We start from the raw sequence: 72,089 nt of genomic DNA on the forward strand, positions 1-72,089 counted from the left end.
TTCAATACACAGTCAACACTCCATTGTGAATGACATGCGAAAAATCTTTCCAACATTCCCCCTCGACAACCACCAAGCCTCTGTGTGAAATATACTGAACAAAAATATAAACGCAACATGTAAAGTATTGGTCCCATGTTTCATATGCTGAAATAAAATATCCCAGAAATGTGCCATATGCACAAAAAGTTTATTTCTCCAAAATGTGTTTACATCGCTGTTAGTGAGCATTTCTCCTTTGCCAAGATAATCCATCCACCTGACAGGTGTGCATAGCATCCCCCGAAATGTATAGCGAACAAAAGTCAATGCATGAGAATCACGGCCCACACCGCTAACGTCCATTTGGAGAGCATAAGCTGGGGAGTTTGAGTCGTTCAGTCAGTGTCCTCTTGATTGCTAGCAATATCATAAATTCTTAGTTTAACAGTGATATCTGACAAAAGTTTAACAGTGATATCTGAGTTTCTGTGCCTCTGCCTCCCCACACATTGTTTTCACCATATCAATTGCGCCTGGTAATATCAAAGTCTCCGCAATAGTGTGTGGTTTCATAGCGTAGCGGGCCAAGACATTCACCGTGGGAATGATTCGAGTGCAACGGTCAAGGGCGGCCTTTTCCCATGATCTAAGGGCGATCTCTGTTGGAATTTAATCTTTTAGATTTGAATCATTTTATGTTTTATGTTAACCACATTACAATGATTTTGAGATACTCTGATTGAGGAGTTATGCAGCAATGTCAACGGCCTATATCTTTTCTTCCCACACAGCAATGCCAACAATGCCCTGAACTGTATAAGCTGACAGGAGGGAGAAGCACACCCTGACACTGGTGACCGACTACTTTACATAACCTCTTGTTAAAGGCCAGAGCCATATAACCTCCGTATGCCCCCACAGATTCATGATTAGGGCACATAAAGAAGTGCCTGGTGAGGCTCAATAGAGCTGAACTTGTTTTAATCTTATTTTACCTCCAATGCAGATGAGCCTTCTTCCTCTGCTTCTTTGCTCTAAATAGTAAATTTTTTACATTTGACATTTTTTCTGCCCCTGTGAAGGGATTTATGCACATTGTTTACAAGCAGTGAAGACCACAACCCTCAGAGGACACCCTTGGAGATATTCAACGACAGTGCTTAAACTGTAGTAAAATAATCCAGGTATAATAGTTTTGTCTTAAAATGTAATTCAGCAGGCTCTAGGCATTTCAAGAGCTTGCCGTCAAGTCCAACTACAAGGCACACCCTCAAAGGAAATTGAGAACCAAACATGGAGATGGACCTAATTTATTGGAAGAGCTCAAGGAGGATCTTCAAAGAGGCTAATGGAGTGGAGCTGGGGGTAACCTGGGGGTAGGAAGAGAGTAACAGGGGAAGTGTTTAGAGGCGATGTGCACTGAAATAGAGGATCTGCTCAGAAGTTAGAGGAAGTATCCAGAGGATCGTGTACTGTTATGAGTTGAGATTCAGGTCCTCAGCTGATAAAGTCATGCTTTCACCCGCAGGGGGGAAAAGGGCAGCATTCTTGTATTTATTTTCAGCTGATTGCTCCTACAGCATAACTGATCAATGACACCCAGTGGAGAGAGAGAGAGAGAGAGAGAGAGTTCACTCATTTGGTCCTGGTCCAAAACATCAGCAGACTACTGTATATGTTAAGAAAGAGATAAGTCAAAAAACCCAAAACCTCTGCTCTAAAGGAATGGATTTATAGTTCAACCTTATTGCTGGAAAAGAGAGTCATACCCTCATAACTGTCGTACTGTACCCTCATTAAAGATCTAGACAGAGATTAGCAACAGGCACACTTACTGTACAGTATAGATGCCATAGCACAGTAATATCTGAAAATAAAAGCACTGTATGATTGGTGTTACATAATTTCTATGGTAGAGCTGCATTAGCGTCAGCAATCGTTCCAAGTAGTGTTACCTAGATAAGTGTGCTTAATCCCGAAGAAGAGCAATGATTCATGTGCACACAGCTCAACATTTATTGAGTATCGCTCAGCAGTGATTCACATTTATCGAACATGATTCAGGAACAGGTGTCTATGCCACTGAATGTATACTTTAGTGAACTGAACTAACTAAGGATAACGGAAAGCACTGGTGTCTTTGAACCCAGTCAATGGACAATTTCTACCACCACAGACACTAATACATCTCCAAGATGTCACGTTCCTGACCTTATTTCCTTTATTTTGTCTTTGTTTAGTATGGTCAGGACGTGAGCTGGGTGGGCATTCTATGTTATGTGTTTCTATGTTTAGGTTCATTGTTAATTAGCCTGATATGGTTCTCAATCAGGGGCAGGTGTTTTACGTTTCCTCTGATTGAGAACCATATTAAGGTATGCTGTTCACACCGTTTGTTTGTGGGTGATTGTTTTCCGTGTCAGTAGTTGTGCCACACGGGACTGTTTGTCGGTTAGATTCTCTTTTGTTATTTTGTTTCGTGTAGTGTTCAGTTTATTGATAATAAAACATGGACACTTTCCACTCTGCGTCTTGGTCCGATCCCTACACCTCCTCTTCAGACGAAGAGGAGGAAATCAGCCGTAACACAAGATCAGTGAACCTAATACTCAAACCAACGTGGTAATTGAAAATGATTGAGAGCATCACAACAGATCCACACTGTGCATATAGACAGACACACACACTCACACACTTTACCTTTTGAGTAATGCATGTTGTATGGTGTGCCTCCCTTAAGCTCTTTGAGTCCACTGAGGGCATCTTGCATTCTGCTGTATGACAAGGTAGAGCTTCTCATTCAGCTGCCTCTGTGCCTAAGTTGGAACCATTCATCTGCACAAGTCTACCATGACGGGAAGCTCTCATATAATGTATGGTGTAATTACATAACTGTATAAGCTGTAAAGCACTCAGGAAATTCTGGAGCAAGAAGTTCAAAGAAGTTCAGAGAATTTAGATGAGAAGGTGCCTTGCTGTGTCATGCCTCAAATCGGTTAGTCTTGTGTACCATATACTTGAAAGAATTTCAAGGAAGTAGACATGGGTGCAATTTGAGTTTATGCAGTAAAAGTATTGCCCCGTCTAAAATTGCACATATCCTATAGGTAAAGATACCCAAACAAATATCCCTTGAGTTCCCTTCCAATATATTAATTTAAGGTTCGATCAGGGTTATTCCGGGTTTGGTATAGAAACCCCCACCCCTCTTCTAAAGTCCATATAGCAGAAGCACCATGTTCATTTGGGGGCACAGGGGCACGTGCCACCTCAGATTTGTCCTGTTTTATAAAAAATACAGTAATTGTTGTTGATTCTCTGTAGTACTATTAACCAACAAACAGGTTTATGAAGTTGGCTTTAGCCAGCCCAGATACACTACATGACCAAAAGTCATGACCAAACATCTCGTTCCAAAATCATGGGCATTAATATGGAGTTGGTCCCTCCTTTGCTGCTATAGTAGCCTCTACTCTTCTTGGAAAGCTTTGCACTAGATTTTGGAACATTGCTGCGGGGACTTGCTTCCATTCAGCCACATGAGCATTAGTGAGGTCGGGCACTGATGGGCGATTAGGCCTGGCTCACAGTCGGCGTTCCAATTCATCACAAAGGTGTTCGATGGGGTTTAGGTCAGGGCCCTGTGCAAGCCAGTCAAGTTCTTCCACACCGATCTCGACAAACCAGTTCTGTATGGACCTCGCTTTGTGCACGTGGGCAATGTCATGCTGAAACAGGAAAGGGCTTTCCACAAACTGTTGCTACAAAGTTGGAAGAACATAATTGTCTAGAACGTCTTGTATGCTGTAGTGTTAAGATTTCCCTTCACTGGAACTAAGGGGCCTAGCCCAAACCATGAAAAACAGCCCCAGACCATTATTCCTCTTCCACCAAACTTTACAGTCGGCACTATGCATTCTGGCAGGTAGCATTCTCCTGGCATCCACTAAACCCAGATTCGTCTGTCGGACTGCCAGATAGTGAAGTGGGATTCATCACTCCAGAGAATGTGTTTCCACTGCTCCAGAGTTTTTTGATGAACTGACTTGTTGGAAAGGTGACATCCTATAACGGTGTAAGGACATTTTACTTGAGTAAGGCCATTCTACTACCAATATGTCACGCCCTGACCTTAGAGATCCTTTTTATGTCTCTATTTTGGTTTGGTCAGGGCGTGAGTTGGGGTGGGTATTCCATGTTCTATGTTGTGTATTTCTTTGTGTTTGGCCGGGTGTGGTTTTCAATCAGAGGCAGCTGTCTATCGTTGTCTCTGATTGAGAACCATACTTAGGCAGCCCTTTTTTCCACCTGTCTTTGTGGGAAGTTAACTTTGTTTGATGGCACTTAGCCTTAAGCTTCACGGTTTGTTTTTGTAGTGTTTATTGTTTTGTTCGGCGTCATTCTTGTCTTTTTCCCTAATAAAAGAAAATGTACGCTCACCACGCTGCACCTTGGTCCTCTCCTTTCAACAGCCGTGACAGAACTTCCCACCAACAATGGACCAAGCAGCGTGGCCAGGAGTATGAGACAACCTGGGAGGAGGTAGAGAGGTGGTCGGTCGACCCAGGGAGAGTGCCAGAGCCCGCCTGGGATTCAATTGAGCAGTGCGAAGAGGGATACCGGAGAATGGAGTTGGTGAGACGTACACTATTAGCGAGGAGGCCCGAGAGGCAGCCCCAAAACATTTTTGGGGGGTGCACACGGGGAGTGTGGCTGAGTCAGGTTGGAGACCTGAGCCAACTCCCCGTGCTTACCGTGGCGAGCGTCGTACTGGTCAGGCACCGTGTTATGCGGTGGAGCACACAGTGTCTCCAGTACGCGTGCATAGACCAGTGCGCTACATTCCAGCTCCCCGCATCTGCCGGGCTAGGGTGAGCATCCAGCCAGGAAGGGTTGTGCCAGCCCTGCTCTCCATACCTCCTGTGCGTCTCCTCGGCCCAGGATATCCTGCGCCGGCTCTGCGCACTGTGTCTCCGGTGCGTCTGCACAGCCCAGTGCGTCCTGTGCCTGCGCCCCGCATCTGCAGGGCGAAAATAACCATCCAGCCAGGACGGGTTGTGCAGGCTCCTAGCTCGAGACCTCCAGTGCGCCTCCACGGCCCAGTGTATCCGGTGCCTCTGCCAAGGACAAAGCCTCCTGTATGTCTCTCCAGCCTGGTGAGTCCTGTGCCTGCGCCTAGAAATAATCCTCCTGTATGTCTCCCCAGCCTGGTGAGCCCTGTGGCAGCTCAACGTACCAGACTGCCCATACGTCTCCTCCCTCCAGTGATGATCCATGGCAAGAAGCCTCCAGTGATGATCCATGGCACGAAGCCTCCAGTGATGATCCAGGGCAAGAAGCCTCCAGTGATGATCCATGGCAAGAAGCCTCCAGTGATGATCCATGGCAAGAAGCCTCCAGTGATGATCCAAGGCAAAAAGCCTCCAGTGATGACCCATGGCACGAAGCCTCCAGTGATGATCCAGGGCAAGAAGCCTCTAGTAATGATCCATGGCACGAAACCTCCAGTGATGATCCAAGGCAAGAAGCCTCCAGTGATGATCCATGGCACGAAGCCTCCAGTGATGATCCATGGCACAAAGCCTCCAGTGATGATCCATGGCACGAAGCCTCCAGTGATGATCCAGGGCAAGAAGCCTCCAGTGATGATCCATGGCAAGAAGCCTCCAGTGATGATCCATGGCACGAAGCATCCAGTGATGATCCATGGCACAAAGCCTCCAGTGATGATCCATGGCATGAAGCCTCCAGTGATGATCCATGGCAAGAAGCCTCCAGTGATGGTCCATGGCATGAAGCCTCCAGTGAGGAGTCATGGCACGAAACCTCCAGCGAAGGCCTCCAGTCCGGAGCCTCCAGCGAAGGTCTCCAGTCCGGAGCCTCCAGCGACATTCTCCAGTCCGGAGCCTCCAGCGACATTCTCCAGTCCGGAGCCTCCAGCGACATTCTCCAGTCCGGAGCCTCCAGCGACGTTCTCCAGTCCGGAGCCTCCAGCGACGTTCTCCAGTCCGGGGCCCGCAACGAGGGTCCACAGTCCGGAGTCGGCGACGAGGGTCCCCAGTCCGGTGCCCGCTACGAGGGTCCCCAGTCCGGGGCCTGCAACGAGGGTCCCCAGTCCGGGGCCCGCAACGAGGGTCCACAGTCCGGAGTCGGCGACGAGGGTCCCCGCACCAGAGGTGGTGTGAGCCAGCGGTGGAGCGGGGTCTGCGTCCCGTACCTGAGCCGCCACCGTGGATAGATGCCCACCCAGACCCTCCCCTAGGTTTAGGTTTTGCGTCCGGAGTCCGCACCTTTGGGGGGGGGGGGGGGGGTACTGTCACGCCCTTACCTTAGAGATCCTTTTTATGTCTCTATTTTGGTCAGGGGTGGGTATTCTATGTTGTGTATTTCTTTGTGTTTGGCCGGGTGTGGTTCTCAATCAGAGGCAGCTGTCTATCGTTGTCTCTGATTGAGAACCATACTTAGGTAGCCCTTTTTTCCACCTGTCTTTGTGGCAAGTTAACTTTGTTTGATTGCACTTAGCGTTAAGCTTGACGGTTTGTTTTTGTAGTGTTTATTGTTTTGTTCGGCGTCATTCTTGTCTTTTTCCCTAATAAAAGAAAATGTATGCTTACCACTCTGCACCTTGGTCCTCTCCTTTCAACAGCCGTGACGCAATATGTGTCTATCAAGATTGCATGGCTGTGTGCTCGATTTTATACACCTGTTAGCAACGGGTGTGGCTGAAATAGAAAAATCCACTAATTTGAAGGGTTGTCCACATACTTTCGTATATGTATATAGTGTAGGTTCCCAATCTCTCAACTTCATAACTAGCTACCAAGAAGCCATTTCAGGCTATCAATCAAGTTAGAGTAGCTAGCTTGTCTATATTAGCTGGCATGCCTATTGGCAAGGTTGTAGACTTTAGAAAAGCAAGCAATTACTAAACTGAATAAGACTCACATTTCTTTCAATCTTGTACCCAGATTTTAGCAGAGAAGCATATTTAGTTTCTTTAATAAAAAAATAAACACCAGTCAGGAGGATACAGACAGCTCAAGAGGTATGCTTAGATAAAAAATAAACATATATATATATATCTTTTACATAGAATTAAGCATAGTGATTATGGCTCTAGATTGTAAAATTCTCCAATTTGGGACCCACCCCCCAGCCATCATTATGTCATTTGTCCCCCTCAGATTTTTGGGGTTTATGATACCCAAACCATGTAGTAAACTCAGCAAAAAAAGAAACGTCCCTTTTTCAGGACCCTGTCTTTCAAAGATAATTCGTAAAAATCTAAATAACTTTGCAGCTCTTCATTGTAAAGGGTTTAAACACTGTTTCCCATGCTTGTTCAATGAACCATAAAAATGAATGAACATGCACCTATGGAACGGTCGTTAAGACACTAACAGCTTACAGACGGTAGGCAATTAAGTTCACAGTTATGAAAACTTAGGACACTAAAGAGGCCTTTCTACTGACTCTGAAAAACACCAAAAGAAAGATGCCCAGGGTCCCTGCTCATCTGCGTGAACGTGCCTTAGGCATGCTGCAAGGAGGCATGAGGACTGCAGATGTGGCCAGGGCAATAAATTGCAATGTCCGTACTGTGAGACGCCTAAGACAGCACTACAGGGAGACAGGATGGACAGCTGATTGTCCTCGCAGTGGCAGACCACGTGTAACAACACCTGCACAGGATCAGTACATCCGAACATCACACCTGCGGGACAGGTACAGGATGGCAACAACAACTGCACGAGTTACACCAGGAACGCACATTCCCTCCATCAGTGCTCAGACTGTCCGCAATAGGCTGAGAAAGGCTGGACTGAGGGTTTGTAGGCCTGTTGTAAGGCAGGTCCTCACCAGACATCACCTGCAACAACACAAACCCACCGTCGCTGAACCAGACAGGACTGACAAAAAGTGCTCTTCACTGACGAGTCACGGTTTTGTCTCACCAGGGGTAATGGTCGGATTCGCGTTTATCGTCGAAGGAATGAGCGTTACACCGAGGCCTGTACTCTGGAGCGGGATCGTTTTGGAGGTGGAGGGTCCGTCAGGGTCTGGGTCGGTGTGTCACAGCATCATCGGACTGAGCATGTTGTCATTGCAGGCAATCTCAACGCTGTGCGTTACAGGGAAGACATCCTCCTCCCTCATGTGGTACCCTTCCTGCAGGCTCATCCTGACATGACCCTTCAGCATGACAATGCCACCAGCCATACTGCTCGTTCTGTGCGTTATTTCCTGCAAGACAGAAATGTCAGTGTTCTGCCATGGCCAGCAAAGAGCCCAATCTCAATCCCATTGAGCACGTCTGGGACCTGTTGGATCGGAGGGTGAGGGCTAGGGCCATTCCCCCCAGAAATGTCTGGGAACTTGCAGGTGCCTTGGTGGAAGAGTGGGGTAACGTCTCACAGCAAGAACTGGCAAATCTGGTGCAGTCCATGAGGAGGAGATCCACTGCAGTACTTATTGCAGCTGGTGGCCACACCAGATACTGACTGTTTTTGACCCTCCCTTTGTTCAGGGACACATTATTCCATTTACGTTAGTCACATGTCTGTGGAACTTGTTCAGTTTATGTTTCAGTTGTTGAATCTTGTTATGTTCATACAAATATTTACACATGTTAAGTATGCTGAAAATAAATGCAGTTGACAGTGAGAGAACCTTTCTTTTTTTGCTGAGTTTATAAACCCGTCATGTAATAGGACTCTCTTACCTACAGGAAATACAAGATTATGTGCACATACAACAGAACATACATTACTTGTGACAGATGATGAAGACATTCTCTACAGTCCATGGGGGCTTACAAACCCAGTTGTAGACTGTTGGGGGAAAAAAGGAAGTATTAATTAAAAAATAGTCTATTCACGCACAAAATACAACCTAAACATTTCAATAATTATTGTTTTTTTCCCAAAGGTTAAATCACAGGAAATTACTAAATGTTACACAGTACATGAAATGTCACCCTAAGTGAAGTGTACCATATGTAAAGTAACAGTGCTTGAGTCTAGATTATTTGGATTGGGCAGCATCATTTGGTTTGAATCAAGTTTGTCTTTTGGCTTATTGATTTCTGATGAATCAGTTGGCCCTCTACCGATGTGCTGGTTGTTTTTAGAATGTGCACATTCAGAATGACACTTTGGGTTGGGCACCAAAAAGCAAGTCCATCCCAGTCTTTACAGTGTCTGTCTGTATGTCCTAGTGTGGTGATGGTAGCTACTACTTAGGCTATAGCAGATAAAGCACAAGCTACTCAGTGGCCTGCTGTAGGAGACACAATTATTTGTTTGTCATAAGACATAAGATCATACATAAGACAAACACATGTACTTGGATAGAAGTGTGTCAAGATCATACAATAAATCGCACATCCTCTGAAAGTTGTGAAAAAGTTAGTAGCTGATTGGCTACACACAAAGACCAGATGATTGGCTAGCTACCAGTGGTGGAGATGACCAAGAGTGGTGTAAATAAGTAAAAAATACTTTAAAGTACTACTTAAGTCATTTTTTGTGGTATCTGGACTTTACTTTACTATTCATATTTTTGATAACTTATACTTCTACTTCACTACATTCCTAAAGAAAATAATGTACATTTTACTCCATACATTTTCCCTGAATGCTCAAAAGGGTCCAATTCACTCACACACTTATCAAGAGAACATCCTTGGTCATCTCTACTGCCTCTGATCTGCTTCCTTTGTAAATTATGTCAGAGTGTATGAGTGTGCCCCTGGTTATACATACATTAAACAAGAAAATGGTGCTATCTGGTTTGCTTTATATAAGGAATTTGAAATGATCTATACTTGTACTTTTGATACTTAAGTATATTTTAGCAATTACATTTACTTTTGATACTTAAGTATATTTAAAACCAAATACTTTTACTTTTACTCAAGTAGTATTTTACTGGATGATTTTCACTTTAACTTTAGTCATTTTCTATTAAGGTATCTTTACTTTTACTCAAGTATAACAATTGTGTACTTTTCCCACTACTGCTGGCTACACACAGTTGCGACTGCGAGAACAGTAGTGATTACAGCACTCGCTGTTTACTATATATGCATAGTCACTTCACCCCCTTATTGCTATTATAAACTGGTTACCAACGTAATTAGAGCAGTAAAAATAAATGTTTTTTTCATAACCGTGGTATATGGTCTGATATACCATGGCTGTCAGCCAATCAGCATTCAGGGATCGAACCACCCAGTTTATAATAATAAATATTTGGTGTTTTACATTACTTGCAGTTCTGGAGGCCTTAACAAAGGCAGCAACTACAGGGCAAAACAGACCAAAAGGACATGGCAAAATGCACAGCCATCTAAGGTTTAAAGACGCACTATGCAGAAATCGCACCGCCATTTCCTGGTTGCAAAAATTCTAATAGTTTGCCTAATTTCAGTTTATATGACAAAACAAACAAGTATAGTGTATATAGAATCATTGTACCATCTAAACTGCTGTGAAATATATTTTCCATAACCAAAACTATTGTATTTTCAGCTGTTTGAAGCTGGTATACAAAACCGAAAGTAAAAGATTCAAAAACACAACTTATGAACAGCATTCTCACACCCGGGTGCAATAAAAATATCTTCTTACCACACCACAAAATATGTTAATGAGACAGTAACAACAATGCCGTGCACCCACTAGTGGTCAAAAGGTTTTTTGTACAGATAGAATGCTCCAAAGATACTGTATTCTGTGGGGTGGAATTACAGTACCATTCGAAATACAGCAACTCTTTCCCTGCCCACAACATTTTCCCACAATGCACCACAATTTATAGTATGCTGCAGAAAAATGTTTCAGATTATTTTACTTTTGATAATACCCAAAATGTGCGTATAATTGACAGTTTTCAGTTACAGTGTATGTATAACCTCCTTGGACTATAACAATCCTCACTTGCTCTCGATTGTCTGTATTGTACAGTAATGTGACAGTAACACATCCACACATCATGCATACACCACAAAACCTTCAGACAGACTCAACAGGGGTGTTTCAGGAGAGGAATTTCTCTACCGACTCCAGCAGTTCAGTGGAGCAGTTTAAACTCTGCAGGCCCAGTAGCAAGTTCTTCTCACGGGTCTGTGCTCCGTGCTCCTCCCCCTTATAGTCCCCCGTCGTCTCTGACAAGGGGATGATGATGATCTGGGAAACCTCAGAGTGTCTGTGTTTGTTGTGGATCAGGGTCCTGGGGGACCTGGGGGGTGAGGCTGGGGGTGGGGGGGCCTCCACCTCAAGGGCTGACTGGGGGACTCTGTCCTGGGTCTTCTCCTTGTCCTCCCCCTGCCACCCCTCTCCAGCCTCCTCTCTGGTCATAAGGAGGGGCACGGTGGCCATGTTGACAGATTCAGACACCAGGTCGTGGTCACAGCTGCTCAGTGAGCCCCTCTCACACTATGAGAGCACCAAAATAAATGGGTTGTGAATTACATTTTTACCATCCTCATAATTTTCAAGTGGTGACTTCTCAACTATTTCATATTTTGAAAAACTCCTGTCTATGCCTCTGTTCCATTGCAAATGATTGCAAATTGCGTAAATAATGTATAAATAAATCAATTATGTTAAAGCACCTGTGAACCTGAGTATACCAGGTACCAGCTGTTATTTAAATTTTGTATTACGCTGTCAGCCTGACAGATTCGTTTCATGTTCAGAAAAGCATTATAGCGCCCCCCAAACGTGTGTTTGAGTGACAGTTCGCCATAGAAACCGTGCAAAGTTCTACCCAGCCACCAACTCCTAGCTGGAACTCCAACCTTACCTTTTCCTGGCTGTTGCTGTTCCTTATCTTGGCCCGCTGCTGGGATGACTGTCTGCACTCCTTCACTCTCAGAGCTCCAGAGGAGTGGCTGATTCTCAGAGACTGGCCCTGCTGGTCCATGGAGTCCAGCTCGACATCACTCCTCATCTGCTGTGGAGGTTACACACAATACGGGTCCAGGTCAGCCAGGTCAGCCAGGTCCAAGTCAACCAAGTCATCCAGGTCCAAGTCAACCAAGTCATCCTGGTCCAAGTCAACCAGCTCAGCCAGGTCCAAGTCATCCAGGTCCAAGTCAACCAGGTCCAAGTCATCCAGGTCCAAGTCAACCAGGTCAGCCAGGTCAAAGTCATCCAGGTCCAAGTCAACAAAGTCATCCAGGTCCAAGTCAACCAGGTCATCCAGGTCCAAGTCATCCAGGTCCAAGTCATCCAGGTCCAAGTCAACCAGGTCATCCAGGTCCAAGTCAACCAGGTCATCCAGGTCCAAGTCAACCAGGTCAGCTAGGTCCAAGTCAACCAGGTCATCCAGGTCCAAGTCAACCAGCTCAGCCAGGTCCAAGTCATCCAGGTCCAAGTCAACCAGGTCCAAGTCATCCAGGTCCAAGTCAACCAGGTCATCCAGGTCCAAGTCATCCAGGTCCAAGTCAACCAGGTCATCCAGGTCCAAGTCAACCAGGTCATCCAGGTCCAAGTCAACCAGGTCAGCTAGGTCCAAGTCAACCAGGTCATCCAGGTCCAAGTCATCCAGGTCCAAGTCATCCAGGTCCAAGTCAACCAGGTCAGCCAGGTCCAGGTCAGCCAGGTCCAAGTCATCCAGGTCCAAGTCAACCAGGTCAGCCAGGTTCAAGTCAACCAGGTTCAAGTCAACCAGGTCAGCCAGGTCCAGGTCAGCCAGGTCTAAGTCATCCAGGTCCAAGTCATCCAGGTCCAAGTCATCCAGGTCCAAGTCATCCAGGTCCAAGTCAACCAGGTCAGCCAGGTCCAAGTCATCCAGGTCCAAGTAATCCAGGTCCAAGTCAACCAGGTCAGCCAGGTCCAAGTCATCCAGGTCAGCCAGGTCCAAGTCATCCAGGTCCAAGTCAACCAGGTCAGCCAGGTCCAAGTCATCCAGGTCAGCCAGGTCCAAGTCATCCAGGTCCAAGTCAACCAGGTCATCCAGGTCCAAGTCAACCATGTCAGCCAGGTCCAAGTCAACCAGGTCAGCCAGGTCCAAGTCATCCAGGTTCAAGTCAACCAGGTCATCCAGGTCTAAGTCAACCATGTCAGCCAGGTCCAAGCCATCCAGGTCCAAGTCAACCAGGTCAGCCAGGTCCAAGCCATCCAGGTCCAAGTCAACCAGGTCAGCCAGGTCCAAGTTATCCAGGTCCAAGTCAACCAGGTCCAAGTCAACCAGGTCAGCCAGGTCCAAGTCAACCAAGTCAGCCAGGTCCAAGCCAGCCAGGTCCAAGTCAACCAAGTCAGCCAGGTCCAAGTCAACCAGGTCCAAGCCAACCAAGTCAGCCAGGACACAAGTCAGCCAGGTCAGCCAGGTCCAAGTCAGCCACTGCTCAGTATACTGTATGTACTGTAAATTCAGTTTCAAGAAAGTATGCATATATAACTCTGAAAACTCTAAAATATGAACTTTTTTGGGGGGGGGTTGGACAGAACTGTAGGAGGTCCAGTAGGTCCATATGTAGGAGGTCCAGGATATATACCTCCTGCTGTTCAGCTGTGATTGTGCAGACTTAGCATTTCCAGACGGTCTAAAGTGGAACCGGCAGGTACAGTAGTGCTGAATCTGCCCAAGGCACCCTCCCCAGACCAGTGGACCACTGGACACACAGCTCTGAAGGGGCTCAGAAGGACACTCGTTTCCCCTACAGACCTCTCCCCATGGGTCCACAACATCAAACACACACAGCATCAGAGCATCAGACCCAGAGCTCCTGGTGTGCTGCTGGATGCATGTGTGTGTTAGCCAGTTAGTCAAGAGCCCTGGGGTGTGTCAGGAAGTTGTCTTGGCACCTAGAAGGATTTTGGTCTTTGTCCTCACTCAGCAGCTGAGCTCTAATTCAGCATGTAAACACAAAGTAAAGTTATTGTGTGTTACGCCAACGACGCATAAGACACGTCATAATGCTGGAATCCATAGCGGTGAAACGGCCACGTCTGTTTGCTACACTACAACAACAAAGTCGTTTCTTCAAACTAAAGCACTGTTTTTCTCCTCAGACATCATTACACGCGAGAAAGAACAGCAGACTGTACAACCTTTTTTTTTTACCATGAAGCATCCACCAAGAGGCTCTTGCTGCCAAGGGAATGCATGACAGCTTGAAAGACGTTTTGGACACTACAGTGAAAATGGTTAACTTTGTTAAAGCAAGGCACAAGAACTCTTGTGTATTTTCTGCATTATGCAATGATATGGGCAGCGACCATGTAACACTTTTACAACATACAGAAAGAAGTGTGCTGGTTATCGAGGGGCAAAGTATTGACACGTTTTTTTTTTAAATTGAGAGACGAGCTTAAAGTTTTCTTTACTGACCATCATTTTCACTTGTCTGACCGCTTGAACGATGATGGGTTTCTCACACAACTGGCCTATCTGGGTGATGTTTTTTCTCGACTGAATGATCTGAATCTAGGATTACAGGGACTCCGCAACTATATTCAACGTGAGGGACAAAATTGAGGCTTTGATTAAGAAGTTGAAGCTGTTCTCTGTCTGCATTAACAAGGACAACTCAAAGGGCTTTCCATCATTGTATGATTTTTTGTGTGCAAATGAACAAGCTTATGGACAATGTCAAATGTGATATACACTGCAGCGAAGCACCCGAGTGAGCTGGGTGTGCAATTACGCAGGTACTTTCCCGAAACAGATGACACAAACAATTGGATTCGTTATCCGTTTCATGCCCTGCCTCCAGTCCACATCTGAACAAGAGTGCCTCATCAAAATTGCAACAAGCGATTCTGTGAAAATGTAATTTAATTAGAAGCCACTGCCAGATTTCTGGATATGGCTGCGCTCAGAGTTTCTTGCCTTGGCAAATTGTGCTGTTAAGACACTGATGCCCTTTGCAACCACGTACCTATGTGAGTCTCGATTCTCGGCCCTCACTAACATGAATACTAAATACAGGCACAGACTGTGTGTGAAAAATTATATAAGACAGACTCTCTCCAATACAACCCAACATTGCAGAGTTATGTGCATCCTTTCAAGCACATCCTTCTCATTAACCTGTGGTGAGTTATTCACAATTTTTGATGAACAAATAAGGTTTTATATGTAAGATGGCTAAGTAAAGAGCAAAATTATTGATTATTATTATGTTATTATTTGTGCCCTGGTCCTAGAAGAGCTCTTTATCACTTCCCATGAGCCAGGTTGTGACAAAAACTCACACTCATTCTTATGTTTAATAATGTATCGTATAGTGTGTTTGTGGAAGGCTTACAATGATGGCAAAAAACAACATTTGAGAGTGCGTTGACCCTGATGCTAGAGGGGGTACGCAGCTGACCCTGGTGCTAGAGGGGGTACGCAGCTGATCCTGATGCTAGAGGGGGTACGCAGCTGACCCTGATGCTAGAGGGGGTACGCAGCTGACCCTGATGCTAGAGGGGGTACACAGCTGAGCCTGGTGCTAGAGTGGTACGCAGCTGACCCTGCTGCTAGAGGGGGTACGCAGCTGACCCTGGTGCTAGAGGGGGTACGCAGCTGACCCTGGTGCTAGAGGGGGTACGCAGCTGACCCTGGTGCTAGAGGGGGTACGCAGCTGACCCTGATGCTAGAGGGGGTACGCAGCTGACCCTGATGCTAGAGGGGGTACGCAGCTGACCCTGATGCTAGAGGGGGTACGCAGCTGACCCTGATGCTAGAGGGGGTACGCAGCTGGAGGTTGAATGTTTTAAGGGGTACGGGACTATAAAAACTTTGGGAACCACTGCTGTAGAGCACTGTGCTTTACAATGTTTTTATTTATTTTAATACATTTTCTCAGAAACATACTTACAAAATAACGATTCCAGCCTTTGTGTATGCCTGGCAACATGAGACATCTATCCTGTGCAGCATCTACCCCTCTACCCCTACTCTCCAAACCCTCTACTTCTACCTCTACCCTCCACCCCTCTACCTCTACCTCTACCCTACACTCCTCTAACTCTACCCTAAACCACTCTACCTCTACCCTCCACCTCTCTACCTCTACCCTCCAAGCCCTCTACAACAACCCTCCAACCCCTTTACCCTTACCCTCCACCCTCTACCCCTACCCTCCATCCCTCTACCCTCCACCCTCTACCCCTACCCTCCACCCCTCTAACCCTACCCTCCACCCCTCTAACCCTACCCTCCACCCCTCTAACCCTACCCTCCACCCTCTACCCGACTCTCCAAACCCTCTACCTCTACCCTACACCCCTCTAACTCTACCCTTAACCACTCTACCTCTACCCCCCACCCCTCTACCTCTACCCTACACTCCTCTACCCTCCACCCCTCTAACCCTACCCTCCACCCCTACCCTCCACCCCCTACCCGACTCTCCAAACCCTCTACCTCTACCCTCCACCACTCTACCTCTACCCTACACCCCTCTAACTCCACCCTTAACCACTCTAACTCTACCCCCCACCCCTCTACCTCTACCCTACACTCCTCTACCCTACACCCCTCTACCTCTACCCTACACTCCTCTAACTCTACCCTAAACCACTCTACCCCTACCCTCCACCCCTCTACCCTACACTCCTCTACCCTCCACCCCTCTAACCCTACCCTCCACCCCTACCCTCCACCCTCTACCCGACTCTCCAAACCCTCTACCTCTACCCTCCACCACTCTACCTCTACCCTACACCCCTCTAACTCCACCCTTAACCACTCTAACTCTACCCCCCACCCCTCTACCTCTACCCTACACTCCTCTACCCTACACCCCTCTACCTCTACCCTACACTCCTCTAACTCTACCCTAAACCACTCTACCCCTACCCTCCACCCCTCTACCATACACTCCTCTACCTCTACCCTTCACCCCTCTACCTCTACCCTACACTCCTCTACCTCTACCCTCCACCCCTCTACCTCTACCCTACACTCCTCTAACTCTACCCTAAACCACTCTACCCCTACCCTCCACCCCTCTACCCTACACTCCTCTACCTCTACCCTTCACCCCTCTACCTCTACCCTACACTCCTCTACCTCTACCCTCCACCCCTCTACCTCTACCCTACACTCCTCTACCTCTACCCTTCACCCCTCTACCTCTACCCTACACTCCTCTACCTCTACCCTCCACCCCTCTACCCCTACCCTCCACCCTCTACCCCTACCCTCCACCCTCTACCCCTACCCTCCACCCTCTACCCCTACCCTCTACCCCTACCCTCTACCCCTACCCTCCACCCCTCCCTCCCTACCCTAAACCACTCTACCCCTACCCTACAGCCCACTACCCCTACAGCCCACTACCCCTACCACCCTACCCTCCACCTCTCTAGCCCTACCCTCCACCCCTCTACCCCTACCCCACACCACTCTAACGGTGTGTAACCCCATTCTGTACAAATGTGCGCAACCACGACATTCAAACGAGGCTGCAATGAAAACTAATGGGACTGTAGCGACTGTGTTGACTTCAAAATCTGGGGTGTGAACTCCGTTTCTATTCAAGCATTGATTGACATGGTAATGGCTCTATAGTATTGGAGAAAAGTTGAAAAAACGGACCCCTCTGACGCTGTACGTTACATCGTGACGTGTCATGGCGTAATGTACAGTACGCATAAAGCAACTAATTCTGTCTTACAGCCTCTCTCCACCAGGTGTAGCACTCTCACCGTTTAAAAACAAGAAAAGGACAAGGACAGGGTAAGGGGATACCTAGTCATTTTTTGCATCATCACTGCAAGCTATCATGACTCTCAAAAGCCGCTGTTTACTTCTGAAGATCCCTTTAGCACCGCTCTAAAAACCTGATTCAAATCCGACACAAACCTTAAATAGGTATATAATGAAACATTATATCAACTCTTTATAGTGTTTTATTGAAATTTTAGAGGTGATAAGGTGATAAATTGGACAGATCGAGTGAAAAAAGCCATTTCCCCACACGACATCTCTCTTTCTCACTATCACGCAGTAGGTTTCGCTTCCCCACCCGCCATTTTTAAAAAGACCCGACGGAGCTCATTGTCTTCTTGAATCATGCAGAGATGGGCATCATGAAGGTCTCGTCGTGGATTTTGTTGGAAAGGGGAGAAATTGTGCTTTACAATGGTATTGATATTACAGTTGATCTGGAAGTATTATGTATTTTGGCCGTTACCCCTACCCTCAACCCCTCCACTCCTACCACCCACTCCTCTACCTCTACCCTCCACCCCTCTCCTACACCCCTCTACCCCTACCCTCCACCCCTCTCCCACACTCCTCTACCCCTACCCAACTGTCCTACACTCCTCTACCCTCCACCCCTCTACCCCTACCCCCCACCCCTCTACCCCTACCCTCCACCCTTCTACCCCCAACCTCTCTACCTTACACCACTCTACCCTCTACCCCTACCACCCCTCTACCCCTACCACCCCTCTACCCCCAACCTCTCTACCTTACACCACTCTACCCTCTACCCCTACCACCCCTCTACCCCTACCACCCCTCTACCCCCAACCCTACCCTCCAAACCCACAGAAGCACACTAACTCACTGTGTCTCCAGTGGACATAGAGGACACTCTATGGAACTTCGTCTTGGAGGTGGAGGACTGTCTGCTGAGCATGGAGTCCCTGAAGGAGGACTCACTGTTGGACACAGAGATAAAGTCCTTCCTAGGGGTCTGGGCCAGGCAGTGCAGACAGGGAACCTTCTCTGCCAGAGTGTCTCTGTATGGGAGAGTCAACAAAAAAGAAAGGAAAGTAGAGGGTAAAAGGAGGAGAGAGGCAAGAGGAAGGAGGGATACAACATCAAGCATATAGTACACCAAATCATCCCTATTGTCATCACCTAAGTCAGATGTAACAAGTCAGTTATACAGTGCATTCGGAAAGTATTCAGACCCCTTGACTTTTGCCACATTTTGTTACATCACAACCTTATTCCAAAATGGATTACATAAATGTTTTTCCTCATTAATCTACACACAATACCACATAATGACAAAGCAAAAACAGGTTTTTAGAAATTGTTGCAAATGAAGAAAAAAAAACGAAAACAGAAATACCTTATTTATGTAAGTATTCAGACCCTTTGCTATGAGACTTGAAATTGAGCTCAGGTGCATCCTGTTTCCATTGATCATCCTTGAGATGTTTCTATAACTTGATTGAGGTCCACCTGTGGTAAATTCAGTTGATTGGACATGATTTGGAAAGGCACACACCTGTCTATATAAGGTCCCACAGTTGACAGTGCATGTCAGAGCAAAAACCAAGCCATGAGGTCGAAGGAATTGTCCTTAGAGCTCAGAGACAGGATTGTGTCGAGGCACAGATCTGGGGAAGGGTACCAAAACATTTCTGCAGTATTGAAGGTCCCAAAGAACCCAGTGGCCTCCATCATTCTTAAATGGAAGAAGTTTGGAACCACCAAGACTCTTCCTAGAGCTGGCCGCCTGGCCAAACTGAGCAATCAGGGGAGAAGGGCTTTGGTCAGGGACGTGACCAAGATCCCGATGGTCACTCTAACAGAGCTACTCTGTGGAGGAGGGAGAACCTTCCAAAAGGACAACCATCTCTGCAGCACTCCACCATTTAGGCTTTTATGCTAGAGTGGCCAGATGGAAGCCACTCCTCAGTAAAAAGCACGACAGCCTGCTTGAAGTTTGCCAAAAGGCACCTAAAAGACTCAGACCATGAGAAACAAGATTCTCTGGTCTGATGAAACCAAGATTGAGCCATCCCTACGGTGAAGCATGGTGGAGGCAGCATCATGCTGTGGGGATGTTTTTCAGTGGCAGGGACTGGGAGACTAGTCAGGATCGAGGGAAACATGAACAGAGCAAAGTACAGAGATCCTTGATGAAAACCTGCTCCAGAGCGCTCAGGACCTCAGACTGCGGCGATGGCTCACCTTCCAACCGTTCAGCAACCCTAAGCACACAGCCAAGACAATGCAGGAGTAGCTTCGGGACGAGTCTCTGAATGTCCTCTGAGTGGCCCATTCAGAGCCCGGACTTGAACCCGATCTGCAGAGAAGAATGGGAGAATCTCCCCAAATACAGGTGTGCCGAGCTTGTAGCATCATACCCAAGAAGAATCGAGGCTGTAATCGCTGCCAAAGGTGCTTCAACAAAGTACTGATTAAAGGGTCTGAATACTTATGTAAATGTGATATTTCAGTTTATTTGTAAACTTTTTTTAACCTGTTTTTGCTTTGTCATTATGGGGTATTGTGTGTAGGTTAATGAGGGGGGGGGGGGGGGGGGGGGGACTATTTAATCCAGTTTAGAATAAGGCTGTAACGTAACAAAATGTGGGAAAAGTCGTAGGGGTATGAGTACTTTCATAATGCCCTGTAGGAGTCAAATCTGGACGGCCAAGCCCAATCACACCAAAGGATCCCTAGGGCAACTTGCCAAAACAACCTTAGGTTATGAAAGGTTAGGACAGTACATAAAATGGTGTTTTGAGTTATGCCCTAGGGGAGGCACACATTAAGATGACTATACTCACCTATATTTGGAGTGGATGATGGCATAGATGAAGGGGTTATAGATGGCTGAGGCTTTGGCTATGACAGCAGGGACTGCCTTGGAGTAGGGGCTGAGGGTACTTCCATAGCTGAAAGGAGAGGTAACATTTATAGGACACTACAAGCCTCACAGATAAAGTAATCTGACCTCCTCAGGTTTTACTGACATACGGCATTAACTTGTTCTGCTCTGCTTCCACCCTCTAAAAATAAGATTGGAGTCTGAACTCTGTGTTTGTTCAGTATGTCAGTGGATGGTCAGTCATGCGTCAGTCCATGCCTGTCTGTGCCTTGGTCAGTCAGTGGGTGTTTGTTTGCACTGCCTGCCTAGTTGGCTCCTGTGCAGCCTGTTCATATGGCTCGGCAGTGACCCAAAGGTGTTGTGGAGTGAGCAGAAGGAATCATATGCTTGATTATCCCTCCTCTCCGACAGACTGCACTCCATCACTTCACATTCACTCTCTTCACCTCTACTCTCGCTGCAGTACGTACAGTACCTTCCCCACACAAAACTCAAAAAAACATCTGTTTAAACTGTCTCTGACCCTGATAGCGTTTAAAAACTACTGCTGAAGCATCTCAACAACTAGATCTGGGCTTGTATTCATAAAGCATCTCAACAACTAGATCTGGGCTTGTATTCATAAAGCATCTCAACAACTAGATCTGGGCTTGTATTCATAAAGCATCTCAGAGTAGAAGTGCTGATGTAGGATCAAGTTTCAAGTTTTAATTCACACATTCATTAGCTATTTAGCGGTCTTTTGGCATGAGGATAGAAGCTGTTCAGAAGCCTGTTGGTGTCAGACTTGATGCACCGGTACTGCTTGCCATGAGGAAGCAGAGCGAACAGTCTATGGCTTGGTTGGTTGGAGTCTAACGCTTTTTGGCTGTCCGCACCACCCTCTGTAGGGCCATGCGATCGAGGGCGGTGCTTTTGCCATACCAAGCAGTGATGCAGCCAGTCAAGATTACCTCAATGGAACAGCTGTATAACTTTTTGAGTATTTGAGGGCCCATGCCAAACCTTTTCAAACTCCTGAGGGGGAAGAGGCACTGTCACACCTTTTTCCCGACTGTGCGCGTGTGTGTGGACCATTTTAAGTTCTTAGTGATTTGAACACCCGGGAACTTGAAGCTCTCGACCCGCTCCACTGCAGCCCCATCGATGTGGATGGGGGCTTGCTCGCCCCCTCGTTTCCTGTAGTCCACGATCAGCTCCTTGGTCTGACTGACGTTGAGGAAGAGGTTGTGGTTCCCGGGCCCACACTTCCAGGTCAGTGACGTCCCTTTAGGCTGTCTCATCGTCGCTGATGATCAGGCCTACCACCGTTGTGTCGCCAGCAAACTTGATGATGGTATAACTCGAGTCGTGCATCGCTACGCAGTCGTGGGTAAACAGGGAGTACAGGAAGGGACTAAGCACACACCTCTGTGGGGCCCCCGTGTTGAGGGTTAGCGTGGAGGAGGGGATTTTGCCTACCCTCACCACCTTCCTCCAGAAAGTCCAGGATCCAGTTGCAGAGGGAGAACGTTCAGTCCCAGGGACCTAAACTTGGTGACAAGCTTGGAGAGGACAATGGTGTTGAACGCTGAGCTGTAGTCAATGGATAGCATTCTCACATACGTATTCCTCTTATCTAGGTGGGTGAGGGTAGTGTGGAGTGCAATTGAGATTGCGTTGTCTATGGATCTGTTGGGGCGATATGCAAATTAAGTGGGTCTAGGAATGATGGTGGTCATGGGGATTACAGACTGGGACAAGGAGAGGTTGAAAATTGCTGTGAATATACTTGCCAGCTGTTCTGCGTATGGTCTGAGAACGAACTCTGGAATACCATAGGGCCCGCGGCCTTGCGGGTATAGACCTGAAAAAAGACTTTACTCACGTCGGCCTCAGAGAGCAAGATCACCCTATCTTCTGGGTTGGTGGTGGCTCTCACACCCGACACATGTTATTGTCAAAGGGTGCATAAGTTCGTCTGGTAGAGCGGCATCGTTGGGCAGATCATGGCTGGGTCTTCCTTTGTAATCCATAATGGACTGCAGTCCCTGCCACATTCGACGGGTGTCGGAGCCTGTGTAATATGATTCCACATTATTCCTATATTGTCCTTTTGCTCGTTTGAAGACTCTGCCGTAGCCTCAGGGTTGTCTGCCGTAGCCTCAGGGTTGTCTGCCGTAGCCTCAGGGTTGTCTGCCGTAGCCTCAGGGTTGTCTGCCGTAGCCTCAGGGTTGTCTGCCGTAGCCTCAGGGTTGTCTGCCGTAGCCTCAGGGTTGTCTGCCGTAGCCTCAGGGTTGTCTGCCGTAGCCTCAGGGTTGTCTGCCGTAGCCTCAGGGTTGTCGGCCGTAGCCTCAGGGTTGTCTGCCGTAGCCTCAGGGTTGTCGGCCGTAGCCTCAGGGTTGTCTGCCGTAGCCTCAGGGTTGTCTGCCGTAGCCTCAGGGTTGTCTGCCGTAGCCTCAGGGTTGTCTGCCGTAGCCTCAGGGTTGTCTGCCGTAGCCTCAGGGTTGTCTGCCGTAGCCTCAGGGTTGTCTGCCGTAGCCTCAGGGTTGTCGGCCGTAGCCTCAGGGTTGTCTGCCGTAGCCTCAGGGTTGTCTGCGATAGTCCTGTGCGCGGTAGCCCTATACTTTAGTTTAGCTCCAACCTCAGTGTTAATCCAGGGCTTTTGATTGGGTAAGCTGCAAACCTTAACTGTGGGGACAACGTCGCTTATGCATTTCCTAATGAAGCTGGTGATGGAGGTGGTTAGCTCATTGACGTAATTAAGTAATTCCTTTTTGAGATTCTGCTTGCAGACCGGAAGCAGGAGTACGGAGTCAATATCTGATTTGCCGAATGGTGGACAAGAGAGGGCCTTGTATGCTTGCTTGTGGGTAGAATAACAGTGGTCTAGGACTTTATCGCCGCTAGTGGTGAGGGAGACGTGTTGATGGAAGTTGGGCATCACAGTGGTGGAGTCTTAAGGACACGGAATTAATATCACCCATAACCAGAAAAGCAGCTTCTGGATGTTTTCCTGCTTGGTTATACTGTAACCTCGTACAGTTTATTAAGTGCCAGCTTGTTATTTTTCTTGTCCTGAGGTGGAATAAATACAACGGTCATGATAACAGCTGAAAACTCCCTCGGGAGGTTAAACGGTCGGCATTTGACCATCAGGTATTCCAAGACGGGTGAACAATGGGCCAGCACACCAGTCGAGTCAGCACACCAGTTGTTGTTGATAAATAGGCAAACCCCTCCCCCCTCGATTTCCCTGACTCCTCTTCCTGTCGGCACGGTAAATGGAGAATCCATTGAGTTGGATAGCCATGGGGGGTGTCCGAGAGCCATGTTTCAGAAAAGCAGAGAACCCTTGGTAGCAAATCCGCGTTTGGAGGTTATCTTATTATCAAGTGACTGTACATTGGCCAGTAGAATGGGCGGAAGAGGTGGCCAGTTCACCCTTCACCTTAATCTCTCCAGGATCTCCAGGATCCCCCCTCTTGCCTCTGTAACGTCAGCGTTTCCTCTTGGCCCGTAAATTGGGTCGGAATTAAAGAAAGAGCCAGGGTAGATGAGTTGAAGTTGAAGCCGGAATTGAGGTAAGTAACTGCAGATCTGATGTTCAAAAGTTATTGTCGGTCGTAAGAAATGAACAAATTAAGTAAAAATTAACAACAAAATAATCACAAAATAGCAAAGTTGTATTGCCGCTTGCAAAACGGCCACCATCCAGTACAGCGCCATCTTTCATCAGATACCCCCGTCCATGTAATCATATTCATAATTATTAAAAAACAGGCAAAACTGATCCTAGATCAGCCCTCCTACTGAGACGCTTTGTGAATATGGGAACTGAACCCCATTCAAATTCATATGTAACACCATAGTTACCCAGCCCAGGCGATGAGGGTGACGCAGGCGTAGGGAGACCAGGACATCACATACACGATGATGACTACAAAGGCAATCTTGGCCAGCTTCCACTCAGTCTTGATGGACTGCTGCTGGATCAGGGTGGACTTCCTTACCTGACTGCCCAGCTTCTCCATGTCTCTGTGGGCATCGGAGAGGGGATGTTCGGGGTGTCAGAGGAAGATAGACAACCAAAGGGCACCATCATCTGGATCTGTGTTTTGATGGTGTGTGTGTATGCGTGCTTGTGTGCGTGCGTGTGTGTGTGTGTATATATAAGTACAGTATACAGTTGAAGTCGGAAGTTTACATACACCTTAGTCAAATACATTTAAACTCAGTTTCTCACAATTCCTGACATTTAATCCAAGTAACAATTCCCTGTCTTTAACTTCCTGACTGATGTCTTGAGATGTTATTTCAATATATCCACATAGTCCACATAGTTTTCCATCCTCATGATGCCATCTATTTTGTGAAGTGCACCAGTCCCTCCTGCAGCAAAGCACCCCCACAACATGATGCTGCCACACCCGTGCTTCACGGTTGGGATGGTGTTCTTCGGCTTGCAAGCCTCCCCCTTTTTCCTCCAAACATAAGGATGATCATTATGGCCAAACAGTTCTATTTTTGTTTCATCAGACCAGAGGACATTTCTCCAAAAAGTGTGATATTTGTCCCCATGTGCAGTTGCAAACCGTAATCTGGCTTTTTTAATGGCGGTTTTGGAGCAGTGGCAACTTCCTTGCTAAGCGGCCTTTCAGATTATGTCGATATAGGACTCGTTTTACTGTGGATATAGATACTTTTGTACCTGTTTCCTCCAGCATCTTCACAAGGTCCTTTGCTGTTGTTCTGGGATTGATTTGCACTTTTCGCACCAAAGTACGTTCATCTCTAGGAGACAGAACGCGTCTCCTTCCTGAGCGGTATGACGGCTGCGTGGTCCCATGGTGTTTACACTTGCGTACTATTGTTTGTACAGATGAACGTGGTACCTTCAGCTGTTTGGAAATTGCTCCCAAGGATGAACCAGACCTGTGGAGGTCTACATTTTTTTCTGAGGTCTTGGCTGATTTCTTTTGGTTTCCCCATGATGTCAAGCAAAGAGGCACTGAGTTTGAAGGTAGGCCTTGAAATACATCCACAGGTACACCTCCAATTGACTCTTCTTCTGGAATTTTCCAAGCTGTGTATAGACACAGTCAACTTAGTGTATGTACATTTCTGACCCACTGGAATTGTGATACAGTGAATTATAAGTGAAGTAATCTGTCTGGAAACAATTGTTGGAAAAATTACTTGTGTCATGCACAAATTAGATGTCCTAACCGACTTGCCAAAACTATAGTTTGTTAACAAGACATTTGTGAAGTGGTTGAAAAACTAGTTTAATTGACTCCAACCTAAGTGTATGTAAACCTCCGACTTCAACTGTATGTCTATGTGTGTATGCACACAGAGGCATGGCTGTGTGAATGTACCAACTCACCTACTACCGGTGCGTATGGCCAGGAACATGCATAGGTAGCAGTAAGAGATGATGCCCAGAGGGATGAAGAACACAAAGACGCATAGCATTAGAGTGTAGCTCCTATTGGCTGGTGTGGAGGTCACATAATCCCACGTACAGGATGTCATCAGGCCCTCCGGGATATAGGAACCTGGATAGGAACAATGGTTTAGATTGAAAGATAAGATAAAAGGTTGCTAGCCTGGTCCCAGATCTGTTTGGGCTCTTGCCAACTCCATTGGTGTCATTGTCTAGCAAAACATGGCATGACAATTCCATAAGGAGTTGGCAAGAGAGTAGAAACAGTCAGAAAACTGGCACCCAAAAGGACGGTGTTAGTGGAGGGAACTCACTCCAGCCCAGGAGAGGCGCCAGGCTCCAAGCCAACGAGTAGAGCCAGACCATGACGATGACGACGGAGGTGCGGCGTTTAGAGGTCCAGTGCAAGGCCTGCAGGGGCTTGGTGATGACGATGTAGCGGTCAATGGAGATAGCCAGCAGATTGATCATGGAGGTGATTCCAAATAAGGCCCCACAGAAGGCGTACATCTTACAGCCTGAACATAAATCATTTCACAGAGACAGATAACAGACGTTTTACAATCTGAGTAATCTCAGAGATGGAATTTCCACAGAATAACTTTGATGAGTATTTTTTGTTCAGTGTGTACAGCATAATTCATCTCAAAATACCAAAGTAGCTGAAGCTTTCAATTATGACAATTGATCTGATGCGGTTATTTTACCAACTTTATGGAATGAAGATAAAAGTACCTGTTTCTCCAAACACCCACTCCTTGTAGAGACAGTTGACAAAGAAGATGGGGGACTGTGTGATGGCCATGAGGAAGTCACTCACTGCCAGGTTCATGATGAAATAGTTGGGAGGAGTCCGAAGCTTCTTGTTACTGAAATATAGAACAAATATACATATGCAGTGTTTGTTTAAAAAATGTTTTAGTCATTGTTATTAGTTTACAGCTCATTTAAGCTTTTACCTTTCACTTTATCACTAAAGCTTAATCATTATCAAAGAATAGTTTCTATCCAGATAATGAGATAAAGATCAGGTCAGAAGGCAACGATGCGATGCTGTACTTTCACGTTAGTTAAAAGTGAAAACACTGGAATTACCCTGTCTCAGGATAGTAGGTTGGTGGTTGAAGATATCCCTCTAGTGGTGTGGGGTCTGTGCTTTGGCAAAGTGGGTGTGGTTATATCCTGCCTGTTTGGCCCTGTCTGGGGGTATCACCAGACGGGGCTACAGTGTCTCCCGACCCCTCCTGTCTCAGCCTACAGTATTTATGCTATAGTTTATGTGTCGGGGGACTAGGGTCAGTCTGTTATAGCTGGAACATTTCTCCTGTCTTAATAACATATATATATATATATATATATATATATATATATATATATACACTGCTCAAAAAAATAAAGGGAACACTTAAACAACACAATGTAACTCCAAGTCAATCACACTTCTGTGAAATCAAACTGTCCACTTAGGAAGCAACACTGATTGACAATACATTTCACATGCTGTTGTGCAAATGGAATAGACAAAAGGTGGAAATTATAGGCAATTAGCAAGACACCCCCAATAAAGGAGTGGTTCTGCAGGTGGTGACCACAGACCACTTCTCAGTTCCTATGCTTCCTGGCTGATGTTTTGGTCACTTTTGAATGCTGGCGGTGCTTTCACTCTAGTGGTAGCATGAGACGGAGTCTACAACCCACACAAGTGGCTCAGGTAGTGCAGCTCATCCAGGATGGCACATCAATGCGAGCTGTGGCAAGAAGGTTTGCTGTGTCTGTCAGCGTAGTGTCCAGAGCATGGAGGCGCTACCAGGAGACAGGCCAGTACATCAGGAGACGTGGAGGAGGCCGTAGGAGGGCAACAACCCAGCAGCAGGACCGCTACCTCCGCCTTTGTGCAAGGAGGAGCACTGCCAGAGCCCTGCAAAATGACCTCCAGCAGGCCACAAATGTGCATGTGTCTGCTCAAACGGTCAGAAACAGACTCCATGAGGGTGGTATGAGGGCCCGACGTCCACAGGTGGGGGTTGTGCTTACAGCCCAACACCGTGCAGGACGTTTGGCATTTGCCAGAGATCACCAAGATTGGCAAATTCGCCACTGTCCAGGAGTTGGCGGATGCTTTAGTCCAGGTCTGGGAGGAGATCCCTCAGGAGACCATCCGCCACCTCATCAGGAGCATGCCCAGGCGTTGTAGGGAGGTCATACAGGCACGTGGAGGCCACACACACTACTGAGCCTCATTTTGACTTGTTTTAAGGACATTACATCAAAGTTGGATCAGCCTGTAGTGTGGTTTTTCACTTTAATTTTGAGTGTGACTCCAAATCCAGACCTCCATGGGTTGATAAATTTGATTTCCATTGATCATTTTTGTGTGATTTTGTTGTCAGCACATTCAACTATGTAAAGAAAAAAGTATTTAATAAGAATATTTCATTCATTCAGATCTAGGATGTGTTATTTTAGTGTTCCCTTTATTTTTTTGATCTCTCTCTCTCTCTCTCTCTCTCTCTCTCTCTCTCTCTCTCTCTCTCTCTCTCTCTCTCTCTCTCTCTCTCTCTCTCTCTCTCTCTCTCTCTCTCTCTCTCTCTCTCTCTCTCTCTCTCTGTGTGTGTGTGTGTGTGTGTGTGTGTGTGTGTGTGTGTGTGTGTGTGTGTGTGTGTGTGTGTGTGTGTGTGTGCAGGTTGACTGGTCTGTCAGACACTGTCCCTCATCTTATGGCAGGCAGCAATGCAGTGCGCTGCCAACCCACAGCTCTCTGCGTCCTCCCCCAACAGGACGGGTAGCCTACTCTCATTAGAGAGGTCTTTGAAACCTTGAATAAGGGTTTCAAATTTGGGGAAATGACACTCTCTAATTGTTTTATATTTTTGACATTTTGTCAGGAAATGCAGCTCCGTCTCAGGTTCTGCTATTGTGCAGTGGTTGCACAGCCTTTCCTCTACAGGGAGCCAGGTTTTCCTGTGTCTACCCTTCTCAATGGCAAGGCTGTGCTCACTGAGCCTGTACTTTGTCAAGGTTTTTCTAAGGTTTTGATCAGTAACCATGGTCAAATATTTAGCCACAGTGTACTGTCGATTTAGGGCCAGATAGCACTGCATTTTGCTTTGTGTTTGTGCTTGTGTTTCCCAATAAGCAATATAGTTTTGTTTTGACTGTGTTGTAATTTGGTTTATCCTGATTGATTGGATGTTCTGGTCCTGAGGCTTCAGTGTGTTAGTAGAACAGGTTTGTGAACTCAGCCCCAGGACAAGCTGGATGAGGGGACTCTTTTCTCTGCTCAGCTCTTGGCATTGCAGGGCTTGGTAGTGATATGAGAGGGGGTCACTGTATTTTAGATGTTTCCAAAACTTAATTGCTCTTTTTTGAATTTTTATTATTAGTGGATATTTGCCTAATTCTGCCCTGCATGCATTGATTGTAGTTTTCCTGTGGACATGTAGGATAATCTTACAGAACTCTGCATGCAGGGTTTCAATGGGGTGTTTGTCCCATTTGATGAAATCATGTTTTGCAAGTGGACCCCACACCTCGCTGCCATAAAGTGCAATTGGTTCAATGACATATTCAATTAGTTTTAGCCAAATTTTAATAGGTATTTCAATTTGAATTTGCTTTTTAATGGCGTAGAATGCCCTGCGTGCTTTCTCTCTCAGTTCATTCACTGCCTCATTAAGGTGTCCATTTGAGCTTATTTTTAAACCTAAGTAATTGTAGTGTGTGCAGTACTCTATATATTTTGTACCAATTGAGAACTTTGGTCTAATTCCCTGAGATCTGGATCTTCTCTGGAAAATCATTATTTTAGTATTTTTGGGGTTTACTGCCAGGGCCCAGGTCTGGCAGTACTGCTCTATCAGGTCCAGGTTCTGCTGTAGGCCATGTGCTGTGGGTGACAGCAGGCATAGGTCATCTGCGAAGAGTAGGCATTTAACCTCTGAATTGTGGAGACTAACACCAGGGGCTGAGGATTTTTCTAGAATAGTGGCCAATTCGTTGATGTAAATAAGGAAGAGTGCAGGGCTCAGATTACAACCCTGACGAAGGCCCCGCCCCTGGTTAAAGAATTCTGTTATTTTCTTGACAATTTTAATGCTGCACGTATTGCCAGTATACATTGATTTAATTATGTAATATGTTTTACCCCCTACACCACTTTCAATAACTTTGTAGAACAGTCCTGTATGCCAAATAGAATCAAATGCTTTTTGGAAGTCGATAAAGCAAGCGTATATTTTGGTATTATTTTGGTGGACATATGAATCTATTTATCTATCATGTTTATTCATCTATCTCTCTCTCTCTCTCCTCCCCCTGACCTGTTCACCAGACGTGCTACCTGTCCCAGACCTGCTGTTTTCAACTCTCTAGAGACAGCAGGAGCGGTAGAGATACTCTGAATGATCGGCTATGAAAAGCCAACTGACATTTACTCCTGAGGTGCTGACCTGTTGCACCCTCTACAACCACTGTGATTATTATTTGGCCATGCTGGTCATATATGACCATTTGAACATCCTGGCCATGTTCTGTTATAATCTCCACCCGGCACAGCCAGAAGAGGACTGGCCACCCCTCATAGCCTGGTTCCTCTCTAGGTTTCTTTCTAGGTTCCGGCCTTTCTAGGGAGTTTTTCCTAGCCACCGTGCTTCTACACTTGCATTGCTTGCTGTTTGGGGTTTTAGGCTGGGTTTCTGTACAGCACTTTGTGACATCAGCTGATGTTTTATAACTTTATAAATTCATTTGATTGATTGATTGATACTCTCACTTTGCTAGCTACCTCTCCGAAACCAACGTTTCCCACTTTCTGCCAACCATTGTAATTCAGGATGTAGAGTCTGAGTGGGTGAATTATCATTACATGCATGCGTGACTGTTATTTTGATTACAGTTTCCCATTAATCCCACCACAAACACAATTAGGCATAAGTGATGTTCAGCGATCAGCCATCACCTGCTGACAGCCAGCCCCCTCCTCCTCCCTACCAGACCAATCCCTCGCGCTCTCGCCTTGCCTCGCTCAGAGTCCATGCATTCACTATTATCCCGTCATAGCAGCATGGGTCATCCCCTACCTAGAAATACCTCCCATTTTCCACAAATCTAGACAGGCTCACAGCATGAGGGGAAATCAGACCGGTCAGCCCAATACAAATACAGAGGGTCAATCAAAGAGAGTAATTCAAGAAATGTCCCATGGCATGAAAAAGATTCCCTGATTTGGCTTGAGAATGTTTGAATGGGTGAGTGAGTGCCCTCAGCCCTCTGCCCTCTACCCTCCCCACTGTGAACATGGCCTTATTTTGTACAAATCAAAGAGGAGATGTGATCCAATCATCTCAATGGTCTCCAGCCATCTCTCTCACAAAGGAACCCACGGCCTGTCAGTCAATCACACGTTACTAACAGAGAGGACTTTGGTGTTTGGTGTTTAGAAAAGTAATAATGCTGTCAAGCCTACTCCTGCTCCCTCCCTCCGGCGCTCGACGTCGCCGGTCTACTAACCACCGGCCATGGCAACCCACATTGCGCACACCTGGTAACCATCATTGCGCACACCTGCTCCCTATTGTTAAGCACACCTGGACTTCATCACCAAACTGATTACTCTCCCTTCCTATAGCCCTCACCAACCTCAGTCATCAGGCAGGTTCTGTTATCATGTCCAGACACTGCGCTTGTTTTGTAATGCGTCGGGTTTGTTATTATTGAACTCACCAGCTGCAGCTGCTTCTTGACTCTTGCGTCTTCGTTACAGAATACTGCCTCAGAAATTATGGAAGCAGCAGATAATTACACCATCTTCCAGACGGTCGAGGAACAGGGTCATCTAGTCCACCAACACCTTGACTACAGTGCTCTCTCTATTTTTTCCTATCAGACGGGAGCCCCCACTACCTAGAGGTCCAAGGTTGCCCCAATCATTTCCCTGCTGTAGAGTAGGCTACGGTTGCCTGGGAGAGAGGAGAGAAGGAACTGGGTTCCTATGAGATGTTCTGTTCAGGGCGGTCTTCGACCATCCTCCAGAGGGCAGAGAGGGAGGTGAGCGACTTTTCCAACTCCGGCAGGGTGCCCAGACTGCTGCAGTGTATGCCATCACCTTTCGGACTGTGGCAGCCTTCAGCTGATGGAATGAGCCGGCTCTCCAAACTCTATTCCGGAGTTGACTGCACGAAGAGGTCCAGACGGAGTTGGGATGACAACATATCCTTGGATGCTCTCATAGCGATAGCCATCCGTCTGGATAACCTTCTTCGGGAGCGTCGGTGTCCCCCTTGCCACTCACCTCCCTCCTTTGGCTGTCCTGAGGCAGAGCCTGAACCCATGGAGGTAGGGGCCACACACCTCTATGCGGCAGAGTGGCATCGCCGGAGACAGCTGGGGCTCTGTCCCTATTCCGACCAGGAGGAGCACCAGCTTCAGTGGTGTCCAGTGCGTCCTAACCCTGGGTCCACTAGAGCAGAGGGGTGACCCCGTGACCTTCCGTCTCCCAAGGTAGGCGTGAGTATTACATTATCATCGTTTTCCGCCAAACCATTTCTGGTTCCCTAGCTGGCTGTCCCTCAAGTGTTGTCTCTACAACTCTAGTGGACTCTGGTGCCGCGGGGAACTTTATCGACCAGGCCCTCGCCTCCTCCCTGAACTTAACCTCATACCTGCTCTCCTCTCCTTTTCCTATCCAAGCGCTGGATATGCGACCATTGGGATCCGGCACAATTACTCACATCACAACACCACTCACCCTCACCGTGGGTCCCAAGCACCATGAAAGCCTTACCTTCTTCATCATCACCACACCCGTACACAAAGTCATCCTTGGATATTGGAAATTTAATCAAAGTCTACTAGATGATAAATTGTTTAGAACTAGGACAGAAGATTTTATAACTGACTTTTTCAGACATAACATAGGTACAGCAGATCCCCTTATTGTATGGGACACTTTTAAGTGTGCCTTTAGAGGCCATGCAATTCAGTACTCATCTATAAAACAAAAGCAATTTAGATCAAAAGAGTCCATATTAACAAAGGAAATTGAAGGACTAACAGTACAGTTAGATAGCAATAAAAACAGTACCATAGAGGCACAGAATAAGTTAGAGGAAAAACAAAAAGAAATGGAGGAACTTATTCAAGAAAGATCCAGTGTAATACATTATAAAAATAAAGCGAACTGGATGGAATATGGGGAAAAATGCACCAAATTCTTTTTCAATCTTCAATATAGAAATGCTACCAAAAAAAATGTATTAAAACTTGTTACAAATGATGGAGTCACGCATGATTCACCAAATGATATTTTGAAAGAGGAAGTAAAGTACTTTAAGAATATGTTTTCGTTTCAGGCTCCTCCATCTCCACTAACTGAAACTAATTGTATGGATTTTTTTCCTATTAATAATGTAAAATTAACATCTGTACAGAAAGACTCATGTGAAGGCCAAATTACAGAGGAGGAACTGCTTGATGCAATTGGGGCCTTTAAGGATGGGAAAACTCCAGGGCTGGATGGCATACCAGTGGAAGTATACAAAACTTTTTTTGATATACTCAAAGGACCATTATTAGCTTGTTTTAACCACTCCTATATAAATGGTAGATTATCAGACACGCAACAAGAAGGTCTGATATCGTTATTACTGAAACAGGACCCAAGTGGTATATATAAAGATCCAGTCCAATTAAAAAATTGGAGACCTCTTACACTTCAGTGTTGTGATGCAAAAATCCTAGCAAAATGCTTGGCGCATAGAATAAAAAAAGTTTTGTCAGATATTATTCATCCTAATCAGACAGGTTTTTTACATGGACGATACATTGGAGATAATATAAGGCAAGTACTGGAAACAATAGAACACTATGAAATATCGGGGACACCAGGTCTGGTTTTCATAGCTGATTTTGAAAAGGCTTTTGATAAAGTACGACTGGAGTTTATATATAAATGCCTAGAATATTTCAATTTTGGGGAATCTCTTATAAAATGGGTTAAAATTATGTATAGTAACCCTAGGTGTAAAATAGTAAATAATGGCTACATCTCAGAAAGTTTTAAACTATCTAGAGGAGTAAAACAAGGTTGTCCACTATCGGCATATCTATTTATTATTGCCATCGAAATGTTAGCTGTTAAAATTAGATCAAACATTAATATTAATGGATTAGAAATCCGTGGCTTAAAAACTAAGGTGTCATTGTACGCTGATGATTCATGTTTTCTTTTAAAACCACAACTAGAGTCTCTCCACGGCCTCATAGAGGATCTAGATACCTTTGCTATCCTCTCTGGATTAAAACCAAATTATGATAAATGTACCATATTACGTATTGGATCACTAAAAAATACACATTTTATATTGCCATGTAGTTTACCAATTAAATGGTCTGACGGAGATGTGGATATACTCGGTATAAAAATCCCAAAAGAAAGAAATGATCTCACTCCAATAAATTTTTATAGAAAGTTAGCAAAAATAGATAAGATCTTGCTACCATGGAAAGGAAAATACTTGTCTATTTGTGGAAAAATCACCCTGATTAACTCTTTAGTCATATCACAGTTTACCTATTTGCTTATGGTTTTGCCTACACCTAGTGACCTGCTTTTTAAATTATATGAACAAAAAATATTCCATTTTATTTGGAACGGCAAGCCAGATAAAATTAAAAGGGCCTATTTATATAACGAATATGAATTCGGAGGGCAGAAATTATTAAATATTAAAGCATTAGACCTCTCACTAAAGGCATCAGTCATACAAAAGTTATACTTAAATCCAAACTGGTTCTCTAGTAAATTGGTACGAATGTCTCATCCTATGTTCAAGAAGGGCCTTTTTCCCTTTATTCAGATTACACCTGCTCACTTTCGGTTGTTTGAAAAGGAAATAATCTCCAAAATATCCTTATTTTTTAAACAAGCCTTAGAAAGTTGGTTGCAATTTCAGTTTAATCCACCTGAAAGGACGGAACAAATAGTACAACAAATATTGTGGTTAAATTCAAATATAGTAATTGATAAAAAAACTGTATTTATCGAAGAAATGTTTAAAAAAGGTATAATTTTTGTGAATGATATCATAAATAGGACTGGTGGAGTTATGTCACACATGCAGCTCACACAGACATATGGAAATGTCTGCTCTACCCAAAATTACAACCAATTAATTGCAGCATTACCACAAAAATGGAAGAGGCAAGTAGAAGGGGAAAAAAGTAAGGAACTTGTATGTCGGCCCTGTATTAAAGAACATAAATGGTTAAAGAAAAGTGTGATAAATAAAAACATATACCAATTTCATTTAAGGACCAAAAAACTGACAGCTGTGCCATATAAATTGCAAAATAGTTGGGAAGAGATGTTCGATGTACCCATTCCATGGCACATGGTTTATGAATTGATACGCAAAACAACGCCGGATTCAAAACTTCGAATTTTTCAATTTAAATTATTGTACAAAATTCTTGCAACTAATAGAATGTTATATATATGGGGTATACAATCTTCCCAGCTCTGTAGATTCTGCTGTGAGGAGGCAGAGTCATTAGACCATTTATTTTGGTATTGTCCATATGTAGCTCGTTTTTGGTCACAGGTCCAGGAATGGCTGAAGAATTGCAACATTTGCCTAGAACTAACGCTACAGATAGCAATACTGGGGGATTTGAAAAGCCATAGTCAATCAATCAATAATATAATAATTATTTTAGCAAAAATGTTTATTTTTAATTTACAATCTGTAGAAGCTATGAGAATAGGAAGGTTCAAATCTTTTGTGAAGCATCACAGCACAGTTGAAAAATATATGGCAAATAAAAATCCGAAATGGATGATGTTGGAAGATAGATGGGAAGGGTTGAGTAGAACTGAAGGGTGGGACTAATAACAAGATAAACAATGTAGGGCATACGGGATCTGTGAAATGTGTATAGGTGCGGAGCTTTTGTGAAATAGCACAGTTACAAGTGGAAATAAAATTGGATGGACAACAGAAATAGAGGAAGGACTAAGAACAAACAAGAGAGAACTATTATAAAGTAGTCTGTGTCTGTAAAATAGGTATAAGATGTATAAATTGAAGGTAAAAGCAGAAGTGTTTATTAGTTTACTCCAATTGGGGGAGCGGTGGTAGGGTTGCGGGGAATAATAATAAAGGTATATTCTTTAAAAAAGTATGTATGTCTATATAGGTATGTGTATGTATATATGTATATATGTATGCATGCGTGTATGGATATATATATTTACCCAAAAAAATATGGGGGATTGGAAATGATGCAGACAATTACATTGGAAGCAACATTCTTTCCGCAATATTAAGCTGATCCACCCCAAAAAAAAAAAAAAAAAAAAAAAAAAAAAAAAAAAAGGCATCCTCGGCCTCCCGTGGCTCCAACTCCAAAACTCCACCATCTTCTGGTCAAAGATGAGAATCACCGCATGGGGACCAGAATGCCGGCGGATCTACTTTCCTGCACCCTGTGGTTCCACGTTGGTGGAGAATCCTGTGGGTGTCCTCCAGCCCATCAAGCGGTCCTCCCCTATCGTTTGCTCTGTGTTTTGGGACGTAGATGTGGACATCCGCCAGGCTCTGGAGAGAGAACCCGCTCCTGCCACCTGCCCTCCAGAGCGCATCTACGTCCCCAATGGGTTGAGTTATCGGCTGTTGACCTGGGCATTCACAAAACCCCTGCCGCTGGACACCCAGGTATCACCCGCACCATCTAATCCCTCTCCGATAAATACTGGTGGCCCACCTTGGCGCAGGACGCCGCCCACTATGTCAACTCATGTTCGGTATGTACTTAATCCAAATCTCCCTGGCACACTCCAGCAGGTAAACTACTTCCCGTTCCGGTGTCTCAGCGGCGTTGGTCACATCTGTCCATAGACTTTGTAACGGATCTCCCACTTAGCGGAATTTCTTATAAGCGTCCGGATTAGTGTTCCGCTCCATGAAAGTGGCAGCGCTTGCCTTTGGCTCAGTGCGGATGTTGTTTGTAATCCACAGCTTTCGGTTGGGATATGTAGTTACAGTCACTGTGGGGATGACGTCGTCGATGCACTTATTAATGAAGCCAGTGACTGATGTGGTAAACTCATCAATGCCAACAGATGAATCCCGGAATATATTCCAGTCTGTGCTAGCAAAACAGTCCTGTAAATTAGCATCCGCTTTATTGGACCACTTTCATACTGAGCGTGTCACTGGTACTTTCCTGTTTGAGTCAGGAGGATAGAGTTATGGTCTGATTTTTCATCTCTAGTTGCACAGGTGACATGCATGTAGAAATGAGGTAAGACTGAGTTCAGTTTTCCTGCATTAAAATCACAAGCGACTAGGAGCGCCGCCTTTGGATGAGCATTTTCTTTGCTTTTGGCCTTATACACACCTCATTGAGTCTGGTCTTAGTGCCAGCAATGGTTTAGACAGCTATGAAAAATATAGATGACAAGTCTCTCTGTAAATAGTATGGTCTACAGCTTATCATGAAGTATTCTAACTCAGGCGAGCAGAACCTTGAGACTTAATATTAGAGATCGCACACTAGCTGTTGCTGACAGACACCCACCATTCTTACCTACCGATGCATAGAAAAACCAGATGGCTGACGTTTCACGTGCTCCTAACTTTTTTACTTATTTTGGACATAATGTTGCTGCTACTGTCTCTTATGACCGAAAATAACTCCTGAACATTATAACAGCGATTACTCACCACGGACTGGCAGAAGCTTTTTTTTTCCTTTAACAAGTCCGACGAGCCCGAAGTGAAGGACATACTGCTTTCCCGGGAACAGGCCCAAATCCCCGTCATTTGTGTGAAGAGAAGACGGAGAAAAAGAGGACGGAGGTCGGGCTGACTTTGAGAATTCGTAGGCGATTGAATAAACCCCCACTGCCTTCCCTTCTACTAGCTAACATGCAATCATTGGACAATAAAATCCACAACCTACGAGGAAGATTATACTACCAACGGGACATTCAAAACGGAAATATCTTATGCTTCACGGAGTCGTGGCTGAACGACGACATTATCAACATACAGCTGGCTGGTTATACGCTGTGTCGGCAGGATAGAACAGTGGCGTCTGGTAAGACAAGGAGGGTGGACTATGTATATTTGTAAACAACAGCTGGTGTTCAATATCTAAGGAAGTCTCAAGGTTTTGCTCGCCTGAGGTAGAGTATCTCATGATTAGGTAGATAGTGTGGTCTACATCTTGAGTTTTCATATTTTTTTTTGTAGCTGTCTACATACCAACGCAGACCGATGCTGGCACTAAAACCACACTCAATGAGCTGTATTCCGCCATGAGCAAACAGGAAAACGCTCATCCAGAGGCGGCGATCCTAGTGGCCAGAGGACTGTCACGCCCTGACCTTAGAGATCCTTTTTATGTCTCTATTTTGGTTGGTCAGGGCGTGAGTTGGGGTGGGCATTCTATGTTGTCTAGTTCTATGTGTTTGGCCGGGTGTGGGTCTCAATCAGAGGCAGCTATCTATCGATGTCTCTGATTGAGAACCATACTTAGGTAGCCTTTTCCCACCTGTGTTTGTGGGTAGTTGTTTTCTGTTTTGTGTGTATTACCTGACAGAACTGTTTCGTTTTTGTTCTTCCTCGTTGTTATTTTGTATAGTGTTCAGTTTTGATTAAATTTATAACATGAACACTTTGGTCGTTTTGGTCACCTTCTTCCCAGGACGATCGTTACAAGGACTTCAATGCAGGCAAACTTAAATCCGTTTTACCAAATTTCAATCAGCATAGACCACCTTTACTCCACACACAGAGACGCGTACAAAGCTCTCCCTCGCCCTCCATTTGGCAAATCTGACCATAATTCTATCCTCCTGATTCCTGCTTACAAGTAAAAATAAAAGCAGGAAGCACCAGTGATTGGGTCAATAAAAGTGGTCAGATGAAGCAGATGCTAAGCTACAGAACTGTTTTGCTAGAAAATGTTCCAGGATTCTTCTGATGACATTGAGGAGTACACCACATCAGTCATTGGCTTCATCAATAAGTGCATCGATGACGTCATCCCCACAGTGGCTATGTACATACCCCAACCAGAAGCCATGGATTACAGGCAACAGCCGCACTCAGCTAAAGGGTAGAGCTTCCTCTTTAAAGGAGCAGGACTTTAACGCGGAAGCTTATAAGAAATCCCGCTATGCCCTTCCAACCATCAAACCGGCAAAGCGTCAATACAGGACTAAGATTGAATCGTACTACACCGGCTCTGACGCTCGTCGGATGTGGCAGGGCTTCCAAACCATACAGACTACAAATGGAAGCATAGCCGAGAGCTGACCAGTGACACAAGCCTACCAGATGAGCTAAAGTACTTCTATGCTCGCTTCGAGGCAAGCAACAATGAAACATGCATGAGAGCACCAGCTGTTCCGGACGACTGTGTGATCACGCTCTCCACAGCAGATGTGAGTAAGACCTTTTAAACAGGTCAATATTCAGACGGATTACCAGGACGTGTATTGCGAGCATGCGCTGACCATCTGGCAGTGTCTTCACTGACATTTTCAACCTCTCCCTGTCCGAGTCTATAATACCAACATGTTTTAAGCAGACCACCACTGTCCCTGTGCCCAAGAACACTAAGGTAACCTGCCTAAAATGTCTACAGACCCTTAGCACTCACGTCTGTAGCCATGAAGTGCTTTGAAAAGCTGGTCATGGCTCACATCAACACCATTATCTCAGAAACCCTATACCCACTCCAATTTGCATACCGCCCTAACAGATCCACAGATGATGCCGTCTCGATTGCACTCCACACTGCCCTTTCCCACCTGGACAAAAGGAACACCTACAATTGAAGTCGGAAGTTTACATACACTTAGGTTGGAGTCATTAAAACTCATTTTTCAACCACTTCACAAATTTCTTGTTAACAAACTATAGTTCTGGCAAGTCGGTTAGGACATCTACTTTGTGCATGAAACAAGTAATTTTTCCAACAATTGTTTACAGACAGATTATTTGACTTATAATTCACTGTATCACAATTACAGTTGGTCAGAAGTTTACATACACTAAATTGACTGCCTTTCAACAGCTTGGAAAATTCCAGAAAATGATGTCATGGCTTTAGAAGCTTATGATAGGCTAATTTACATAATTTGAGTCAATTTGAGGTGTACCTGTGGATGTATTTCAAGGCCTACCTTCAAACTCAGTGCCTCTTTGCTTGACATCATGGGAAAACCAAAATAAATCAGCCAAGAATAATTGTAGACCTCCGCAAGTCTGGTTCATCCTTGGGAGCAATTTCCAAACGCCTGAAGGTATCATGTTCATCTGTACAAACACAAGTATGCAAGTATAAACACCATGGGACCACGCAGCCATCAGACCGCTTAGGAAGGAGATGCGTTCTGTCTCCTAGAGATGAACGTACTTTGGTGCGAAAAGTGCAAATCAATCCCAGAACAACAGCAAAGGACCTTCTGAAGATGCTGGAGGAAACAGGTACAAAAGTATCTATATCCACAGTAAAACGAGTCCTATGTCGACATAATCTGAAAGGCCGCTCAGCAAGGAAGAAGCAACTGCTCCAAAACCACCATTAAAAAAAGCCAGACTATGGTTTGCAACTGCACATGGGGACAAAGATCGTCCTTTTTGGAGAAATGTCCTCTGGTCTGATGAAACAAAAATAGAACTGTTTGGCCATAATGATCATCCTTATGTTTGGAGGGAAAAGGGGGAGGCTTGCAAGCCGAAGAACACCATCCCAACCGTACAGCATCATGTTGTGGGGGTGCTTTGCTGCAGGAGGGGATGGTGCACTTCACAAAATAGATGGCATCATGAGGGAAGAAAATTATGTGGATATATTGAAGCGACATCTCAAGACATCAGTCAGGAAGTTAAAGCTTGGTCGCAAATGGGTCTTCCAAATGGACAATGACCCCAAGCATACTTCCAAAGTTGTGGCAAAATGGCTTAAGGACAACAAAGTCAAGGTATTGGAGTGGCCATCACAAAGCCCTGACCTCAATTCTATAGAAAATGTGTGGACAGAACTGAAAAAGTGTGTGCGTGCAAGGAGGCCTGCAAACCTGACTCAGTTACACAAGCTCTGTCAGGAGGAATGGGCCAAAATTCACCCAACTTATTGTGGGAAGCTTGTGGAAGGCTACCCGTAACGTTTGATCCAAGTTAAACAATTTAAAGGCAATGCTACCAAATACTAATTGAGTGTATGTAAACTTCTGACCCACTGGGAATGTGATGAAAGAAATAAAAGCTGAAATAAATCATTCTCTCTACTATTATTCTGACATTTCACATTCTCCAAATAAAGTGGTGATCCTAACTGACCTGACAATTTTGCTAAGATTAAATGTCAGGAATTGCGAAAAACTTTGTTTAAATGTATTTGGCTAAGGTGTATGCAAACGTCCGACTTCAACTGTATGTGAGAATGCTATTCATTGACTTCAGCTCAGCGTTCAACACCATACTGCACTCAAAGCTCATCAATAAGCTAAGGACCCTGGGACTAAACACCTCCTTCTGCAACTGGATCCTGGACTTCCTGATGTGCCAGCCCCCATGTGGTAAGGGTAGGTAACATCACATCCGCCACGCTGATCCTCACCACAGGGGCCCCTCGGGTGTGTGCTCAGTCCCCTCCTGTACTTCCTGTTCCCTCATGACTGCACAACTTCAACACCATCATTAAGTTTGCCGATGACACAACAGTGGTAGGCCTGATCACCGACAACGACGAGTCAGCCTGTAGGGAGGTCAGAGACCTGGCCGTGTGGTACCAGGACAACAACCTCTCTCTCAACGTGATCAAGACAAAGGAGATGATTGTGGACTACAGGAAAAGGAGGACCGAGCACCCCCCCATTCTCATCGACAGGGCTGTAGGGGACTAGGTTGAGAGCTTCAGGTTCCTTGGTGTCCACATCACCAACAAACTGTCATGGTCCAAACACACCAAGACAGTCGTGAAGAGGGCACGACAAAACCTATTCCCCCTCAGGAGACTGAAAAGATTTGGCATGGGTCCTCAGATCCTCAAAAGGTTCTTCTACAGCTGCACCATCGAGAGCATCCTGACTGGTTGCATCACTGCTTGGTATGGCAACTGCTCGGCCTCCGACCACAAGGCACTACAGAGGGTAGTGCGAACGGCCCAGTACATCACTGGGGCCAAGCTTCCTGCCATCCATGACCTCTATACCAGGCGGTGTCAGAGGAAGGCCCTCAAAATTGTCAAAGACTCCAGCCACCATAGTCATAGACTGTTCTCTCTGCTACCACACAGCAAGCGGTACCGGAGCTCCAAGTCTAGGTCCAAGAGGCTTCTAAACAGCTTCTACTCCCAAACCATAAGACTCCTGAACACCTAATCAAATGGCTACCCAGACTATTTGCATTGCCACCCCCCACCCCTCCCCCTCTTTTACACCGCTACTACTCTCTGTCATCATCTATGCATAGTCACTTTAATAACTCTACCTACATGTACATATTACCTCAACTAGCCGGTGCCCCTGCACATTGACTCTGTACTGGTATCTCCTGTATATAGTCTCGCTATTGTTATTTTACTGCTGCTCCTAATTTACTTGATACTTTTATTTCTTATCCGTATTTTTTTTAACTGTATTGTTGGTTAGGGGCTCGTAAGTAAGCATTTCACTGTTGTATTCGGAGCATGTGATTAATACGATTTGATAGATATATTGTCCTTGTTCAGCCAGACAGTATATTACAGTTCTTCAGGTCCCGTTGATAGGACGGGACCTGAAGTTCCAGTTTGTTCTCACGTGATTGTACGTTCGCTAATAAATCGCCGGGTGGAGGTGGTTTATGTTCTCGTCATTGTAGTTTGTCAGGGTGCCAGCAAGTCGGCCTCTCTTACGCCGCCTTTTTCTTTTCCTAGTCTCTGAGATTAGGGCCTAGTCTGAGGTGAGCAGTATGTCTTGCGCCTCCGACTCGTTGAAGTAGAAATCTTCATCCACATAGATGTTAGTGATCACTGTTCTGACATCCAGAAGCTGTTTTCCGTCATTGGATGCGAAACATTATGTAAAAAAAAAAGACACAAAATAGCAGAGTTGGTCAGGAGCCCGTAAAACAGCAGCTATCCATTCCAGCGCCATTCTGTCTGGAAAAGGAGCAAACGACGAGGTAATTCCCCCAAGGGTCCCAGCAACAATCTTTAACAACAACCAAGGCAAAAATGTAATCAAAACATATACATCACAATTAGGATGTTGGGGCCCTTTGAAATTAAAACACATTCTTAAACCAATTTTGATGTCCTGTCCCCAGCAAACGGGACATCCGGAGAACATTTCCATTAGGTCCCTTAAGGGTTTCGGCGCGGCGTTGCGTGATCGTCCCAAGGGAACGTTCTCTGGGGGCCCTTTGTCTAGTTCCCAGGACGTCATAGAGGACCATGTATGGATCTTTTCTAGGATGTTAATTTTACTAGTCCTTAGGACATCGCATTATGGTCCCAAGGGAACGTTCTCTGGGGGACTTTTTTCTAGTTCCTGGTTTTGGGCAAATCCAATAAAACACATGACTGAGTACCACGCTCCATATTTTCAAGTATAGTGGTGGCTGCATCGTGTTATGAGTATGCTTGTAATTGTTAAGCGTCTGGGAGCGCTCAGGTAGAAATAAAAAACGTATTAGAATGGGATATCACTGTAGAGCTATCAACCAAACAAAGTGGATCACACATTTTTTAAGCATTCAAATAAGTAGTCTGTGCATATGACTATCATAGGTATGCCATACCTAAGTGGAAGAGAAAAGATATCTGCACTCTTAGATCAGATGCAAATTTCTGTAATTTAAATTGGAGAACCATTTAAATTCTATTTTTTTAATTCGGTAAATGGGAATTTAACTGCAAAAGTACATTTTTATGCGCATTACGGTATCACGCAGAGCTTTTTATCCAAAACAAGTAAATTTGATGGAAGCACATCTCTTGTGGGAAAATGCGCATATTGTTTTTATGCAGCTTTTTGAATATTTGCACAAAAATCTGTCTGCAAATGTAATTCCAACCTAGCTATAGACATTTAAGTCATCATTCAAAAAAAGTGAAAGTTTAAGTTTGTTCCACCTGAGCGAGTCTGACCAAAAGTCAGAGACCACTAGGATGTAGACCAAATGCTTTTATTGGATCCTTTTTGTCTTGTTCGGATGAAGGGGAAAGTAATCAGATTACTTTTGAGTAATCAAAGTTACGTAACTGATTACAATTTCAGACAGACCGCTGTGCCAATCGGGAGTTACCTAAGGCACTGCATGTCAGTGCACGAGGCGTCACTACAGACCCTGATTCGATTCCAGGCTGTATCACAACAATTTGCCCAGCGCCGTCCGGGTTAGGGTTTGGCCGGGTTAGTCATTGTAAATAAGAATTTGTTCTTAACTGGCTTCCCTAGTTAAATAAAGGTATAAAATAAAAATGACTATAACCAATGACATTTAGAAAGTAACCGACCCAACCCTGCTACCCAGACTCATTGCTCCAGCCAAACGCCACACCACGCCCTCAAACCTTTATTTCTTCTCCGCAATGAGTCTGGATTTTACTTCCTCCCCGATCCTTCTAGAATTAGAACACATTCGGATCGTCTGATTAGTCCCAGAACCTGATGGGTTGGGACAGAGCCAGAACACACGTGGGTAAAGCGACGTTTTGAAAATTACCGGAAAGAAAGCATGTGATGCGACTTCCACTTTTGGACATTAACAAGGCTGCATTAAGACATTAACTCCTCCTCCACATTTACTGGATTGGTTGAACAGTGCAGAAAACATCCTCGGACAGTTACATTTTTTCTTGTCAGGACCAGGAAGAAAAAAACGCCTGCTACATTAGGTTAATTCGATTCCCAAACCTAATAAGGATAGTCTTTACATAGACAACTGGAGACCCATTAGTCTGTTGAATAATGATGGGAAATTATTTGCCCTTGTATTTGCTAAGAGGTTGAAACAAGGCTTGCATCATATAATTGATGAAGAACAATCTGGTTTTATGCATGGTCGACACATTAGTAATAACATCAGGTTGATCTTAGATATGATTGACTATAATGACCTCATCTTTGATGATAGTTTTCTTATGTTTACATTTACATTTAAGTCATTTAGCAGACGCTCTTATCCAGAGCGACTTACAAGTGCATTCCTTCATACTTTTTTTTTTTTGTACTGGCCCCCCGTGGGAATCGAACCCACAACCCTGGCGTTGCAAGCGCCATGCTCTACCAACTGAGCCACACGGGGCCCCAGTGTTTGTTGATTTATTTTTTTGTTTTTTGCCTGTGTTTTATAGTAGAATGTTTTTGGGATTGACATACATCATTTTGTTACAAAAAAAATAGGACCAGTTGTACAATTTAATGGCTTTGATATAATGATTTATTTCAGAAATTCTGACATTGATAAAGATGTAGTATATTTAATTCAACTGCTAATAATACTAGATACATTTTCATATTCACAAATGCAAATGGTCTAAAACAAAACTTAACTTTCTTCACTTTATAAATGAATTTAAACAATATGGCACTACTTTAACTAAAATGAAAAACAAAGGCAATGTAAATGTAAATGTTTGTTTAGAATTCCTGGCAATGTAAATAGTTTGCATGTGACTAATCCTCTTTTGTTTGTTGATATTTGTTAATAAAAAATACATGTTTGGGTTAATTCCTCAATGGCTTTGTCATACTCTGATTGGTTATAGATGATCCAATCGCTGATGACTTTGTTTTGTACAATTCCTCTCATCACCACAAATGACTTAAAAGATGGCAGATTCAGACTGAAGTGTGTAGCGATCGATAGAGCAGCGGAAGAATTCCGTGTGAGTCGTCAGGCAAGTATGAATCCACACCAATTATAAAACACTTCCTGATTTGAGTTTAGGGATAAGAACTAGCAGGACAATGCGTGCCCACTGTCTGTCACCCATCATTAGCACGCTTCGTTCTGTCGCTCCTAGCACCAGCGAAAATAAGTATTGGTGTCAGAACAATACCATGTCAAAACACGTAACACTCAAGAGCACACCACCACCACTCTTCATATTGTTCAATCAAACATGAAAAAACAACACCTGTCACCCTGCTGCAAGCGTTGAGATTCACTTTCACTCAGTTGGCCAATGATGAACCAGGTCCAGTGATTTATGAAAAGTGACTACTCTATTAGAGGGGAATTCAGACCCATGTTACACGCGTGTAAATGGTAGTCAATTCCCTTTTTATTGGGCTCCCGAGTGGCACAGCGGTCTGCATCTCAGTGCTAGAGGCCCATAGGGCAGCGCACAATTGGCCCAGCGTCGTCCGGGTTTGGCCAGGGTAGGCTGTCATTGTAAATAAGAATTTGTTCTTAATATTTTTTTTAAAAGCACACTTTTTTAAATTTTCACCTAAAATAACATCCCCAAATCTAACTGCCTGTAGCTCAGGCCCTGAAGCAAGAAATGCATATTCTTGGTACGATTTGAAAGCAAACACTTTGAAGTTTGTAGAAATGTGAATTGAATGTAGGAGAGTATAACACACTAGATCTGGTAGAAGAAAATACAAAGAAAAAAACAACCAGTCTTTTTCTATCCCCATCTTTGAAATGCAAGGGAAAGGTCATAGTTCTAGCTATCACTCTGGTTGTAATTCCGATAGTGTCCACAAGATGGCATCAGTGTATGTGCAAAGTTTCAGATGGATAACTTGAAGAATGATTGACCTACAATACTTTTAGTTTGAAGTCCCCAGGGACATTTGGGCAAATCGTGAAGGAGACATTCGCATTCATATTCCATTTTTCTGCAAGAATATCGTCAAATCTGTACACTTGGTTCTTTGATTTAGCTCTCCAAGTATTAGTAACCATATTATAAGTTCAACATTTGCGAAACAACCAGTTTTCATAACTTCATAACTCTGAATATCCTTATAATTTTTGTCCAAAATGAAAAGGCATGCTGTCGTACAAGGTTAGTACCTACATTTTACAACATATACATGGTTTCCAGATACTTCCGTAAAGCCCAGCTCATTGGCTATCTAGCTAGCTTTGTTTGACCCCGATTGGTGCTTATACAAAGATACAGCCGTTCAAGTGATGGCCGCCCGCGTCATCGTCGTGCCATGAAGTCGTCGCTCTCTGATCAAATATGGTGTCTTATAGGCTATACTACATCCCTAATGAAATAGTGAAGTCTTGTTACCTTCTAGGATCCATGAGGAATAGATACGAATGTGATTTGACTCGTTCAAACAACGTTTAGGGTGAGATTTTCACAGATTCCTTTCTTTACAAATTGAACAAGTGGAAATACAAAATCAAAATACAAAATTTCAGAATGTAAGTACACATTTATCATACCTTTCGCGTTGAAAAAAGGGTTTTGTTGTTAGGAGCTCTCCTCAAACAATAGCATGGCATTGTTTTCGCAGTAATAGCTACTGTAAATTGAACAGTGCAGTTATATTAACAAGAATGTAAGCTTTCAGCTGATATAAGACACTTATATGTACCGACGTGTTGTTTCTCTAAAATCTGCGATCTTGAAAATAACACGCTGCCTGATTTACAACTGTCCCGTTGACGGAACGCCGATCCTTGACTTGCCTAGTTAATAAAAATAAAAATAAACTTTCTCTCTATGCATATTCTGACCTTGAATGTAAGCATGAGGAAATGCATGTGCCAGCCAGTTATACATTTGGGGTGGAGATCACAGAAATGTAGGTGTGGCAGAGGTGTCTACAGATACGCGTATTTTGACTTTAACTTAATTCCCTCATAATTACACCACCGTTACATGCAAGGAAAACATGAATAAGGTCGAGCAACTTATCAGTTCCAAGTGGACAAACATAAACTAGATTTTTTCGGATAAAAATAACACCATTCTCCATGCACTGTATTTTGTACATTTGTAACAGCTATTGATAAAAGCTAGGTAAATAAGTCATCTGTTTGTATAAGGGGATTGTACACTGAACAAAAATATTAACGCAACATGCAACAATTTCAAAGATTTTACTGAGTTACAGTTCATATAAGGAAATCAGTCAATTGTAATAAATGCATTAGACCCTAAACGATGGACTTCACATGACTGGGAATACAGATATGTATCTGTTGGTCACAGATATCTTTTTAAAAAAGTAGTGGCGTGGATCAGAAAACCAGTCAGTATCTGGTGTGACCACCATTTGCCTTATGCAGTGCAACACATCTCCTTCGCAGAGAGTTGATCAGGCTGTTGATTTTTTGCCTGTGGAATGTTGCCCCACTCCTCTTCAATGGCTGTGCGAAGTTGCTGGATATTAGCGGGAACTAGAACATGCTGTCGTACATGTTGATCCAGAGCATCCCAAACATGCTCAATGGGTGAAATATCTTGTGAGTATTCAGGCCATGGAAGAACTGGGACATTTTCAGCTTCCAGGAATTGTGTACAGATCCTTGCGACATTGTGCATTATCCTGCTGAAACATGAGGTCATGGCAGTGGATGAATGGCATGACAATGGGCCTCAGGATCTCGTCACGGTATCTCTGTGCATTCAAATTGCCCTTGATAAAATGCAATTGATCGTTGTCCATAGCTCATGCCTGTCTATGCCATAACCCAACCGCCACCATGGGGCACTCTGTTCACAATTCTGACATCAGCAAACCACTTGCGCACACGACGCCATACATGCTGTCCTCAGTTGAAACCGGGATTCATCTGTGAAGAGCAAACTTCTCCAGCGTGCCAGTGGCCATCGAAGGTGAATATTTCCCCACTGAAGTCGGTTACGATGCAAAACTGCAGTCAGGTCAAGACCCTGGTGAGGACGACGAGCACACGGATGAGCTTCACTGAGATGGTTTCTGACAGTTTGTGCAGAAATTCTTCAGTTCTGCTAACCCACAGTTTCATCAGCTGTCCGGGTGGTTGGTCTCAGACAATCCTGCGGGTAAGAAGCCGGATGTGGAGGTCCTGGGCTGGCGTGGTTACACGTGGCCTGCGGTTGTGAGGCCGTTGGACGTACTGCTAAATTCTCTAAAATGACATTGGAGGCAGCTTACGGTAGATAAATTAACATTTAATTATCTGGCAACAGCTCTGGTGGACATTCCTGCAGTCAGCAAGCAAATTGCACACTCCCACAAAATCTGTGGCATTGTGTTATGTGACAAAACTGCACATTTTAGAGTGGCCTTTAATTGTCCCCAGCACAAGGTGCACCTGTGTAAGTATCAGGCAGTTTAATCAGCTTCTTGATATGCTACACATGTCAGTCGGATGGATTATCTTGGCAAAGGAGAAATGCCCACTAACAGTGATTTTAACAAATTTGTGCTCAAAACTTTACAGAAATAAGCTCTTCTTTTTTTTTCAACTCATGAAACATGGGACCAACACTTTACATGTTGAGCTTATATTTTTGTTCAGTATAAATATACAGTACCAGTCAAAAGTTTGGACACACCTATTCATTCAAGGGTTTTTCTTTATTCTTACTATGTTCTACATTGTAGAATAATAGTGAAGACAACAAAACTATGAAATAACACATATGGAATCATGTAGTAACCAAAAAGGTGTTAAATATATAAAAATATATTTTATATTTGAGATTCTTCAAAGTAGCCACCCTTTACCTTGATGACAGCTTTGCACTCTCTTGGCATTCTCTCAACCAGCTTCATGAGGTAGTCACCTGGAATACATTTCAATTAACAAGTATGCCATGTTAAAAGTTAATTTGTGGAATTTATTTCCTTTTTAATGTGTTAGAGCCAATCAGTTGTGTTGTGACAAGGTAGGGGTGGTATACAGAAGATAGTCATATTTGGTAAAAGACCAAGTCCATAATGGCAAGAACAGCTCAAATAAGCAAAGAAAAGTGACAGTCCATCATTACTTTAAGACATGTGTGGTTCTCACCGTGAAGCCAATAAGTAAAGTGATGGAGTGCTGCATCAGATGACCTGGCCTCCAAAATCACCCAACCTCAACCCAATTGAGATGGTTTGAGATGAGTTGGACCGCAGAGTGAAGGAAAAGCAGCCAACAAGTGCTCAGCATATGTGGGAACTCTTTCAAGACTGTTGGACAAGCATTCCAGGTGAAGCTGGTTAAGATTCCAAGAGTGTGTAAAGTTGTCATCAAGGCAAAGGGTGGCTACTTTGAAAATCAAAAATCAAAAATATATTTAGATTTTTGATTACTACATGATTCCATGTGTGTTATTTCATAGTTTTGATGTCTTCACTATTATTTAACAATGTAGAACATAGTAAAAATAAAGAAAAACCCTTGAATGAGTAGGTGTGTCCAAACTTTTGACTTGTTCTATAAATGACAAATGTTTTGGATCCATTTTACCTTATGAATGCTGGAAACAGATTTCAGCATAATGAAAAGCATGTAAACATGACAGATATTTCAGCCTTTTTTCCACAGTGAAATATAAATCGTTTTTAATTCTAGGCCTACGGCTTCATAATTTTGGGGAGTGAAATTCAAAGACCCAAGCCGAGGCTATATCTTATGGAAATCTGTGTGCACTGACCATAGCACGGAACCTACCGAGTTGATTTATACTGTCTAGGATGTTTTAATTATATTCCCAGGCTTTTCTTTTTTCATATGAAATATTCGTCACTATTGGAAGCCACTGTCAGTAATACCCACATACATAATAATGGTCCCTTTAGTCTTAGTGTCCTTCAATTTGTAGCCACATTTTTTTGCATTACATCATTAGATTACTTTCTTTCTTCTGTCATGTCCCAGATAGCAATGAGGAATCGACCCAGAAGCGGCCCTCTCCCGAGGTGTGGAATTTGTTAAATTGGCCCGGAATCAGGTGTCGGACTCGGCACAGAATCAAAATGAATGACAAAATGAATCGGCCCAAGTACATCGAGCAGTTTCCATCGACCGGAATGCAGCCGACTTTGCCGGCATCTTACCAGAATCATCCCAGAAGCAGCCCGATGCTAATTTAAATAAATGCATACAAAATTACCAGATTTAGTCATTTTAAATATTACTATTATACATTTTATGCATACATATTATACCCATCCACCCCCAAAAAAATGATGTCGGAGGAAACACTGTACACTTGGTGACCGTGTCAGCGTGCATGCACCTGGCCCGCCACAGGAGTCGCTACAGCACGATGGGACAAGGACATCCCGACCGGCCAATCTCTCCCCTAACTCGGACGACGCTGGGCCAATTGTGCGTCGCCTCATGCATCTCCTGGTCGCGGCTGGCATGGGTATCGAACTAGCATCTATAGCAACGCAGTTTGCACTGCGATACAGTATCTGAGACCGCTGAGTCACTCGGGGGGCTCCATCCACAAAGTCTTTAATGCCTTGCACAAAGTATCAAAATAATAAAATACTACTTAAACAGGACTGTTAAAGAATTTAATTTAAATGTTTATTGTATTTTTTGATCACAGAAAATATGTGAAAATATGTGAAAATAAATAAATAATGAAATGTTATATAAAGCAGCCCGTGTAATCATCTGCCAGAGAGTAGCACCCATCGGCCCAAGCCCCAAGTAATACATTTGGGCCAGATAACTCACACCGGAATCGGCCCGAGCTCAATCCCGCATCCTACCCATAAGTAATACTGCCTAAGGCGGCCCAGACTCGGGACACATGACGTCGGCCGAGTCTGACTCTCAACCGAGTGCCCCGACTCTCAGCCGGAATCGGCCCAGATCCACTGTACTAGCTGGGGTCTGTGTGGTTGTTCGTCAGAGTCGCTAGTAATAGTGGATCATATTAGGTTAACGTTTGGGACATGTAGCCTATTTGAGTCATTATGGAACCAAGACCACACATAGCAGTTTAAACCTGGAGCCTAGTGCACAGTTCACAACGACTGGACCCTTGTCATCACAGTTCCATGATTAGTGAGGATTATAAGGGTACATTTATAGATAAGTTGGCTGACAACGTCACGAAAGCAATGAGTTCGTGTCACGTTCCTGACCGGTTTTCTGTTATTTTGTATGTGTTTGACGGTCAGGGCGTGAGTTTGGGTGGGCAGTCTATGTTATGTGTTTCTATGTTGGTAAAGGGTGACCTGATATGGTTCTCAATTAGAGGCAGGTGGTTTTCATTTCCTCTGATTGAGAGCCATATTAAGGTAGGTGTTTTCACATTGATTGTTGTGGGTGGTTGTCTCCTGTGTCAGTGTCTGTGTATGTTACGCCACACGGGACTGTTTCGGTTTGTTTGTTCGTTCGTTCGGTTTATGTAGTCTGTTCCTGTTTCATGCGTTCTTCGTGTCATGTAAGTTCTTATGTTCAGGTGCGTCTACGTCGTTTGTTGTTTTGTAGTTTGTTAAAGTGTTTTCGTGTTTTTTCGTCTTTACTTTAATAAATCATGTCATATCACGACGCTGCATTTTGGTTCAATCCCTGCTCCTCCTCTTCGGATGAAGAGGAGGAGGAATTCCGTTACAGAACCACCCACCTCACCAGAACCAAGCAGCGTGAATTCGAGCAGTGGCCTGCTACACAGGATTATTGGAGTTGGGAGGAAATATTGGACGGAAAAGGTCCATGGGCACAGCCGGGAGAATATCGCCGTCCCAAAGCTGAGCTGGAGGCAGCGAAAGCAGAGAGGCGGCGATATGAGGAGGCAGCAAGGAGACGTGGCTGGAAGCCGGAGAATCAAGCTCAAGACCGGAGATATGAAGGTATGTGGCTAGCAAGGAAGCCCGAGAAGAAACCCCAAAAATTTCTTGGGGGGGGGCTAAGAGGTAGTGGGCCACTGGCAGGTAGGAGACCTGCGCCCACTTCCCAGGCTAACCGTGGAGAGCGGGAGTACGGGCAGACACCGTGTTACGCAGTAGAGCGCACGGTGTCTCCTGTACGTGTGCATAGCCCGGTGCGGGTTATTCCACCTCCCCGCACTGGTAGGGCTAGATTGAGCATTGAGCCAAGTGCCATGAAGCCGGCTCTACATATCTGGCCACCAGTACGTCTCTTTGGGCCGGCTTACATGGCACCAGCCTTACGCATGGTGTCCCCGGTTCGCCTACATAGCCCGGTGCGGGTTATTCCACCTCCCCGCACTGGTCGGGCGACGGGGAGCATTCAACCAGGTAAGGTTGGGCAGGCTCAATGCTCAAGGGAGCCAGTACGCCTGCACGGTCCGGTATTTCCGGCGCCACCTCCCCGCCCCAGCCCAGTACCACCAGTGCCTACACCACGCACCAGGCTTCCAGTGCGTTTCCAGAGCCCTGTTCCTCCTCCACGCACTCTCCCTATGGTGCGTGTCTCCAGCCCAGTGCCTCCAGTTCCGGCACCACGCACTAAGCCACCTGTGCGTCTCCAGAGCCCTGTACACACTGTTCCTTCTCCCCGTACTCGTCCTGATGTGCGTGCCCTCAGCCCGGTACCACCAGTTCCGGTACCACGCACCAGGCCCAAGGTACGCTTTGAGAATTCAGTGTGCCCTGTCCCTGCTCCCCGCACTAGCCTGAAGGTGCGTGTCCTTAGCCCGGTGCCTCCAGTTCCGGCACCACGCACCAGGTCTACAGTGCGCCTTATCCGGCCAGAGCCATCCGTCTCCCCAGCGCCATCTGAGCCATCCGTCTCCCCAGCGCCATCTGAGCCATCCGTCTCCCCAGCGCCATCTGAGCCATCCGTCTCCCCAGCGCCATCTGAGCCATCCGTCTGCCCAGTGCCGTCTGAGCCATCCGTCTGCCCAGTGCCGTCTGAGCCATCCGTCTGTCCCGAGCCATTAGAGCCGCCCGTCTGTCCCGAGCCGTCAGAGCCGTTCGTCAGTCAGGAGCCGCTAGAGCCATTCGTCAGACAGGATCTGCCAGAGCCGCCAACCAGACAGGATCTGCCAGAGCCGCCAACCAGACAGGATCTGCCAGAGCCGCCAACCAGACAGGATCTGCCAGAGCCGCCAACCAGACAGGATCTGCCAGAGCCGCCAACCAGACAGGATCTGCCAGAGCCGCCAACCAGACAGGATCTGCCAGAGCCGCCAACCAGACAGGATCTGCCAGAGCCGCCAACCAGACAGGATCTGCCAGAGCCGCCAGTGAGCCATGAGCGTCCAGAGCCGCCAGTGAGCCATGAGCGTCCAGAGCCGTCAGCCAGCCATGAGCGTCCCGAGCCGTCAGCCAGCCATGAGCGTCCAGAGCCGTCAGCCAGCCATGAGCGTCCAGAGCCGTCAGCCAGCCATGAGCGTCCAGAGCCGTCAGCCAGCCATGAGCGTCCAGAGCCGTCAGCCAGCCATGAGCGTCCAGAGCCGTCAGCCAGCCATGAGCGTCCAGAGCCGTCAGCCAGTCATGAGCTGCCCCTCAGCCCAGAGCTGCCATTTATCCAGAACTGCCCCTCAGTCCAGAGCTGTCTCTCTGTCCGGAGCTGCCCTTCAGCCTGGAGTTGCCCCTCTATCCTGAGCTACCTCTCTATCCTGACGTACCTCTCTGTCCTGAGCTATCTCTACCTTATCCCGGTGCTGCCCCTTGTCCCGGTGCTGCCCCTTATCTTAAGGTTACCCTTTAAATTAAGTGGGTGTAAAATGAGGGTGGTCATTCTAATGGGGAGACGTAAGCTGGGATTGACTATGGTGGGGTGGGGACCTCGCCCAGAGCCTGAGCCACCACCGTGGTCAGACGCCCACCCAGACCCTCCCCTAGACTTTTGGTGGTGCGTTCGGAGTACGCACCTTGAGGGGGGGGGTTATGTCACGTTCCTGACCGGTTTTCTGTTATTTTGTATGTGTTTGACGGTCAGGGCGTGAGTTTGGGTGGGCAGTCTATGTTATGTGTTTCTATGTTGGTAAAGGGTGACCTGATATGGTTCTCAATTAGAGGCAGGTGGTTTTCATTTCCTCTGATTGAGAGCCATATTAAGGTAGGTGTTTTCACATTGATTGTTGTGGGTGGTTGTCTCCTGTGTCAGTGTCTGTGTATGTTACGCCACACGGGACTGTTTCGGTTTGTTTGTTCGTTCGTTCGGTTTATGTAGTCTGTTCCTGTTTCATGCGTTCTTCGTGTCATGAAAGTTCTTATGTTCAGGTGCGTCTACGTCGTTTGTTGTTTTGTAGTTTGTTAAAGTGTTTTCGTGTTTTTTCGTCTTTACTTTAATAAATCATGTCATATCACGACGCTGCATTTTTGGTTCAATCCCTGCTCCTCCTCTTCGGATGAAGAGGAGGAGGAATTCCGTTACAGTTCGCTTCTATGGAGCAGAAGTCCACAAGTTGTTGTGATTCTGGATAGTCAAATAGCTAGCCACAATGACAAGAAACTGCCATGTGGGGAATTGTAAGTGACTCGTTTCAGCTGGTTTCATCTTGTTCTTGATACCATGTCTTGTTTTGAGGTGTTTTGACTGATTTCATGTCAATGCTAATATGGCCAAAAATGTGCTAGCTATCTAACCAACAGCAGTAATGATGTATTAGAGAGACAAGTACTCATTGTGGAAATATATTTATGTTTTCAATAAACATTGGAGATGAAATATAGTTTACCTGTTGTCAACAAATCTAAGCCAACCCCGTCTATTTTGCTCCATGGTTGCACTCGCATCGGTTTTGTTGCCAAAAAACCAACCCGTCTGTAGGACTATTATTCAACCTCTACTGTACACTTTTCTCATCGTCCAATGTTTAATGGGTTGAACAGTTGAATATGGCAACTTTCAGGATGAATCAAACCACCATATTTTTGATTAACCAATATATTTCACGAGCAAAGGCTCTCCAACCCTACTTTGCATGATTCATAAATACTTTCCTTACCCTAAATAATGTACAAGATCAGAGTATTTTTAAATGTAGTAATTGGTGCTGAAAAGGAGACAAATATGAATGTATTTAGATGGCTTTATTTCATTGATCCCTAATATTCTGAACCCATTCTCTCCATATACGGTATTCTAATGAGTCTGTCAAATTCAAATTAAAGGTACACCGTATTTAAAGGGATGGATTTAGATAAATGTACTGGAGACCCTATTGAATGAAAACTCCACCAGAAAATCTGTTGGCCAGCAAGTGGGAGGATTTTCAGCAGTTGAATTACGTTTATTCAGTGCATGCAAGGGAGCCACACCTGCATAGCCCATAACGTACTTGTATAAGGTAAGTCTGAGTACCAACTACTGAGAAGTGCTTAAATCAAAATGGTAAAAAATGCATAGATTTCCTACGTCTGAATCGGCCCCTTACTGAAGAGCTGAACACAAACAGTTTTGAGGAATTTAAACGGACAGGATTGCACAAAGAACAGGCATGTGAGGACAAATCTGAGAGCTAAAACCAAAGGGTGTGAAAATCTGCGATGATGCCTATTCTCATGCCTGTTCCGACAAAGATCTTCAAATTTTCAAATATCCTCTTTAAATACCTTGCATGGTAAAATCTATCCTGTAATAAACACTTCGTAATTACTTTGGTGAATCAAATAAGAACAGGTTTAGAGGAGAAAAATGTAAATACTTCAGCCTGGGTGCCAGTCTGGAAGAGAGCAGAAACAGACTGGTACCCAGACTAGAAACACTTGCTCTCTCCCCTCCAACAGGTGATATTCCCTCCTTCATTCCCCTCTTCCCTCGGGTACTGTGGCCTACCTGAAGAAGGCGTACATCACCAGGGCGTTCCCACCGACCCCTACCGCTCCAATCACCACGACAAAGCAGGCCACGATGTAATGAGCGTGGTCTGGCACATCCACCTTCCGGAAGAAACCTCGGTCCATGTTGTCTATGCCTGACATGCCTGGGACAAAAGAGAGAAGCAGACCTGACTCAGTCCATATGAACAACATAATGGACAATACAACACTTTCACTAAACCACTTTCACCACAGAGCTCTCCCTCTCTTTCACAACATCTGTCTCTCTCTCTCTCTCTCTCTGTCTCTCGCTCTCTCTCTGTCTGTCTGTCTATTACATAACTGTCTTCCATGGTTTGTCTTGGCTCTATGATATCAGTAGTAAACATTGACTGTTTTCCATCCGATAGAGGATGGTAGTAAGAAGGTAGTAAGACAACGGCTCTCAGAATGAATCCAAACATCATATCTGACCTCCCATCATCCTCCAGGTGAAATGTGTCCTGTGGTTCAGATATTGATCCCTTCCAGATAGAGCCTTGTGGCTGAGCTGCTGAGGTGTAGTCAACATACTGTAGCTCTGCCCAGACAGAGGTTCCTTACTCATTGGTGTGAATGCATTGATTGGCTGCAAGCCACTGCACAACAATAACAATCAAAAACCTTTAGTTATCATGGATCTAAGTGCTTGTGACAAGCAACCATTTGGAAAGAGAATTTAGGAGAGACTGCACATACTATGAACAAAACTTCATGTTTGGACATTTTTGTCTTATAAAAGTGTGTTACTTTTGGAGATAAAATTATACAATATGTGAAATCATAGACTCATGAAGTCATGAAGTTTACTTTAATGCAGCATTTTTGTCACTGTTAATAAATTATAATATTAATCACTGGGTTATGTCCATCCATAAAGGTAATGATTAAAGGAAGTGATTAAGCGGTGGCATTTTGTGATGATGACTTGGCTCTGGTTGACCGCAACCCCATTGAGGTACTGATTATAAGAGGATTTGTTTATTTATGTTAATGTGATCAAATCAAGACTGCCCAAAGAGTCACGCAATGTAAAGCCATGTCCAGGGTTGGGGAGTAACGGATTACATGTAAGGGATTACAAAAAATGGTAACTGTAATCTGTATGTTACCAGCAAAAAAAAAAAATTTCAGAGTACAGATACTTTTGAAAAACTAGATGATTACTTCAAGGATTACTTTTAAATTCAGAAAGGATGTTAGCGAGAAAAAAAATCATTGACACTTCTCTGTTTTCTCAATGACATTCAAATCACCATTGAAAAAAGGCGCAACTTTAAATGTATACCACCTGAGCGAGTCTGACCACAAGCCATAGACCACTATGATGACACCAATGTGTTTGATGGATCGCGCGAAAAGAGCAAGCTTCAGTCCAATATATGTCTTCCAATGGTGCGACTGCTGTCGGCATCCAAAGATTATCCAACTTGAATAAACACTTGGAGGTAAGGATGACAGCAGTGGTGTAGTCTACGGCTTTACGGATATCACTTATTATTGATATCTACATAGCGCATTGATGTGAATCACACTGCTGCTCTCTCATTTAGCTATTTGCGCCTCACGGATTGTGGTTGTTGTGGATGGCTGTTCACAAATCTAAATGTGTATTTGAACCCAATAATGGTTGAATTCAAGAAGTTTAAACTGCCTATCAATCATTGTTTTTGAAACCAGTGGACAGCCAGTGAAAAATGCGCTCTTGCAACAGCTGCATAGTGCGGATCCCAGCCTATGGAATCAAAGTGGGGTGTTCAATCTAATTCATGCTGCTAAAAAAAAAATCCATAGGCCTAATGGACACATGCTCAAACTAGCACACTTATGATAGACTTAGAGGGGTAATCTGTAGTTGCTACATACATTTTTGGACTCATAAATTATACATATATATCCAATGATTCTTAAAAGAATTTAACTTATAAATGCCTCATGAGCTTAGTTCAACTTTTGTACCCCATCAGAACCCAGAATATACGCTTGTTTTTCTCCAAAGTTTGTAAACATTCTAAATGTAAACAAACACTGTATAGCCTCATAACATGGTTCAAACAATAATTTTGATACCATGGATGGTTAGTCATTGCATCCATAGCTCTGTCTATTCATCTGAGAGTGGTTACATTTCTCCAGGCCCATCCCTAAGCTTTTTACCAAAACAGAGGCGGGGAGGCGGTTTTAACCTACCCAACCCTGGCCATGCCCCTTCCCTTAATGTGTAGCCTTTCAGCTTCTATCTGTGAAATACATCAGAGTAGAGCAGAGTGGTGTGGGTGGGCGCTATTCAACTGCTATTTATCTGACTGACTGACTGAAGCCCCCTCATCAGTGTGGCTGTCCAAGAGTGTTTCACAGTAATCTCAAGAGGCAATGCTTATTTTACTAATAGCGCATTCGGCACCTTTTGTTTGTGTTTTAGAAGCCATGTGTTTCAGAAGCTCTCTAAAGATGTGTGTGTTGGGGGAGGTGGGCAGATACGTCATGCCCATGGGGACACAGGGGCACACGCCCCGTCAGATTTGTCCTGTTTTATAAAAAATATTTTTGTTGTTGTTTCTCTGTAATATTACTAGCCACCTAGCAATTTTATGAAGTTGGCTTTAGCTAGCCCAGATAGGTTCCCAATCTCCCAACCTCATAACTTACTACCAAGAAGCTATTTGAGGCTGTCAAATTAGAGTAGCTAGCTTGGCTAACTAGCTTAGCTGGCATGCCTGCTGGCAAGGTTGGTAGCAAGCAATTACTAAACAATTAGTAACCAGATACCTCACAAGTCCTCAACTGGCAGCTTCATTAAATAGTACCTGCATAAAAACAGTCTCAACGTCAACAGTGAAGAGGCAACTCCGGGATGCTGGCCTTCTAAGCAGAGTTGCAAAGAAAAAGCCATATCTCAGACTGGCCAATAAAAATAGAAGATTAAGATGAGCAAAAGAACACAGACACTGGACAGAGGAACTCTGCCTAAAAGGCCAGCATCCAGGAGTCGCCTCTTCACTGTTGACGTTGAGATGGGTGTTTTACGGGTACTATTTAATGAAGCTGCCAGTTGAGGACTTGTGAGGTGTCTGTTTCTCAAACTAGACACTCTAATGTACTTGCTCTCTTGCTCAGTTATGCACCAGGGCCTCACACTCCTCTTTTTATTCTGGTTAGAGCCAGTTTACGCTGTTCTGTGAAGGGAGTAGTACACAGCGTTGCACAAGATCTTCAGTTTCTTGGCAATTTCTCGCATGGAATAGCCTTAATTTCTCAGAACAAGAATAGACTGATGAGTTTCAGAAGAAAGTTATTTGTTTCTGGCCATTTTGAGCCTGTAATTGAACCCACAAATAATGATGATCCAGATACTCAACTAGTCTAAAGAAGGCCAGTTTTATTGCTTCTTTAATCAGGACAACAGTATTCAGCTCTGCTAACATAATTGCAAAAGGGTTTTCTAATGATCAATTAGCCTTTTGAAATGATAAACTTGGATTAGCTAACACAACATGCCATTGGAACACAGAAGTGATGGTTGCTGATAATGGGCCTCTGTACGCCTATGTAGATATTCGATTAAAAATCAGCCTATGTAGATATTCGATTAAAAATCAGCCGTTTCCAGCTACAATAGTAATTTACAACATTAACAATGTCTACATTGTATTTCTGATCAATTTGATGTTATTTTAATGGACAAAAAAATTGCTTTTCTTTCAAAAACAAGGGCATTTCTAAGTGACCCCAAACTTTTGCATGGTAGTGTTGTCACGTTCCTGACCTATTGTTCCTTTATCTTTTATTTATTTAGTTGGTCAGGGCGTGAGTTGGGGTGGGTTGTCTTTGTGTGTTTTGTCTATGTTCTATGTTGCATGTGTGCACTTAGTTCAGGTTTAGCTTCACGATCGTTTGTTTTGTTCATTTTGTAAGTGTTTGTTTTTCCTTCATTAAAAGAAGATGTATTTTTCACGCTCTGCGCCTTGGTCCTCTCTCTCTTATCAAGACGATCGTGACAGAATTACCCACCTGAATAGGACCAAGCGGCGTGTCAAGCGGCAACAGGACCCACCTACACAGGATTCATGGACATGGGAGGAGATACTGGATGGAAAGGGTCCTTGGGCACAACCGGGAGAATATCGCCTCCCTCGTGAAGAGCTGGAGGCAGCTAAAGCCGAGCGGAGGCGATATGAGGAGGCAGCACGGAAGCAAGGCTGGAAGCCCTTGAGTACTACCCAAACATTTCTTGGGGGGGGGCTTAAAGGGAGTGTGGCGAAGTCAGGTAGGAGACCTGCGCCTACTCCCTGTACTTACCGTGGAGAGCGAGAGTACGGGCAGACACCGTGTTACGCAGTAGAGCGCTCCACGTGCATCTGGCCACCAGTGCGTCTCCTCGGGCCGGCTTACATGGCACCAGCCTTACGCATGGTGTCCCCGGTTCGGTTATTCCACCTCCCCGCACTGGTCGGGCGACGGGGAGCATACAACCAGGTAAGGTTGGGCAGGCTCGGTGCTCAAGGGAGCCAGTACGCCTGCACGGTCCGGTATTTCCGGCGCCACCTCCCCGCTCCAGCCCAGTACCACCAGTGCCTACACCACGCACCAGGCTTCCAGTGCGTCTCCAGAGCCCTGTTCCTCCTCCACGCACTAGCCCTATGGTGCGTGTCTCCAGCCCTTTACCACCAGTGCCTACACCACGCACCAAGCCTCCTGTGTGTCCCCAGAGTCCTGTGCGTCCTGTTGCTGCTCCCCGCACTAGCCTGAAGGTGCGTGTCCTTAGCCCGGTACCTCCAGTTCCGGCACCACGCACCAGGCCTACAGTGCGTCTCAGCCGGCCAGAGTCTGCCGTCTGCCCAACGGCGCCTGAACTGCCCGTCTGCCCAACGGCGCCTGAACTGCCCGTCTGCCCAACGGCGCCTGAACTGCCCGTCTGCCCAACGGCGCCTGTACTGCCCGTCTGCCCAACGCCGTCTGAACTGTCCGTCTGCCATGAGCCTTCAAAGCCGCCCGTCTGTACTGAGCCTGCAAAGCCGCCCGTCTGCCATGAGCCTTCAGAGCCGTCCGCCAGACAGGAGCCGCTAGAGCCTACCGCCAGACAGGAGCAGCCAGAGCCTTCCGCCAGACAGGATCAGCCAGAGCCTTCTGCCAGACAGGATCAGCCAGAGCCTTCCGCCAGACAGGATCAGCCAGAGCCTTCCGCCAGACAGGATCAGCCAGAGCCTTCCGCCAGACAGGATCAGCCAAAGCCTTCCACCAGACAGGATCAGCCAGAGCCGTCCGCCAGCCAGGATCAGCCAGATCCGTCCGCCAGCCAGGATCAGCCAGATCCGTCCGCCAGCCATGAGCAGCCAGATCCGTCAGCCAGCCATGAGCAGCCAGATCCGTCAGCCAGCCATGAGCAGCCAGATCCGTCAGCCAGCCATGAGCAGCCAGATCCGTCAGCCAGCCATGAGCAGCCAGAGCCGTCCGCCAGCCAGGATCAGCCAGATCCGTCCGCCAGCCAGGATCAGCCAGATCCATCCGCCAGCCATGAGCAGCCAGATCCGTCAGCCAGCCATGAGCAGCCAGATCCGTCAGCCAGCCATGAGCAGCCAGATCCGTCAGCCAGCCATGAGCAGCCAGATCCGTCAGCCAGCCATGAGCAGCCAGATCCGTCAGCCAGCCATGAGCAGCCAGATCCGTCAGCCAGCCATGAGCAGCCAGATCCATCAGCCAGCCATGAGCAGCCAGATCCGTCAGCCAGCCATGAGCAGCCAGATCCGTCAGCCAGCCATGAGCCGTCCAGCCAGGATCCGCCAGCCAGCCATGAGCCGTCCAGCCAGGATCCGCCAGAGCCGTCCAGCCAGGATCCGCCAGAGCCAGCCAGCCAGGATCCGCCAGAGCCAGCCAGCCAGGATCCGCCAGCCAGCCAGGATCCGCCAGAGCCAGCCAGCCAGGATCCGCCATCCAGTCCGGTGCTGTCCCTCAGTCCGGAGCTGTCCCTCAGTCCGGAGCTGTCCCTCAGTCCGGAGCTGTCCCTCAGTCCGGAGCTGTCCCTCAGTCCGGAGCTGCCCCTTAGTCCGGTGCTGCCCCTTAGTCCGGTGCTGCCCCTTAGTCCGGTGGGGTTAATTTGGAGGGTGGCCATTTGGAGGAGGCTACGAAAGCGGGTAGTGACTATGGTGGGGTGGGGACCACGACCAGTGCCAGAGCCGCCACCGTGGACAGACGCCCACCCAGACCCTCCCCTAGACTTTATGCTGGTGCGCCCGGAGTTCGCACCTTAAGGGGGGGGTTATGTCACGTTCCTGACCTATTGTTCCTTTTTCTTTTATTTATTTAGTTGGTCAGGGCGTGAGTTGGGGTGGGTTGTCTTTGTGTGTTTTGTCTATGTTCTATGTTGCATGTGTGCACTTAGTTCAGGTTTAGCTTCACGATCGTTTGTTTTGTTCATTTTGTAAGTGTTTGTTTTTCCTTCATTAAAAGAAGATGTATTTTTCACGCTCTGCGCCTTGGTCCTCTCTCTCTTATCAAGACGATCGTGACAAGTGTGTGTATATATATACAATACCAGTCAAACGTTTGGACACACCTACTCATTCAAGGCTTTTCTTTATATTGACTCTTTTCTACATTGTAGAATAATAGTGAAGACATCAAAACTATGAAATAACACGTGGAATTATGTAGTATCGAAGAAAAGTGTTAAACAAATCAAAGTAAGTCATTAAGATGGCGCTGGAGAAGAAGGCAGACGTTTTACGTGCCCCCAGCCGATTGTTTTTTTTGTTAATTTATTTGCAACTTATTTTTTAACTTATTTTGTACATAATGTTGCCGCTACCGTCTCTTATGACCGAAATGAAGGTCTAGACATCAGGACTGAATATGTCCATAAACACATCAGCCAGCTGGTCTGCGCATGCTTTGAGGACGCGGCTAGGGATGCCATCTGGGCTGGCAGCCTTGCGAGGGTTAACACGTTTAAATGTTTTACTCACGTAGGCTGCGGTGAAGGAGAGCCCGCAGATTTTGGTAGCGGGCCGTGTCAGTGGCACTGTATTGTCCTCAAAACAAGCAAATAAGTTGTTTAGTCTGTCTGGGAGCAAGACGTCGGTGTCCGCGACGGGGCAGGTTTTCTTTTTGTAATCCGTGATTGACTGTAGACCCTGCCACATACGTCTCATGTCTGAGCCGTTGAATTGCGACTCTACTTTGTCTCTATACTGACGCTTAGCTTGTTTGATTTTCCTTGCGGAGGGAATAGCTACACTCTTTGTATTCGGTCATGTTTCCGGTCGTCTTGCCATGATTAAAAGCAATGGTTTGCGCTTTCAGTTTTACGTGAATGCTGCCATCAATCCAGGGTTTCTGGTTGGGGAAGGTTTTAATATTCACTGTGGGTACAACATCACCGATGCACTTGCTAATAAACTCGCTCACCGAATCAGCGTGTACATCAATGTTGTTGTCTGAGGCTATCCGGAACATATCCCAGTCCACGTGATCGAAGCAATCTTGAAGCATGGAATCAGATTGGTTGGACCAGCATTAAACAGACCTGAGCACGGGCGTTTCCTGTTTTAGTTTCTATCTATAGGCTGGGAGCAACAAAATGGAGTTGTAGTCAGTTTTGCCGAAAGGAGGGCGAGGGAGGGCTTTGTATGCGTCACGGAAGTTAGAGCAGCAATGATCCAGAATGCTGCCAGCCCGGGTCGCACATTCGATATGCTGATACAATTTTGGGAGCCTTGTTTTCAGATTAGCTTTGTTAAAATCCCCAACTACAATAAATGCAGCCTCAGGAAATGTGGTTTCCAGTTTACATAGAGTCCAGTGAAGTTCTTTCAGGGCCGTCGAGGTGTCTGCTTGGGGGGGATATACACGGCTGTGATTATAATCGAAGAGAATTCTCTTGGTAGATAATGCGGTCGGCATTTGATTGTAAGGAATTCTAGGTCAGGTGAACAGAAGGACTTGAGTTCCTGTATGTTGTTATGATCACACCACGACTCGTTAATCATAAGGCATACACCCCCACCCTTCTTCTTACCAGAGAGATGTTTATTTCTGTCGGCGCGATGCGTCAAGAAACCGGGTGACTGTACCGACTCTGATAACGTATCCCCAGTGAGCCATGTTTCCGTGAAACAGAATGTTACAATCTCTGATGTCTCTCTGGAAGGCAACCCTTGCTCGAATTTCGGCTACCTTGTTGTCAAGAGACTGGACATTGGCGAGTAGTATACTCGGGAGCGATGAGCGATGTGCCCGTCTATGGAGCCTGACCAGAAGACCGCTCCGTCTGCCCCTTCTGCGGTGCCGTTGTTTTGGGTTGCCTACTGGGATCCGATCCACTGTCCTGGGTGGTGGTTAAAACAGAGGATCCGCTTCGGGAAAGTCGTATTCCTGGTCGTAATGCTGGTAAGTTGACGTTGCTCTTATATACAATAGTTCTTCCCGGCTGTATGTAATAAGACTTAAGATTTCCTGGGGTAACAGTGTAAGAAATAATATATAAAAAACAAAATACTGCATAGTTTCGTAAGAATGCTAAGCGAGGCGACCATCTCTGTCGGCGCCATTCTATTTGGGTAGAGGACTACTGAAAAAAACAAGGCTCTGCTGATATCCAGGTGTAGCGGTGGTAAGGATTCACTCCATGGTGCTGAAAAGAAAGCTCTGCTGTTGGGACAGCTTTATGTAGGCCCGAACAGTTTCTGGGCACCGTTTGTCACAGTTTTAGTGCAATTAATGCATTGTTTAGTGTTGTGTTGTGTAGGGGCTTTTCTGGCATATTTTTCCCCACCAAGATTTACATGCTAGAATCGCTACTGCCTACACTACTATAGACGCTCACCTGCCAGTTTATTAGGTACACACATCAAGTACCAGGTCGGACTCCTCCTTTGCCTCCAGAACATCCTGAATTCTTCGGGAATTGATTCTACAAGTCTGAAACTTTATTTTCTCAATTGGTTTCAAGGGACCTAATGTGTGCCAGGAAAACATTCCCCACACCACTACATCACCAGACTGTACCAGGCAGGATGGTTCCATGGACTCATGCTTTACACCAAATCCTGACTATGCCATCAGCATGACGCAACAGGAACCGGGATATGTCGGACCAGGTGATGTTTTTACACTCTTCAATTGTCCAGTGTTGGTGATCACGTGCACATTGGAGCCATTTCTTGTTTTTAGCTTATAGGAGTGGAACCCGGTGTGGTCTTCTGCTGAAATAGCCCATCCGTGACAAGGACAAGGATTTTGCGTTCCGAGATGCCATTCTGCACACCACTGTTGTACTGTACCGTTATTTGTCTGTTTGTGGCCTGACTGTTAGCTGGTACGATTCTTGCCATTTTTCTTCAACCACAGGACTGCTGCTGACTGGATGTCTTTTTCACACCATTCTCAGTAAACTGTAGACACTGTCGTGCGTGAAAAGCCCAGGAGGGGAGCCGTTTCTGAGGTATTGAATCCGGCACGCCTGGCACTGACGATCATACTACGCTCAAAGTCACTTAGGTCACTTGTTTTGCCCATTCTAACATTCAATCGAACAGTAAGTGAATGCCACGATGCCTGTCTGCCTGCCTTATATAGCAAGCCACGGCCACGTGACTCACTGTCTTTAGCAGCGATCCATTTTCGTGAACGGGGTGGTGTACCTAATAACCTGTCCAGTGAGTTTTGGTAAACCAAAACATAAATACAGAAAAAGGAGTTGCCTGGTAATGTGTATGTAAAATAGAAATTGTTTGAGCAATAATATCAGTGAAGACCACCACCTCTTCCAGGGAAATAGGAGACACCACATTTCTCTCAGCCAGAATAATTATGTCTAAACCAATTATGGATGGGGTGAAATGCTAGTGCCTGGGAATACAGTTTAAAGTTTGGTACGAATAGTCCTCCTATTTCTTTCCTTCTTTGTAAGTATGTTAATTTTATCCGGGATCGTTTACCTTGCCATACACATTGAAACCGCATTATACATGTTATCCCAGTAGCCAGAAGGGGGAGCCATGGGAAGCATTGAACTACAGAAATTAAGCTGTGGCAATATATACATTTTGACAATAGATATTCTTCTTATTAATGCAGCTGGGATATTATTCCATCTACTGAGGTCAGATTTCATTGATTTGAGCGTTCTGTTAAAGTTTCTGCCAATGGTTTTATCTCAGGAAGGAAATAACGTACATCTACTCCCAAACATTTAAATTGGGAAACGATTGGGATTCCATAAGTAGAGATGGAATCCACCATTGGGGTCTTGAGATGCATAGGGCTGATTTGGTTGAATCAATTTTAAACGTTTAGATATCTATGATCCTTAATGCGTTTGGGAGCAATTGAGATACATTGTCGAGATATAGCAAAATATTGTCTGTGTACAAATAATGAGATTAAGTAGATTTTAAGGAAATTTGTGTTATTTCCTTCGATTCATGAATTGCCTGGGCCAGGGGTTCCATGGAGTATATATAAACAGAAACATATTCAAATTACAAGTAAACTGACAATTTTTTTATATTTACAATCAGCCACTTGCTGCTATTTCTTATTTCTAAAGTGTTGCTATTTCTATATCAGCCCACATTGACCGAAACACATAACATATTACAAAACCCCATCTGTTACAACACTGAACACAGTGAGTGATGGTCTGACTCAAGTGTGTCACATCAATTCAGGGCTCCATGCTGTGCTCATTGATGTTGCAGCACATCTCTACACTCAGGTTGACGTCAGAGACACTTTCTATCACCTTGACACCTTCCTCCTGCTCCTACTCCTCAAACCAAAACATTTAGCAAGCCAATCTCAAACCCAGGTTAAAGGTAAACCAAATAAACTTGCAAGCCAGTCTAAAAACCCATGCTAAAGGTAAAACCAAAACATTTAGCAAGCCAGTCTAAAACCCATGCTAAAGATAAAACCCAAAAATGTAGCGAGCCAGTCTATAACCCAGGCTAAAGGTAAACCAAAACATTTAGCAAGCCAGTCTAAAACCCAGGCTAAAGGTAAACCAAAAATTTTGCGAGCCAGTCTAAAACCCAGGCTAAAGCTAAAACCAAAACATTTAGCAAGCCAGTCTAAAACCCAGGCTAAAGGTAAACCAAAACATTTAGCGAGCCAGTCTAAAACCCAGGCTAAAGGTAAACCAAAACATTTAGCGAGCCAGTCTATAACCCAGGCTAAAGCTAAAACCAAAACATTTAGCAAGCCAGTCTAAAACCCAGGCTAAAGGTAAACCAAAACATTTAGCGAGCCAGTCTAAAACCCAGGCTAAAGGTAAACCAAAACATTTAGCGAGCCAGTCTAAAACCCAGGCTAAAAGTAAACAACAACAATTGAGTACTTCTTTGAAAGAAAGTCTGTATTTGTTTGAAGAAAATATTCACATGTAAAAGTTTCAATCTGTTTCAATTGAATTGTGTTATAAAACATATTTTACAAACTTTCTGTTGCATGACAGTGGGCAGAGTATGTGTATTCTCACTGAAAGGCAACTAAAATAATGGCCATGGAAAGCAGAACGTACTGTGATTTAAACATGACTTGTCATTTTACTGGGGTTGGTGTTAAACTTGAAGCAAATTGATTAGATCAGTGTTTCCCAAGCAGGAGTACTAGGACCCCTGGGGGTACTTGGCCTATACATAGGGGATACTTGAGAAGACTCATGAGATCATAGGCCTACTGGTAAAATGCACATGAGGGGATACTTCAGGGGTATTCTGGACAGAGCAAAATTCATTTGGTTGTACAGTAACTGAAAAAGGTTGAATTTATCTATGATCCTTAATGCGTTTGGGAGCAAATAAGATACATTGTCTAGATATAGTAAAATATTTTATGCGTATAATGATATGAGGTAGATCAGTAGATTTTAAGGAAATGTATGTTATTTCCTTCGCTTGATGAATTTCCTGGGCCAGGGGGCCATGGATAATAAAAATAGCAAAGGCAAAATTGGATCGCCCTGTCTGCTGCTTCTAGTGATTCCGAATGGAGCACCGCAGATAATGCCTATTATAACTATGGCTGAGGGATTGGCATATAGCATTTTAATCATATTAATGAAATATTAATTAACCAAATCAGGCCTATGCGTCTCAAGACCCCAATGGTGGATTCCATCTCTACTTATGGAATCCCAATCGTTTCCCAATTTAAATGTTTGGGAGTAGATGTACGTTATTTCCTTCCTGAGATAAAACCATTGGCAGAAACACAATAAGTAAGCATTTACCCCTTCAGACTTGTACATTTAAGTTCGTAGATGTAACGATCGTCGTATAGAGGAGAAGAGGAGGACCAAGGTGCAGCGTGGTAAGTGTTCATTATTTTAATTAAAATATGATACACTTGACAAAACAACAAAAACGATAAACGAACAGTCCTGTAAGGTGAACACACAAAACAGAAAACAACCACCCACAAACAGGTGGGAACAGGCTACCTAAGTATGATTCTCAATCAGAGACAACGATAGACAGCTGCCTCTGATTGAGAACCATACCAGGCCAAACACATAGAAATACAAAACAAGGACAACATAGAACACCAGACATAGAATGCCCACCCAAACTCACGCTCTGACCAACCAAAATAGAGACATAAAAAGGATCTCTACGGTCAGGGCGTGACAGTACCACCCCCCCCCCCCCCCTCCCCCCCCCAAAGGTGCGGACTCCGGCAAAACCTGAACCTATAGGGAGGGTCTGGGTGGGCATGTCACCGCGGTGGCGGCTCTGGTGCGGGACGTGGACCCCGCTCCACCTTAGTCTTGGCCCACTTAGGTGGCGCCTCTGGAGCGGGGTCCCTTACCGCCGACCCAGCGGGCCTTCGCAGCGGGCCCCGGACAGGAGGGAGACTCTGGCTGCTCCGGACAGGAGGGAGACTCTGGCTGCTCCGGACAGGAGGGAGACTCTGGCTGCTCCGGACAGGAGGGAGACTCTGGCTGCTCCGGACTAGAGGGCGTCGCTGGAGGCTCCGGACTAGAGGGCGTCGCTGGAGGCTCCGGACTAGAGGGCGTCGCTGGAGGCTCCGGACTAGAGGGCGTCGCTGGAGGCTCCGGACTAGAGGACGACGCTGGAAGCTCTGGACTAGAGGGCGACGCTGTAGGCTCCGGACTAGAGGGCGACGCTGGAGGCTCCAGACTAGAGGGCGACGCTGGAGGCTCCGGACTGACGTCCTTCGTTGGAGGCCTCATGCCATGAATCCTCACCGGAGGCTTCGTGCGATGGATCATCATAGGAGGCTTCGTGCCAAGGATCATCACAGGAGGCTTCTTGCCATGGATCATCACTGGAGGCTTCGTGCCATGGATCATCACTGGAGGCTTTGTGCCATGGATTATCACTGGAGGCTTCTTGCCATGGATTATCACTGGAGGCTTCTTGCCATGGATTATCACTGGAGGCCTCGTGCCATGGATCATCACTGGAGGCTTCGTGCCATGGATCATCACTGGCGGCTTCGTGCCATGGATTATCACTGGAGGCTTCCTTCCATGGATTATCACTGGAGGCTTCTTGCCATTGATTATCACTGGAGGCTTCGTGCCATTGATCATCACTGAAGGCTTCGTGCCATGGATTATCACTGGAGGCTTCTTGCCATGGATTATCACTGGAGGCTTCGTGCCATGGATATCACTGGAGTCTTCTTGCCATGGATCATCGCTGGAGGCCTTGTCCTTGGCCGAGGCACCGGATGCACTAGACCGTGGAGGCGCACTGGCGGTCTCGAGCGCAGAGCTAGCACCACTCGTCCTGGCTGGATCCCCCCTGTAGCTCGGAAAGTGCGGGGAGTTGGAACAGGCCGCACTGGGCTGTGCTGGCGAACTGGAGACACCGTGCGTAGGGCTGGTGCAGTATACCCCGGGCCGAGGAGACGCACTGGAGACCAGATGCGCTGAGCCGGCATCATCCCTCCTGGCTCGATGCCCACTCTAGCCCGGCCGATTCGAGGAGCTGCGATGTAGCGCACCGTGCTATGCGTGCGCACTGGGGACACCTTGCGCTTCCCCGCATAACATGGTGCCTGCCCAGTCACTCTCTCGCCACGGTAAGCACGGGGAGTTGGCTCAGGTCTCCTACCCGAGTCCGCCAATCTCCCCGTGTGTGTCCCCCCCCAAAAAAATTCTGGGGCTGCCTCTCGTGCCCGTTACCTCGCGCCAATTCCTCGTAGTGTCGCCGCTCCGCTTTTGCTGCCTCCAGCTCCTTTTTTGGACGGCGATACTCTCCCGGTTGTGCCCATGGTCCTTTGCCGTCCAAAATCTCCTCCCATGTCCAGGAGTCCATGTTCCCACACTGCTTGGTCCTTTGTTGGTGGGTGGTTCTGTAACGATCGTCGTATAGAGGAAAAGAGGAGGACCAAGGTGCAGCGTGGTAAGTGTTCATTATTTTAATTAAAATATGAAACACTTGACAAAACAACAAAAACTATAAACGAACAGTCCTGTAAGGTGAACACACAAAACAGAAAACAACCACCCACAAACACAGGTGGGAACAGGCTACCTAAGTATGATTCTCAATCAGAGACAACGATAGACAGCTGCCTCTGATTGAGAACCATACCAGGCCAAACACATAGAAATACAAAACAAGGACAACATAGAACACCAGACATAGAATGCCCACCCAAACTCACGCTCTGACCAACCAAAATAGAGACATAAAAAGGATCTCTACGGTCAGGGCGTGACAGTAGACTTGATGAGATATGGTGGGTAATAAAAGAAAAGGAGGAACGTAGGCGAAATATAACAACTGATATGCCTAAACAGTCAAATAGGACGGCTGTACTGTAGGAGTAATATCCCTTCAGACATAATCCTCATTATTATTATTAGTAATATGGTTTAAATGACCATAAACATAAATGTACCCTCAATTTGTATTAAGCATTTAGGTGCTCTATACTACATTTTAAGTAGCATAAATGGGAGGGGACACTGATCAACAGGAAGAAGAAAAAAAGCAATTGTGTGGTAGCCCATATAGGACTGGCAATCTATCCTAAACAGTCGTACAATAAAAAATAGTAGGGGAATAGCTTCCAATGTATATTGCCATATGTAGGCCACATATGGATGCAATGTGCTGTATCCCCACAATGAAGCAGCCCCAGTCTGTATGACACTTCAACATGTTGTACATTGTTCATTAATTGACGTAGAGTCCTTGTTGTCTAGATGTCCTGGATCATAGGCAATATAGTAAGAAGGAAGTCCAATGTTCAGCAATAATAGTATTAATAGTGTTCCTCTTACCCAAGTGAGGGGGTGTCCTCATCATTGTCTTATGCTGAGGGCAGCATCATAGCCATAGGCTAGGCTGTGCGGTTGTGCATGGATAGCATACCTGAATATTGAGCCAGTCAAATTGGGGTTAGCCTAGATCTGTCGGCTCGTTCCCATGTGTGTTGGGCTCGATGTGTTTCTCGAAGAAGAAATGTGAGCTTTATAATGGCCAGGGAAT

The 72,089-nt window shown here is 45.5% G+C and overlaps 1 protein-coding gene across 1 annotated transcript; it reads right to left on the bottom strand.

Moving 5' to 3' along the window:
• Positions 1-11,021: 11,021 nt before the first annotated feature.
• Positions 11,022-56,727, bottom strand: opn4xa (opsin 4xa). Its single transcript, XM_038971000.1, has 9 exons — positions 56,600-56,727; positions 26,670-26,803; positions 26,249-26,452; positions 25,875-26,046; positions 24,362-24,523; positions 20,466-20,573; positions 18,503-18,677; positions 11,780-11,937; positions 11,022-11,412 (listed from the first exon to the last, which is right to left on the bottom strand). The coding sequence occupies exons 1-9, from the start codon at positions 56,725-56,727 to the stop codon at positions 11,022-11,024; spliced, it is 1,632 nt and encodes a 543-aa protein (XP_038826928.1).
• Between the last annotated feature and the right edge of the window lie 15,362 nt (positions 56,728-72,089).

This window comes from Salvelinus namaycush, chromosome 31 (genome assembly GCF_016432855.1).
Source record: "Salvelinus namaycush isolate Seneca chromosome 31, SaNama_1.0, whole genome shotgun sequence".
Classification (NCBI taxonomy): Eukaryota; Metazoa; Chordata; class Actinopteri; order Salmoniformes; family Salmonidae; genus Salvelinus; species Salvelinus namaycush.

Coding starts and splice junctions, on each gene's coding strand:
- opn4xa (XM_038971000.1), bottom strand. CDS start 56,727: ATGGACCGAGGTTTCTTCCGGAAGGTGGATGTGCCAGACCACGCTCAT. Junction 26,047..26,248: donor GGCGCCTCTCCTGGGCTGGA/GTGAGTTCCCTC, acceptor GTTCCTATCCAG/GTTCCTATATCCCGGAGGGC. Junction 11,938..18,502: donor CTATGTCCACTGGAGACACA/GTGAGTTAGTGT, acceptor CCTCCACAGCAG/ATGAGGAGTGATGTCGAGCT.